Source organism: Dasypus novemcinctus, chromosome 13 (assembly GCF_030445035.2).
Source record: "Dasypus novemcinctus isolate mDasNov1 chromosome 13, mDasNov1.1.hap2, whole genome shotgun sequence".
Taxonomy (NCBI): Eukaryota; Metazoa; Chordata; class Mammalia; order Cingulata; family Dasypodidae; genus Dasypus; species Dasypus novemcinctus.
In genome coordinates, this window is record NC_080685.1 from 29,035,589 (window position 1) to 29,103,810 (window position 68,222).

Below are 68,222 nucleotides of genomic sequence, written 5' to 3' on the forward strand. Positions count from 1 at the left end.
TTCTTTCTGCATTACAGAAACATTTCAACTTCAAGCCAGGTTCCCACGTTCAAATTCAAGCTATTGTCCCACATTTCCCCCTTTTTGTTTTTGCAAAGCAGTGAAGGCAGATTTGGCAATTTCTTGATGCTTCATACCCCGGAGGGCTTGTTACATGCACCTGAGGACTAAACATAAAAGAAATAGACAAATAAGCAACATTCCTCCTGAAATACCTCCTCCCCAACCTTTCATCCAAGCCATAAGCTTTAGTGACTGTAGACCATCGGCAATTCTAGCCATCGTTTGAGAAATAGGTAACAATTTCAAATCAGCGTTTTGAATACTCATTGTATTAGCTTGCAACCGGTTAATATCTAAGCTTAAGTTGTCCTGATGTCCAAGTAAGTGGCGTTTTATTTTTTCCCATGAGATATGACTATTATTATAAACGTGGAATTACACAGAAGCTAGAAACATTCCAATCACATTGTAATCTCAATTTGCATATTCACATTTTGTAACTCCTCTCCAAGGAGTAGTACAGTATTTTCCAAATCTACTCACCCAGAATTAATTTCTTTATTGATTTTGGTTTGACTTCCCCAAGCCAAACTTGCATTATGATGCCAGGCTTGGACAAATTCTGTAGTTTGGATACTTTGATGTAAAGCCATTCCAGAAACAGCAACCACTGTAGTGAGGGCAATATGCCATAATAGCTGCTATTAGTACTCCTATAAATCTTTTTTGTGCACTTAAGCACTTTTTGTAAGCACACATATCAGGCGAAGCTTCCCAAGGTTGAGTTTGATTAACCGGTATCCAAATGCCTAGCCACCTTCTAAGAATAATGTAACTGTGATTACTATTAAATAAAGATGAATTAAGGCAAGTATATAATTTACACAAATTATTTTCACACTGTACTTCTCGGCTTGTCTGATTTAGGAATAAGCTTCCAGTCATGAAAACATGGATTAAGGACGGACACAGGACTGAATATGGAAAGAGAAATTGTGAGAAGTGTAAAATGATAAAGAATAATTATTGGAATATTGATAGTGGCCCTCCCATATGTCCCATATGGACCCAAAACTGAAAGGAATTTTCCATAGTGTTACTTGAGCTGACCCATGGCCTAATACTGAAAAAGGTGGGACCATTCTGCACCAGATAATGGGATATTTTGCGTAAGTTGTAATAACAGTAGTAAGATTATGTTTATACACCTTCCAGCTCAATACTTCATAAGTAATACAGGTCTCATCCATACTGCAGTTCTAAACTACATACCTCTTAGGGGACCAATCAGTTACAATTCCATAGGAACGATTAATTAGCAGTACACTGCTAGACCCTTGACAATCTTCCCAATAAAGGTGCTCACTTTGTGAATCCCCTAAAGAAGGATATCTACATATGGGTTTGTCTGGAGGATTAAGGCCAGTATTGTTATAATGTTTATATTTAAAACTCAATCCTGATATAAGATGTAATTGAGCTCTTGAAACATTCCAATGTTTAGGGGTGATGGACAACCATGCTTGGTATGTTAAATTCAGACACCCATCAGCAGGGCCAACACATAAGGGATGCTTGATGAATCCTAGGGTCCCATTAAAATTAGAGCCTTCCTCTTGTGGATGTAAGAGTTTTCTGGCCCAGGGACCCAGGAAGAATCACTAACATAAATCTGAGGAGGGGTTTCCATCCAAGATACAGAACAGAGTAAAGGGGGATTAGGAACATATGCCCAATAAGTATAATTAGTTTCAGCAGTTGCTACAGGCAGAGCGCTTACAGTTGCTATTATAGCTAGCATAGCTACCAGCATGTTGGGAGAAGTAACTGGCAATTCCTCCTTTTCCAACTGTTGTTCAGCTTCTAGACTCAGATTTTTAATTTGCCCCCATGTGCGATGCAAAGCTGCTCTAGTCTTCAGAGAGGGACGCAGCCATGTAGTTTTCAGCCTCAGTCTCTCCATTTGCATGACTAGAGGTTCTGGGTCCCACAGGAACTTTTGTCATCTTTTGGCTTTCGTGATATGGTTTTATTCGATGAGTTGGTACCCACACAGGGTGTCCTCCATCTCCTGGGGAAATATAAGCATACCCTCATCCCCAAGTTAACAGCTTCCTTGTTGACCATTCATTGGTCAGTGGATCATTCCACCAAATTAAAGGTTTTTCAGAGTTTGGGTTTGAGTTTTAGAATTTTTTTGGAAATGCCTTTCAACCGCTGTCCCTTCCAGGGTGGTTCCACAGTTAAGAAAATTAAGAGTGACTAGTGTTTTATGTAACTGCACCCGTGGTGTCTCCATGTCTCCCCCTTTTTGTTTTTGTATCATGAGTTTAAGGCTTTGATTTGCTCACTCAACAATAGCTTGCCCTTGGGGGTTATAAGGAAGTCCTGTAATGTGTGAAATAGTCCAAGTATCTAGAAATCTTTTAAGGGAGACACTGGTATAAGCAGGAGCATTATCTGTTTTTAGAGACTGAGGAAGTCGCATTACAGCAAAGCAAGCTAACAAATGCTATTGTAGGTGTCAAGCACTTTCTCCAGTCTGAGCTGTAGCCCAAAGGAATCCTGAACAAGTATCTACAGATACATGAACATAACATAATTTTCCAAATAAGGAGATATGAGTTACATCCATTTGCTACAATGAGTTTGCAGTTAAACCATGGGGATTTCCCCCGACATCCCAATTGCTTTGGATTCTTAAGAATTTGACAAGATGGACAAGTTCAAACAATGTCCTTAGCTTGTGTCCATGTTAAAGGAAAATGAGCCCTGAGGCCAGCTGCATTCAAATGAGTTAAATTATGAAAATGAACAGCTTCTTGTAAAATGGGAGTGACTATTCATCAGCAGCATCATTGCCTCACACCAATGGCCCAGTAAATTTGAAGGTGATTGAATTTGAGTGATAAAAAATGGGCTTTTTCTAGTCCTAATTATCTGTTGAAGCTTGGGTAAAAGCTTATCAAGAAACTGGTTTAAATTGGGTTTGATAAAAGCTGTTTCAATTAATTAAGTTACTTGGATGGCATATGAAGAATCCAAAAAGATGTTTATGGACTCTGGTATGTCCTACAAAGCAGTAAGCACTCCTATTAATTCAGGTTGCTGAGCTGAATATCCAGGAGTAGTTGTTTTCTTAGTTTTATACCCAATATACCCAGCTGTGCCATTTCCAGACCCATCAGTAAAGACTATAGGACATCAAGTATTGGTTGAGACTTAGTTATGTCAGGTAAAATCCATTAGTGCATTTAATGAAATATAATATATGATATTTAGGGTAATGATTATCTATTTGTCCAATATAATCAGCAAAGACTATTTGCCATTGTAAGTGAATTTGTAGACAAGCCTCAACTTCCTTGCATAAAAGTGGGGAGAATGATACAAGAAGGGTACTGTCCATGAAGGGCACGAGTGCATTCACGGCCTTTAAGTATAATCTGGGCCATAAAGTCCACATAAGGGGATAACTTTTAATGACACCGTTAGGTAAAAACATCCATTCTACAATATGATCTTGTTACATAAGGACCCCCATGAGAGAGTGTAAAGAAGGCAAAATAACTGATTGCAGTGGCTGTTCTGGATTAATGTGTTCAACTTGAGCACTCTGAATTTTTTTCTCTATGAGTTTTAATTCTTGTTCTGCTTCTTTTGTCAGAACCCAGGGGCTGTTTAATTGAAGATTTCCTTGTAATAGGGGAAAACGATTAGACAGCTCATATCTGGAAATGCCTGCTTTGGGCCTCAGCCAGTTTATATCTCCTAATAATTTTTGCAAATCATTCAAAGTTTTAATAGAATCCCTATGAATCTGAACGTTCTGAGGCTTAATTGTAATTTTATCAACAATAGTCCCAAGTTAAGAAATGGGAGTAACCTTTTGAATTTTCTCATTGGCAAGTTTTAATCCTGCTGCAGTTAAGCTCTTTTCTAAGGTCTGATATGTTAAAAGTAGAGTCTGGGAAGAGGGAGCAGCACACAATATATCATCCATGTAATGCATAATATAACAGGCTTTAGCTACAAAATTTTGACATATGGTGGGGCTATTAAGCATTCCCTGAGGAAGATAATTCCACTGGAACCATTTCATACATTCTTTGTTATTGAAAGAAGGCACAGAAAATGCAAATTTCTCACAGTCCTGGGGGGCCAAATGTATTATAAAAAAACAATCCTTTGAATCAGTAACAGCAAGTGGCCAGTTATGAGAGATCACGGACAATGTAGGGAAGCCTGGCTGCAGTGCACCCATAGGTTAAACAACTGTGTTAATAGCTCAGAGGTCTGTTAAAAGTCTCCATTTGCCTGATTTTTTCTTAATAGGAAACACGGGACTTAAAGATTCTTCAATATGACCCTTGTCTAATTGTTCCTTAACTAATTTAGGAAGTGCCTCCAATTTTTCTTGAGTTAATGGCCACTGTTCCACCCAAACTGGAGAGGTTGTAGTCCACTTAAGAGGAATAGGTTTGGGTGGTCCAAGGAGGCTAGACTGAACAGCAGCCACTATGGAAAAGGCAAATGTCTGAATCCCTCACGGTTACCGTGAGCTGTATGGGCTACTGGTACAACAATTCCCTGGTGGTACTTACCCAACCCTAACCTTGGAACATGTCCTTGTTTCCTCATTAATTGTTGACTTTCTTTACTATACTGGCCAACCTTGGGAGTATAAATTTCAACCTGCCACTGTTCTAATAGATCATGTCCCCAAAGATTAATAGGTAATTCTGCAACATATGGCTGCAGGGTGGCAGGTTGCCCATCAGGTCCCAATGAAAAATCTGCAACACTCTGTTTTAAACCTCTGGGAGTGCCAAGTCCCACAACAGAAATAGGTGTGTCTTGTAGTGGCCAAGCAGAGGGCCAATGGTTAAAACTAATGATAGAAATGTCAACTCCAGTATCAATAAGTCCTTTAAACAGTTTGTTCTGAATAGTTATTTCACAAACAGGACGAGATTTTTAAAATTTTTCAGTTAAGAATACTCCTGTCATTCCTGTACTTCCAAAACTATTTTTCCCTTGGACTGTCTTACTAGCTCCTATAGAAACATAAGGGAGCAACAACAATTGTGCTATGTAATCTCCAATATCAGCTTTCCAAGGAACTGAGGTGGACATGATACCTTGAATCTCTCCTCGATAGTCACAGTCAATTACTCCTGTATGCACTCCAACTGCCTGTGAGGTAAGACTGCTTCTCCCAAGGAGAAGTACGACCATGCCTATTGGTAAAGGCCCCTTTATTCCCATTTTTACAAGGACGGGGTGTCCCCTGGAAGCAAGAAAACAGGTTCTGCCACAGGGATATTTACGGCTGTGCTTCCTACTGTGGCGGGGGATAAGTCCAGGGCACCGCAGAGTATTGGAAAGTGCCAGGATTGCTCTGCTGAACCGGGAAAGCGCCCTTTTGGAGCCGGGCTGGGAGCGGGCATTGAAAGTTTCCCCACAAGGGGGTGCCGCTCTTATGATGATTAGACCGACATAGGCTAGACCAGTGATTTCCTTTACCACAGCACGGACACAGCTCAGGTCGTTTGAAGCAGAAATATTCTGTCTGAGTGGTGGTGTTTTTCCCTCAGATCTTTTCCAACATTCTTTTCTCATGTGACCAGTTTTCCCACAATTGAAACATTTTCCAGAGAGCCTCTTACTGATTTTCATCCCTGCCATAGCCTGAGCCATCATTGTAGCTCAGTGGCCCTCTGTCCATACATTCTGGCACACTTTAATATATCCAGTCAAATCCACTTTACCCTTCATAATCCCTATAGCTTTCTTTTTTTTCCACAGTTCTTAAAGATTTATTTTTATTTATTTATTTTTCTTCCCTTCCCTTCCCCCCCCCCCCCCGGCTCCCCACAATTATCTGCTCTCTGTGTCCATTTGCTGCGTGTTCTTCTGTGACTGCTTTATCAGCAGCATCAGGAATCTGTGTTTCTTTTGGTTGTGTCCTCTTATGTCAGCTCTCCGTGTGTGCGGCACCATTCTTAGGCAGGCTGCACTTTCTTTTGCGCTGGGTGGCTCTCCTTACAGGGCGCACTCCTTGAGCGTGGGGCTCCCCTACGCGGGGGACACCCCTGCATGGCAGGGCAATCCTTGTGCGCATCAGCACTGTGCATGGGCCAGCTCCACACGGGTCAAGGAGGCCTGGGGTTTGAACCGCGAACCTCCCATGTGGTAGGCGGATGCGCTATCCACTGGGCCAAGCCCGCCTCCCCTATAGCTTTCTGACAATCCTGATTAGCATTTTCATAAGCCATTAGCTGCAAAATAGTATCAGCAGCCTCTAAGCTATTGACCTGTTTTTTTTATAGCCTCTTGTAACCAGGAGATCAAGTCAGAGTAGGGTTCTTTAGGTTCTTGAAGTATTATTTGAAATGATACTGGAGGCTGGCCTTTAACCTCAATTTTTTCCCAGGTTCTTAAGCAACCGTGACAAACCTGTGCAATGGCTCGATCATCCATTGCTAATCGCTGTTCTACTCCTGCCCAATTCCCCACCCCCCCAACTGATCCAAGGAAATGGGGATATTATGGGCTCTATTATGAGCAGCCTGAGTCTCTGATGATCAGTCCACCAGGTTTTGAATTGTAAAAATTCTCCAGACCCTAGAGTGATGCATGCTAACATGGACCAGTTGGCAGGAATCAGCCTTGAAACTTTTGTAAGACCTTGCACTGCACCATAGGTAAAAGGAGAATTTGGACAATATTGTTGTACTGCTGATTTTAACTCTTTCAATATTTTAAATGGGAAAGGTTCGTGGGCGAACTCATAAACTCCATTTGGGTTTTGAGGATCAACTCCAGGTGCTACTCTTTCCCATATGGTAACCGGAAAGGCCATTTGGCTTCAAATACACCCTCTCTTCTAGCCTGTAAAATGCCCTATTGTAAAGCTGACAACTTTGGCTGAGCATCTCTGGGTATAGGAGGAGGAGGAGGTGTGGGTGAAGGGGAAAGTGACTTTCTAAAGTTAATTAATGAAGGAGCGGAAGGCAAAACAACTTTAGATTTAGTATCATCAAAAGATTCAGTGGGAGGCACTTCCTCACATTCTCTATCCTTGTTCTCCTCCTGGGCCAAATAGTAATAGGGAGCAAGCAGCAGACTTGGCCCAGGGGTTAGGGCGTCCGGCTGCCACATGGGAGGTCTGTGGTTCAAACCCCGGGCCTCCCTAACCCTTATGGAGCTGGCCCATGCTCAGTGCTGATGCGCGCCAGGAGTGCCCTGCCACACAGGGGAGTGCCTCCCATAAGGAAAGCCTCCCAGAGGGAAAGAAAGTGCAGCCTGCCCAGGAATGGCGCCGCACACATGGAGAGCTGACACAAGATGACGCATCAAAAAGAAACACAGATTCCTGTGCCACTGACAACAATAGAAGCAAAGAAGATGATCTGCTATGCAGCAAATAGACACAGAGAACAGACAACGGGTGGGGGGGTGGAAATAAATAAATCTTTTTTTAAAAAAAAGTTGTTTCAAGAGACATATGGGCGGTATTTTGTTGAACAGTCTCCGTTTCCCATCATAACACTGCAAAAATACCCGAGAGTGTCCTTACCTGCTGCCGACTTCAGAGGCCTCTTAAACCACTTGGGCCTCTGCAGCATTGCTCCGTGTTTAGTTTTGTTCAAAGTGATCCTTCTTCCCTTGGAGTCCCTGTTCGGGCACCAGTTGCTGAGACCTGCTCAGCAATAGGTTCGCTGGAAGGGAAGGCGATGCAGAACTTAAGAAATGAAGAAACAGAAAGAAAGACACAAGAGAGGAGGTAAAGATGGGAGCAGGGGACTCACAGCTTCTGGAACTGAGATCCTCGACCCTAGTTTCCACATCATGTTATTAGAAATTACAAAGCAGTAGCAATCTATGTTTACTTTCAAGGCTGTTTGTTATTAGAGCTGCAATAACTACAATAAGAGGGAACAGGCCATACAAAGTTCAAATGCCTCCTCACGCTAACAATTTTTGTGCTGACCAGACAGTGTTCCGTCTAGTCAAGGCCCAGTGTTCCTAAGCTCACACTTCTTATCTGCGTTATGGAAATGTTTCAACAACAAGCCAGGTTCCCACATTCAAATTCAAGCTATTTCCCCATACATGTGTATTGGTATAATCAGGAGAAAAAAATCTTTTCATTGTGAAAAATGAATTTATAAAAGAAGCGTTTGACTGACCACACAGGGCTGTGAACAGGACAGCTTGCACAGCACCTTGAATCCAGTCCTGCCTCTAATGGAATGTGATCCTGGCCAAATTAAGCCACCAAATTATTTCCCTCCTCTTTGGAATTCTAGCATTTCCGCTGCAGAATGAGAAGGAATGGGAACTATTATTATTTTTAAAAATTTTTTAAAGCATCAAAATCCTTATATTGGTTTTTAAATGAATTTATTGAATTTTTTAGGGAGAAACTTTACTTACAATAGATAAAAGTGGGAGAGTCCTAGGCAGAAACTAGGAAGAAGGCCCAGCACCCTGGCCACCAGCAGCCCCCCTTCCTCCTTTGACCTATATATTGCTTTTGGACAAATGAGAAAAAGGTGTCTCATCCTCCCACTATGATGCAGAGCCTTGCATCATAGTGGCAACTTGGCAAGGGGTACCAGGGCTGAATTCAGACCCCCATCCCCACCCACCCCCGACAGGGCCTGACAGGGCCTTTTTGTGCAGGACAGAAGCTGTAGGGCTGCTCTCAGCAGCACTGCCTGGAGTACCTCCAGTGGCACTGCTCTGATTCACTGGACTAGACCATCTCTAATAGCCCACCCAGCACAGGGGCCCCGTAGTTCCTCAGACATACGGTCCCACTCCTGGGGGTTTGTGTGTAATTCAAGACACTTGGCCACAGATGTGTGACATTTGGTGACTTTCCCCAAGGGCAGGGAAGCCCTGGGACCTGGTTTAACCCCCAGGGAAGAGGCTGGAAACCCACAGCAGAGTGAGTGGGCAGGGAGAGAGCCCTGGTCCATCACAGAGATGCCAGGACATGGTGCTGCCCAAAGTTACCTTAGATGTATTGAGTGAGACCTGGCCAGTAACTCCCCTGCCAGAGGGAACTGAGACTATGTCCTGAGCCAAAATCACTAAAGAAAGAATCTGGGCATTGCCTTCTGGCTTACAAAGCCCTGCCCTGGCCCCAGAGTTGAGACCTGGCCTGCGAGGCTGATTTAATGCAAACACTTGTTTATCCGTCTAGTTTGATCCATCCTAAGCGCAGCAGAGTGTCCGTGTACACCAGTGATTGTCAAGTTCTGGGATCACTGTCTCAGAAGAGCCTGAGGTTCCTAATAAAATACTAGTTCCTGGCCCCAGCCCAGACCTACTGCCCTAGTAGAATTTTGCATGCTGCTTCAGCATCCATCTCACTTTGCCTAAGCCACTTGCCTCAACACTGGCCTGGTTAATAAACAGCTTTCCAGCCCTGGGACATAGACTTTCCCAGAGCTCAAACCCACATCTGTGCCACCACCTACTCCACCACAGGCCTCACCCAAAATAACAAGCTAACCATCCCCGCTGCTCTCGAGAGCCCAGTCCCTTTACCTTCTGGTGCGTGTTTGCCTTAAACGAACCAACCCTGGGCTCCCGCTGGAAATCTAAAACCTCCACCCCTGGACCTCCAGAAAGGCACAAGCTCCTGGGTCCCTCTCGCACTGCCCGTGTGCTGTCCACCTGCTGATTGAGCCCCTGGAGCCAATCCCCCTCCCCATAGGCCCCTCGGGGCACCCCTCTCTCCCTGGGACCTGTGAGCAATAAACTGTCCTTTTCTCACCTGTTATTGTCTCTGTCTCCTGCTACAGTGCCCCTGACCTCCACCCAGGCCCAAATTCAAAATCTAACTTAACTGATTCGAAACATCTGCCAAATCAGATTCTCGGGGAAGGGAGAGAAGGACTAGGAGCCTGCCTTCCAGTGATTTCAGTGATACCAAGCAAATGTGGCTTCTCTTCTCCTGATGCATCTTGAAAGCCAATTTGGAAGACACATGAGTTTCAAAGAGAAAGAGTTTATTTGGTTGTGCAAGTAAAGGAGCCCAGTGGCCTCATGACTCAGAACTACCTCTCTGATGTGCAGAAATTCCAGTATTTCCTAACACTGGGGTGCTAATGAATAATTGGTGTGGAGCTGGACACAAGTTCCTTCATTAATAAATGTTAAGGAGTTGAACAAGCTGGGGGTGAACCCCAAACCAGACAGAGTTACAAAGTTACAATCATGTTGCGCACCAAGTTCTGAGACAGGGAAGCACAGAGTAGGGCCAGTCAGGAGGCTTTCTGGTGGACATAAAACAGGAGCGTGGCGTGGTTACCATCCCAGCAGGAAGCACGCACAGGGGTGAGCCTCATCCACAAACAAGGGTAAATTCAACCTAGAATTACGATCACAAAGCTTATACAAGGGTGAGGTTAAGTCTAGACTGTAGAGTAACCATAAACAGGGGTGAGACCACACTAGCTTGCTTCAGTCATTTCAGGTATTAACCTTTTGCTATTTTATAATATAAAGGCATCTATATAATCATTTAGTCATCACAATTATTTGTTCATTTTTAACCCTCAGTTACAACCCCTCCCCCTCTGTTCTATAAAATTCCCAATCTTGGGGATAATCTGGACAGCAGGTCCTTCTGGCTTCTTCATGCTGAAAAGGGACGTTGTCAGGATGCAGATGTGGCTTAAGCAGTTGGGCACCTGCCTACCACATGGGAGGCCCTGGGTTCAGTTCCCAGTGCCTCCTAAAAAAGAGCACTCCTAAAGAAGAACAAGACAGCGAGCTGATGTGATGGCCTGGCATGGTGAGTTGATGCAATAAGATGCTGCTGCAAGATGATGAAGAAACACAATGAGGAAACACAAGGAGAGACACAACAAGCAGGGAGCAGAGGTGGCTCAAGTGATTGGGTGCCTCCCTCCCACTTGGGAGGTCCTGGGTTCGGCTCCCAGTGCCTCCTAAAAAAAGTGACAAAGACTAACAGAGAGCAGATAGCGAGAGCAAAACAATCTTTAAACAATCTTTGAGAAGAAAAAGGGGGAGCGTTGTCATTGTGGGGTAAAAGACTGCAGCTGGTTGTCCTCCTTGACCTCTGGGTTCCAGGGCTTGTCTGGTATAGAAATAATCCAGAGGTTTTCTGAAAATAAATTTAAAACATAAAATAGGTTTAAATAACCATGTTACATTGGGGAAATAATTTTACAGCTTTTCGTGGAGCCCAGAATATTCTTTGGGCTTTGCCTGCTGGCTGAAAGCTGCATAAAAGTAACTGCCAGAATGACCTCTCCACTCTATTTGAAATCTCTTAGCCATTAAAACTTCATTCTGCTGGTTATTCTCAAGCAGTTGAGCGCCTTCTTCTCCCATGGAAGGTCCAGGTTCAGTTCCCAGTGCCTCCTAAAGAAAAACGAAAACATAGAACAAGCAAAACAAACAAAACAACCAATTCAGGAGAGCGGATGTGGCTCAGTGGTTGAGTGCTGGCTTCCCACATACCAGGTCCCGGGTTCAATCTATGGTCCCCAGCACCTAAAAAAAAAAAAACTTTATTCTGTTCTATTTCTTTTCCCCCTTTTGGTCTAATCCCACATTGTCAGGGAGGCCCAACCCTGGGAGTTGTCAAGTTCTACATTCACAATAGTCCTAGGAAATAAATACTATGATTATCCACAGTATTTTATGACGAACTAGTTTTTAAAAAGCAACAAGAGAAGTTTAACACCTTGATAAAAACTCTGCTCAGAATAAAATATGACTAAAATTTAAAATATTGTCAAAATAACATCCCCTTTAAACGTTTCCACAATTTACGCAAGTATTACAAATTTTCAGTTTTGGAATATATTTTTCCATTGTGACTTAAAATACAAATAAAATGTATATGTTTTAGCACATCACTTTTTACAAGATGAAAGAACAAATTATTCTCTAACAGTTTGAAATTAAAGATATCCTTAAGGATTTTATTAGAATATTAAAAGTTGTCAGGTATGAACATTATATTTAGACAGGCTTCTATTTATCACAGTGACAAATAAGTTAGTAAAATAGTTTGGAAAAGATACAACTTCCAAAATAGCAGAGGCTCTATATTTTTTTAAACCATTAAGGATATGCTGAAGCCATTCTGATAAGGCACAGATTCTTCGTTCTTTATATATATTGATTATTTCAAAAGGAATTTTATATCCTTCCACTCAAAACAGACCAGCCATTTAAGAAAACTGTTACTTTAGAGAAAGAAAATTAAACTCTGGTTATGCATCAGTGTACTATTTGGCAAACAAATCCTAGTTAGCATTGACCATAATAGTTTAAGGTGGCCTCTGACAGGTTTCTCTGCTTTGAGGTTACTTTACTTTAAGACAAATTTCACCTTTAAATAAATTTATTGAATTACAGTCAGCAATAAGTGAAATTTACTTTCCCTAGCCCTTCTATAATGTCCCATATCCATTCAAGTCTTGTCCTCCATATTTTCACCCTGATTTTATAAAAATTGGTCATCTTATTTTAGGATAAAACATACGCCCTTAAACAAATTTTCACAACCCTCCTACTTCTTTCCCTATCCATTTAAGTATTGTCTTATATCCTTCATTCTGTTCTGTGAAAAACTAATTATTTTACTTTAGGTAAAACAATTATTTTTAAAAGAGGTTTGTAATAATTTCCATTACTTAAAATTGTGTTAAAAACACAATTTTATCAACTTAAAGATCCCACAGACTTAACATTAACTTATTAATATCTGTATAAATTCCAGATTACACCCAAGTAAATAAAATTAAAATAATGATACTTTATGTAAGAAATGTTTTTCTTTTTCTTTTCCTCCATAGGTTAAAAGCTCTTTGTTTTTATAATACCTTTAAATTAAAAATAACCTCAAAAGCATACTTACTATCAGGCTCTGGAGAATATATTACAATTGTTTTAATCATAATCTAGAAAAATATTTTCCCTAGTCAAGGACTTTTTCTTTACTTACTGAAATTTGGCTACTGGATTATTAATCACTCTCATCTCCAAGCTGTTAAATTTTAATTGGGATTACAGGACAACCTATGCAAAACAAGGTTTATTCTGTAATATCCTCTGTCCCTATGAAGTCGGCAGAAGTCAGGGGGTAATGGCTATGTCACAAAAAAGAATTTAAGAACACGCCACAGGGTAAGTCAGTAGTTTATTGAGAAATGGGAGAAAAGAATTACACACCTCCCGGTGCAGGTGCGGGCTCCTCCAGCAGAGAGTATTCTGGGCTTGCCGGGCTGTCTTTATGAAGCTAATATTCACTGCTCCTTTCCTAATGTTGGGGGAGGGGCACCAGCTGTTTGCTGTTGTGATTGTTTACCCCCCCACACACCCCCATACACCCCCGTTAGTTCTCAGGAGGCCAACGGTGAGGCCCCTTCAGGTTTTCCAGGGCTTTCCCTTGACCCCAGATGAGATCTCGTTCCAATCTCATTTCAAATGGGGTTCTGGTGGCTGGGGTCTCACGGGGTCCTTCCGGCAGCCTTCTGGTGGGGTCTCCCCTCAGGGGATTTCATTATCACTGTCTATTCTATCCTAATTCTGATCTGCATGATAATATTGTTGGTTATGGTTTTAGTTATTCTTAGAAATATGTAGTATACAAACAACCAAAATCTCTTTATCAGTTACACTGTTTTGCTCTGATGCTTCTCTAAAAGAGCATGCAGTCGCCCCATTGTAAATAACGGGGAAAAGCAAAGCAAAAGTTTGTTATGTTTTGCCTTTTGATTAACATAATCTTGATAAAAGCATAAAAGTAAAATAAAACAAAATCTGTACTATAAATTGTAGTTAATAATCTCTAGAAATAGCTTTATTTAAGGAAATTAGGGCCTAGATTGTAAGCTCTTGCAGCAGTCATATTTATCCCTGGACTCTGATCTCTAATTGTTATTTCTAAATCCTAAAATGCTTTACTCTTTGTGTATAACCTAATAGCTCCCTTAAAAAAATTTTTTTAGGTATCTGTATGACACCTGGAACCCAGCGTTAAAGTTAGCCAGCTCTAAAGTGATGAAGAGGCAGCCCTATGGCTACACAATAAGGGTGGCCATGGAGGAGCGGCCCCAGGGAGGTAAAACGCAATTGGCATGACGGCCTGCTCCTTTGCAGGGTTAACATGTGAGGTATGGTGAGCCCGGATCCTGCCCACTCTAAGCAAATGTCCTAGGGCCTATGGGAGAAAGTTCCACTGTTATTACTCACTGGAGAAAACTCCCCCTCCAGGCACCTACTAAGCCTTTGTGCTTGCGCCCATAGGCTTCTTTTCCAGGTTCACTGGGCTTCTAACCTCTTGCTGCTTCTAACTTCTTGCTGCCCCTGTAGCAACAACCCACAATCAACCAGACTGTCACAAGCATAGACACGTGTCAGTAGCCTGCATCTCCGGGCTCCCCGGGAATATTCTCCCCTTTAAGACAAGAGCCACCTTCTAGATGGAACTCCCAGAGCCCACGAACAACTCGAGTAATTGCCTGTCTTGTTGTTTGTGCTGTAGCTGTGGCCTTATATCACAGTACATCGTTTATAAAACCCATTCCATGCTCAGGGCCCATGGAAGAAGTGGAAAGATTCCAAGAGCTGTGGGACAGGGTGGATTGTAGCGTTTATGGCTTTGCATTTTCTCCCCGCCCGCCGCCCCCCCCCCCTTTCCAGTTCTTTCCTCTGCAAATTTCAGCAGCAAACACTGTTAAAACCCACTTCCCGGGGGCTTCCTAATCACTCCCTCCCCTTCCAGCTCTCTCAGAATGAAAAAGGAGGGAATGCACATGGGTACTAACCCAAAGACGCTGACCATTATCTCCCCATGGGCTATTATAGCCAGACCTTGGAGGCAGTAACTCCAGGCCTTCCTTCCTGACTACCTGCAGTCTTCACCACTGCGACCTTGGCTCAGGCAGTCTCTGAGGTAACCCTAGACTCCACTGTCACAATTTTGTGCCTCATAACATGGAGACTCTATCAAAAATCCATAGTTACGTGACACCCACTTTACAGGGCAAGCCCTCTCTAAACTCCTGTCAACTCGCCCATCCTGCAGCGCCTCTGCTGTGCCTGTCACCCCAATCATCAGGGTAGTTGAAAGCCCCAATGGCCTAGTCAAGTCACAGCTAGGGAAACCTACTGAACGTCACTGAACGTCACCACCGCCCCTCCCCTGGGTTTAAGTTCTTCCCTTAGTCCTCATGAACTCGGGGACACTCTTTCGGCCCACACCAACTCTCCCCGTGTGACAGTTACTGGCAGGCCCATGGCCTTATTTCCCTCGTCACAAACTGCCAAAGTGAGCTGCTCACTGGCCACCTACTCCCAAAACGCTCACAACCTCTTTCTGAGCCCCACAAAACTGTTTCCGAGTCTCTCTCTACAGAGGCCCCCAATTCTCCACCGCCTGTGCAACCAGGAGGTGAGGCCTACTGGAAATGGCCTCCTCGGAAACACGGACTGGCGCTCGGAGGAAAGGACCCTGCAAGTCCTCCTGACACTCCCCCTACCACAAAGCTTCAAGGAATGGACTCCTGGTTTCACCTATGGCACCGAAAACCAGCCCCATCGCCCCAGTGGTCCACTGAAAGCACCAGAGACCTGGCCCTGCAGCTCGGCTGGCTCCAGAGGCAGCGGCACCTGACGCAGACGGCTCTCCAAGACTCAGGACCTGGGTGAGTACACTTAAAAATCCCCTTTGTCTCTTTTCTTAACCAGTGCATAGTCTCCCCTGAGAGCAAGAACACTGGGACTGGGCCCCGGGAAGCCTTGTTAGCTCTGTTATCTTCTCTTTGCTGCGGTTAACTCCACTGCCTTCATCTAGCCTGTAGCAAACGTCGTCTCCCCTAGCCCCACTGCCTAACTAAAACGACCCCTATGCTATTCTTAACACACACAGAGGATTTTATGCTTTTAAAAATATTCACTGAAGTTTCTATTCACTTTTTTTAGGAGGTACCAAGGATTGAACGCAGGACCTTGTACATGGGAAACAGGTGCTCAGCAACTGAGTCTGCTCCCCTGGGATATCGGTTAATTCTTGCTGGAATAGGGATCCGAATTGGACTTTTAGCCCCCTGGATAGGTTTTGGATACCAAGAACATGTCATCTGCAACCTCAGTGCCACCTTTGAAGCTGTAGCCCAAGAAACAGGGCAAGCCCTGCAAGGACTAACTCCCTTCTCACTTCCCTCGCAGCAGTAACTGTGGACAACCGATGAGCTTTAGGTGACCTCCTAGCAGAAGAGGAGGCGTCTGTGCCGTTGCCACACATCCTGTTGTACCTGGATCAACACTATCAGACAAGTCCAGACCCACATCCAGGAAATCTTCAAACAAGCCAAATGGCTTCACGGCATAAACCAGCAACAAAGGGCCACGTGGGAATCAATGAGGGGTTTCTGCCCAGCACCTCTTGATTGTATTCCCTGGTCTCGCCGCTGATCATGCTAATCGTCATCCTTCTCCTCGGACCTGTTTTCATCCTCATCATCACCAACTTTGTCACACAGTGCCTCAAAGCCACCAAACTCTTTCTCCTGATCCCTGAAGCTTTAGAGTATCAGTCTCTAGAGCCCCAAACTAGTCATACTTGGTCTTCAGGGAGTCAAAGGACCTCCTCGACCAAAAGGAGGGAGTGTGAAATTGGAACCATCAATGATCTTGATTTGCGAGCTTCCATTTTATCCAGGGAATTATAAAGCAGAAACAGGTTAACTGAAGCAGGCTGACATACCAATAGTCCTTTGTGGTGCTGATAAAAACCTCTGCCCCAGCCTGGGAGGAAGAGTTTAAACTGATACTGGCAAATTCTGCTGATCTTCACAGAATGGCCACAATCTAACATCAACATCCTGCTTGCAAATTAATGGACTGGATCTCAAGGACACCCTGCCCGAACAAACCCTATAGCCCCTTTAATGACCTCAGGTTCCTTTTTCCCCTCCCCATTCTCTCCCCCGTCTTTCCCTTTGTTTCAAGCAGCCCTATAAGCTGCTCCCCCAGCTCACCCTTTCAAGCAGAAACTTCTTTCGGTGCTGCTCTTGCATTAATGCAACTTTAGCTCAATAAACTTGCTCTGTACTACCAAACCCCCTTCCCCCTCCCTTTGTTTAAAGTCTGTTTTCTTTTCACCACAATGCTTCTAATATCTGGAGCTAACTGGCTGACCGAAATAGTTTTTTTAGCATACTCTGTCCCTCCAGTGAATCTGGATTAAACCGGGTATACTTTGTCATAGCTTCCATTAGCCTCCCTTGGAACAGGGCAGGATTTTCCTTTTCTTCCTGGGTTATTTCTTGCAACTTATTATAGCTAACAGACTTGATGACACATTTTCTCATTCCCTCTAACAAACATGCTATCTTGTGATCCCTTTTCCTTAGGTCTGCTAGTCCTGCTTGGCAGTCCCAGTTAGGGTCAGTATTTGGGACTGCCACAATCCCTACAGTACATATATATGAGCCTTATCAACCGGTCCCTATCAGCCTTTCTTATCAGCCTGTCCCTGGGCCTCCTCCCAAATACAGGATTTTTCTTCAGGGGTGCAGCGAGTGGCTAGGATAACCTGCATATCTCCCCATGTTAGCTCAAAATTTAAGGTCAACTGCTGGAATTTCTCAGTAAATTTAGCTGGGTCCTCTGAAAATCACTTCTACTGACTGTTACATTGAGCAAATCTGCTAGGGAGACGGGAACGTGATCTGTGGCCATGCGGTGTCACAGAAGATCAGTGTCTCCTTCCTCAACCCTTCTGTGGGCAGGGTTGTCCAGTTCTTGAGAGGACACCCCAGTGGGGGATCTGCTGGTACGCTGGAGGCCATGCCTATTAGTCTAGGAAAAATGAAAAAGAGTTTGTCAGCCAATCTGGCATCCCAGAGTCCAAATCCGGCTAAAATTTTACCCTCCAAACCAAAGCACCCAAAGGGGATGCCAAAAGCTCAGGGGTGTATAGGCTTTGGGAGATGTTTGGAGCCGCTGCTCTGGTTTCAGCATCCTGAGAACTCAGAGCCGTGCCATCGGGCATCCCCATGGCAAGACTAGGTCTGAACCTGGTTTCAGACTAAAGTTGTCACATGATTCTTCCTAGAAAAGGGGCTGGCTTGCCTATTAAGCAGCCTCACTTTATGGCCACTGTCTGGGAGTTTCCCCATTAAACCAGACGTTAAAAGTATTAATTGTTCTGCTTGCCAGCCAACAGCCTGAGGCGATGTCAGGGCTGGGAAGGAACCGAACTTCCCGGCATTACCAAGGGTGGGACCAAAGCCTCACTAGCAAAGGCATTTTCAGTTTCTAAGACATGCCACAGCACCTCACAAACCCAAGATGAGAACAGCAGTAGTTGGAAGATTAAAAGCGGGCAGGAGCCAAAGCACAGACATAGCCACCGGCCCATGACCCCCCTGGGAAAGGAACATGGACCACCCCACGGCACCCACCGAGGTGCTGACACTGGGGAGGCAAGCACTCGGCTCCCATAAGAAGCCCCTGGTGGCGGGGACACTGGCGCGCTAAGTCTGCCACCACTTCGACGCTGGAGCAGGGAACGCACAAGGCGAACCTGGAAACTCGCATAAGAAGCCCCCAGAAAGACAGGATTTGGGCTTCCAGTGGTTCTCCTGTCCAGGAAACAACCAGCAGAGGGCACAAACAGGCTATAATTCATAGTACAGACTAACCAGCCATGCTGGAGTTGGGGAGGGTTACCTGGCTCTAGAACCCCTGACCGGTTCACCAAATGAAGTCAGGGGAAGTCGTCCAGGTTCTTAGCTATGTTACAGAAAAGAATTTAAGACCACGCCATAGAACAGGCCAGTAGTTTATTGAGGAAATGGGAGAAAAGAACAGAATTGAAGAAAAGAACAGAATTACGCTCCCCGCAGATGTAGGCGCAGGCTCCTCCAGGCGGAGAGAGTGTTTGGGCTTGTCCGGCAATCTTCAGTAAGCGCTTATTTATTCCTCCCTTTCCTCCCCAGCTGTGCTGTTATGATTGGCTACCCCCCTGTTAGTTCCCCGGGGAGCCAATGCGCGGTCCGTTGACGGTATCTGGGGACTTCCCTTGACCCTGAACGAGATCTTGTTCCATTCTCATTCCAAGTGGGGTTCTCATCACCAGGGTCTCACAGGGTCCTTCCAGCAGCCTTCTTGGTGGTGGTCTTTCCCTCAGGGGTTTCCAGGCGGGGTTCCGTGGCCACGTGTTTCACAGCCATGTTTTTCTGCCAGGTCTTAGACTTGTCTTCCCTTTTCCTAAACTAACCTGCCTTACCTATCATTCCCCCGCCTCCTCCCCAAGATGGCTCCCTCGTCTGTTTGCTCATTGTTTTTGCTCGTTGTCTGCTCATTTCTTTTTTAGGAGGCACCAGGACCTCTAATGTGGGAGGCAGGTGCCCAAATGCTTAAGCCACATCTGCTCCCAGCTCATTTTTTTGTTTTTGCTTGCTGTCTGCTCATTGTCTGCTCGTTGTTTGTTTGTCGTCTTTAGGAGTCATCAGGAACTGAACCCAGGACTCCCATATAGGAGGCGGGCATCCAACTGCCTGAGCCACAACTGCTCCCTCACCTATCTCTTTTAATTTCTAGGCCTAGTAGACAGAATTCTAAGCTACACTCACATCTCCCCCATCTTTTGGCACCTGTCCCATACCCCATAGTTTCCTAAATTGGCTTTCATGAGTCTCTCAAATTTAGTCAAGGTTAGGAGAAGACCCTGGGGGTAGGGTAGGCTATAAAGAGATCGTGGAGGAATTCAGGACAACCTTTTAGTTTTTTCCTTTAAATAGTTTCTTAGTCAGATTTTTATATGACCTTTTTCATCCTTTTTGCCTTTTCTAATTTGGGTTCCATGAATATACATTTATATATAGAAGTGCTTATTTAATTTTTAGCAATTTGAATACAGCTCTTTTGAGAATTATCATTTGTTAGTTTGATATTACCATCCAGAGGTATGAAAATGTACACTGAACAAACAAGCAGACACAGAGTTTAACACACCAGCTGTGATGGTTAGGCTATTGTGTCAACTCAGCCAGGCAATTGTGCCCAGTTGTTTGGTCAAGCAATCACTGGGATAACTGTAATACAAGGGCATTTATGGACTTTAGTCACCATTGACTTTACTGCATTGGTAGATCATAGATAGCTGATTACAATTACATCAATCAGGGAGATTGCTATCAGCAATGAGTGACACTTAACCCAATCAGTTGAATGCCTTAAAAGGGGAAGTGATTCCAGCATTGAGAGAGAATTTCCCAACCTCTGACAGTCAACATCTCCCAGAACTCGTCAAGAACGTCTTTGGACTTTCACTGGAGTCCCTGGTTGCAGCCTGCCTGCAGAACCTGGACTTGTGCATCCCCACGACTGCATGAGAGACTCTTACAGAATCACATACTATTGACAGATACCTCTTGTTGATTCTGTTTCTCTAGAGAGAACTCTGACTAATACACCAACAGAAACATAAAACTCACAAATTTGACTCATAATTCTCACTCTTTTGGTATGGTCAACTCCAGGTTTTCCATCATTCTACATCTCTGGTTTTACTGCTTTTAAGATCCCCTTTAGGATCACTGCTGCCTACAATACACAAACTTGTTCTTGGAAACACTTTTTTATATATAAAAATTGGAGGAAAAGTATTATTTGGTTAACAGGTTTTTTTAGCAAGAAAGGTATATTTAGGAAGCTATGCTATAAATATTTGGTTTGTTGTTTTTTGTTTTCTTTTTTTAACTTTATTTTTTTTATTTTAATTTTTTTCTCTATTTTTTTTAAAATGTTACATTCAAAAAATATGAGCGGTCCCCATATACCCCCCACCTCCCTCACTCTACTCCTCCCACATCAACAACCTCTTTCATCATTGTGGGTAAATATTTGGTTTTAATTCAGTAGTAAATCTTCCCTCCCACTGAGCCCTTTCATTCCAGGTTTCTGGTAGGTTCCCACCTAGCTCTACTTGGAGTTTTCTCCAGGGGTGTCTAGGACAATACCTTTTCCAGTTTCCTTCTTCTTTGTAATATGCACATTGATTGGTTCTTAGTTTAAAAATTGCTCCCAGGCTCAGAATTTGGAGATTGACTCTCCTCTGGGCCTGCGTGTAATAAAACTGTTCATCCACCAAAAAAAAAAAATTGCTCCCATTCTGGAGGAGTGGAGTTTGGGTCCAGGGGTTTTACCTTTTTGAGGCAGTCTTGTTCTGATTCCAGTTTATTAGAGCTTTGAGTAAGGTCATCCCCTTCTGAAGTGCAGGTTTTCTTTTACTCCGTCCCTATAGTAATAAACTTCATAGGCAATGCTAACTAAATGAAAGACAGGTAATTCTAGCGCCCCATCAATTTTCTGTAGCTTCCTTCTTAAATCTGGAGAACTTTTTGAGTAATAAAGGTTATATTTAAAAGTCTGGTATTTTCTGGACTTTCCAGATCTACATTAGTGTTTTGCCAATAGGCAATATAAATTCTTTCTAGAAAAGGGGAGGGACTTTCTTCTGATTCTTCTATTACTTCACTTATCCTTTATAAGTTTATAGCTTCAGGGACCTCTTTCTGCTCTAAATTAGCCCAGTCCTCCCCACCATTAGCATCCATTTAAGGTTCTTTACTGATGCCGCTAATTTCTCTCTAGCTTACCATGGGTTATGAGGATTTTTTTTCTCTCTGTTCCTTATCAGTTTCCTGCTCTGCTTTTTCATTTACTATTTTCCCCTCATCTATTATCCTCAAGTCCTCAATACCAGTCCAATTATAGGTTGGAATAATTAAGCTTATTATTTTCTCTGGGTACTTTTTATAGAGTGGACCACCATTTTCATACCTATGTAAAGCTAACAGGGGGACTGGGATAAGCATGTACACAAATTCTTCATCTAGTCCTAGAGGCATTTCCTAGTGGGGTAGAAATTTCTAAGATCAATTGCTGATCTTAGAAATTTGTCCTGACCAAATAGAGATACAGAGATTTTCCCTATAGAGCCATACTCTAACCATTTTCTTCCTGATTCTAAATTCTATTGAGGCCAAACTTCGTTACAGTTACAGGAAAAAACTGCTTCCTCTTTTTCCAGATTTTCCAGTCTTTCAAAATATAGCCTGAAGGGTTACATTTAGGAAAGCTAGTAAAATTAGAATTTCCCCATTTTGAAAAATCTCAGGAACCAGTTACCATTAGGAATACTTCAGCAGTATCAATGCAGTCAAACACTAATTAAACAATTTAGATAGACACTGAACATTTACTATACCTAAGTAACACACGTCATTTAACGAACACTTAACACTTTCTATATGTAAGAAAGAAATCTTCTTCTGGGAGAAAATAAGGCTCACCCAATTGTGAAGAAGAAAAGAATTTATTCTCAATCTTGCAAGAAGGGGCGCACAACCAGAAAACATGGCTGGCGTGCCGAACAAAGAAGAATGACACAATTTATACCCCTAAGCCTAGCACGCAAACCCTTCCTCTGTTTCTCCATAGATTGGTTACTTCAGAAGTTACAGCCTATCCAAGAAGATCTAACTTTGCCGTGCAAAAGTTTGGGATTAACTACTTCCCCCATCACATTCCAACCATTTTAGTTTTCACCTTCTCCCCTTTGCCAAATAAGGAATGGAATTTAGTGCTGAATTGGTATTGACTTAGCTCTTTCTCAGGCATCTTTTTTTACTGCCTATAGGACTGGCTTAAGCTGGTTTCCTTTGTTCCCGCTTAACCCGGGAGTGGGAGACTGAGGCAGTAGTAGGCTGCCAGGTTACATTAATTAATATCTTCTTCCTTTATGTGAAAACTAAACTAATTTTCATTTCTTATATATATTCTTCTTAGGGGATTTTTACAAATACTAATACTTCAGTTCAGTGGTTTAGCTAACAAGCTCCAAATCTGGGTACAAAATGAAAATAATAGAACTTAAATTCAAATTTATTTTGTATATAAAAAATAAGAAAGAAATTAAGATGTACTATTACTCAGTATGTTTAGTGACACTGGTTCCCTTGCTGGGTCCATAATTCAGAGGAGCATGAGCCACATATGGAACTCAGGAAAACTGAGGGCACGGCTCATTGAAGGTCGACATTCTGGCTATGGTGACTTGTTGGCAGAACTTGCTGTAAATTTCCTCTAGGGTGCTGAGGAAAGCTGTTCACGAGAAAATATCTCATCTTGATGTGGGCTATGGGTGGCAGGCTCTTTGTCTCTTCAGAGATAACCTAAACTATCTGTGACTTGTGGGTGTGCGATGATGAAAGGTTGCAGTCCTGCCCTTGGTGAGCAGGCGACAGTTTAACAATGCAAGGTCTATAAACTTTAAGTATTCAGGGGAAATGCAAAGAAAATATGCTAAAAGCTTATCGAATGCCTGAGGTCCATGCTAAAAGCTTACTAAGATGTGGAAATATATGCTAATTCAAGCCTATTGAGAACTGAAACAAAAGGACCATTTGGCCTTTCCTCTCTCTATAAAAGGGACTAAAAAATCTTGTTCAGGGCTCGGGATTCAAACAGAAAGTTCCCGAGTCTGGCCGGCCGTCAATAAACCATTTTTCCTTCTCAAAATCATTCCTGAGTCCTGGCCTCTCTACACTCAAGTAATTGAACTTCTCTCAAATTCTACAACAATCTGAGGCACACGGCTCCAAAACCCACCCAAGGGGGCACAGTGTCCAGAAAATCTGCTGGCAGAAGCCTAGGTCTGTTGAGGCTTTGACTGCTGCAGGAGCCTTTTTTTCAAAGCAGTAACTGGAACCAGAAAGAAAAACTCTCTCCTCCTACAATCGCTCTCCAGAACCTTCTACTGACAGAGCTTCTCATCATACCAGTGGACAAAGGGAAAATATTTTAAAGAACCAGGTGAATTTTCACAGAGGAGACAAAAAGGGTGAATTTGGAGCTGAGAGGCAAGAAATCAGTTACAGGCACAATAGTCCCAACTGATCTGACAAGGACTCAGGAAAAAAGAGAGAAAAGAAAAAGGAAAAAGAGAAATTATAAAAACCATTTGAAATGGATACTTATATCCAATATCATTCATGTAGAACTTCACATTAAGCAACAGCCCCATCAAAGAATAGCATTTTACCCTCACTTCTGGGAGTGCCATCAGGCCATTAGGAGCTCCCTCAGCTGCAGAAGGTCACATGTGTCCACAGGTGGCACACATCCAATCCAGGCAGGGCTTTAAGGGCCAAGCCATTTCAGCCCAATGAGGGGTAATTCTAAAGGCCATTTTAGCATCAGAGCTTCCCTCCGCCCAGTCCTGCTGCATTCCCCTCCCCTCCACAGGTTTTGATGCTGAGGGCTCTTCCCAGTAAACATCTCACACACTAAACTCTCCCAGAGTCTTTCCTGGAGAACCTAACAGTGTAAAAATTGTGTCTTGGGATATGATACTTCTGAGCCATCATGATTAACAGCACATTTTAAAATTAAGCACCTGGAACAGGAAGACAAAAACTTCAACTTTTTCAGCAGCGTTTAAAGTCAGGTGCTAATGACTTTATCATGTCATTAAACATAACTAATAAATGTTCAGGATCTTTTTTTTAAGGTTTCTTTATAACAAAAGACAAAAAAAAATACATACCTTTAGGGAACAAATTTTTCCTTCCAAGCACAATGACTGAAAAAATAAAACACATGGAAAACAATATCTGGCAAACTAAAAAAAATGGACTCCTTTGTCAGAAAACACATGTGAAGATGCATAGATAGATTGGCAAAGATTGAACAAATGATGCTGTATGGGGGGCTTGCTATTCAATCAGATGTTTTAACCTTTCTTCACTGCTAGTGTCAGCTAAATTCTAATTGACTGTTTGTAATGGAAAAAAAAATGAAAATAACCCAAAATGACTAACAACAGTAGACAGGATATATTTTATCTTATAGTTAGATTATGAACTATTATAAACAGTGAAAATTAATGAATTAGAGCAATACCCTGTAACTTGGATGAATCACAAAAACAGAATGTTGAGTGAAAAAAAGCCAAAAGCAGAAGAATACATATGGTATTATTCCAGTTATATAGAGCTTACAATGATACAGAACCGCATATTACTTAGAGATGTATCCTGGTTTGAGTCTTTTGTGGACCCCAAAAACTCCTTTTCTTAAAGCAAACCCATTCCTGTGCCTATAAACCTATTTCATCTAGGATCTTTTGGTTAGCTTCAGTTAAGGACCTTTTGATTAGATCACTTTAGTTAAGGGGCTTTGATTGGATTGCAGGGCTAAGGGTGGGTCCTAATCCCTCACTGGAGTCCTACATAAATGGAGGAGAAACTAGCAGAGCTGCCATGTGAGAGAGGACTCCAGGATTGCCTACAGCTGCAGAAAGACGGAGAAACCCAAAGAGGCTGAGAAAGAGAGACCAGAGGCTGAAATCAGGGAGCACCCTGAAGCTGAAGAGCTGACCATGTGCCTAATCACCCCCAGCTGAGCTCAGGGAGAAGTGAGCCTGGAGGAGGCAGGGCCTGGACGCCATTTTGCCTCACCACATGGTCCAGGATCGCCAGCAGCCAACCTCTGGTGAGACAGCATCTCAGATGATGCCTTGATTTGGACATTTTCACAGCCTCAGAACTGTAAGATTTTACCCTAATAAATTCCTAATATAAAAACCAACTCATTTCTAGTATTTTGCATTGGCTGCCTGTGGCAAATAAAAACAGGATGAAAATATATATGATGAAAATTATTAAGGAAGACAAGGAAATGATAAACACAATATCTGGGTGGCAGTTCCCCTGAGAGGGAAGGAGATGGATGGGATGTGGAAGACTAGTCAGGGGATGAAAAGCCATGGTCATGTACCTATCTTAAAGTGGGTGGGTTTTGTGCCACTCTTTTCATATCTTAGATGTGTTCTGTAAATAATTTTTTATATTCTCAAAATTTAATTAATGAGAGTAGATGTGGCTCAAGCCACTGGGCTCCCATCTACCATATAGGAGGTCCAGGGTTCGATGCCCAGGGCCTCCTGGTGAAGGCAAGCTGGCCCATGTGGAGAGCTGGTGCAGCAAGATGACACAACAAAAAGGGACATAGAGGAGAGACAATAAAAGACACAGCAGATCAGGGAGCTGAGGTGCAAGAGAATGATCACCTCTTTCCCATTCCAGAAGGTCCCAGGATCGGCTCCCAGAGTTGCCTAATGAGAATACAAGCAGACACAGAAGAATGCACAGCAAATGGACACAAAAAGCAGACAGTGGGGGAGGGGGGAATGGAGAAATAAATAAATCTTTTTAAAAATTTAATTAAACCACTTAAAAGAAAAAGATGAAGAAATCGCCAAAGAATGTGACGATAAGATAAGCACAAATGAACTGGAACAAGGAGTGCTTGGTTCTGACCTCAGCTTCTACTTTTTTTATATAGCACTTTTATTGAGATATATTCATATACCAAACAATCCATCCAAGGTATCCAAGGTGTACATTCAGTGGGTTTTGGTATAATCACAGAGTTGTGCATTCATCACCACAAACAATATTAGAGCATTTTCAGTACTCCAGTGCAGCTCTTCTTAACTTACAGATTGACCTGGGTAGAGGGGCTTCCCTGCATCTCAGTCTTCTCACTTGTTGAATGGGGATATATACATACTACACATGAACCATCTGAGGATCAGGAGGGACAATGGATATAAAACTGCTTGTAAAAAATAAAAGGTGCTAAACAAATGTAAAGTGGTGGCATTATTCTTGACAGTTTGAGATTTACATAACTGAGAACAGGAAGGGACATCCTGTGACTTAAAACCCTAAGACTTCCCTTACCTGGGGCCCTGCCCCAGCTTACAGAACCATGGGCTGTGGTGCTGCAGTTCCCAGCGAGTAAGGGTGGCTGGGTTTTAGGATTAATGTTATTATGCAGGAATGTCTATAGTGGGAGAAGGAAGAGCCCCAGTTCCCCAGGTGGAACTTCAACTAAGAAGAGGGGCACTTAGAGCCACGGCACCTCCTTCAGATAAGGTGGACTCAGCCGAAGAACTGAGCTTGGAGCCCCAGGGCTCACATCTGAGCCCCTCCCTCTCCTCCAAGCCCAGACCCACGCTCCTCAACAGTCATCAAGAGATTCAATTGCTACTTTAAGTCGGTTGTAGGCAAATGCAATAAAAATAACCAGTCATGCACGTCTCCACACCCAATTCCACCCTTAGCGTGCTGCACCCACCAGATTCCATTCCTAAATGCTGCATCCCTCCCCCCAAAACACACGCACCCAATCCTCAATCCTTAAAAACCATGCGCCTGACACAAGATCTGCTATTTGTTTGGCTTTTTTTTTTTAATATTCCATTTGTATTTTTTTCTTTTTTATTGTATTCTTTTGAGGACACATAAAATCATAAAAAATGTTACATTAAAAAATATGAGGTTCCTATATACCCCACACCATCCACACATTCCTCCCACATCAACAACCTCTTTCATCATTGTGGCACATTCATTGCATTGGTGAATACATTTTGGAGCACTGCTGCGCTGCATGGATTATAGTTTACATTGTAGTTTACACTCTCCCCCGTCCATTCAGTGGCTTATGGTAGGAGATATAATGTCCAGCATCTGTCCCTATGATATCATTTAGGACAACTTCAAGTCCCGAAAATGCTCCCACATCACATCTCTTCTTCCGTCTTCCCGCCCTCAGCAACTACCGTGGCCACTTTCAAGAGTGCCTACAACTCCGAGCAGGAGAATCGCATCCATCAGCCATGTGGGATCTAAGCCCCGTCTCGATATAGAGGTGGAGTGGACATCACCATCCCAGGGTCCACAGGACAGAGGAATAAAATACGGATTAGAGTGAACTTACTGGTGTTCTCCTATAGAACTACTCTGACTAGTAATGGAAGAAACTGTAGCATTGATATTTGGCTTTTTGGATCCATGTTCCTGTTGCCCTGCTGCTGTGAAGGTGTTATTGACAGGTGGACTGCGCCCCCTGTGGTTTCTCTCCAAGTCCTTGGCCGGCCTCTCCACGCTCCCACCCCCACTCTCCAGCTGCCTGGAGAAGCAGAACTGACCACCCCAACAGTCCCTCCTCTCAACAGTGGACCCTGGCCCACTGAAACAACCCCTCGTCCCTCTCCTAAAGAAGCGCTGCGTTGCACACAGGTCTTCTCGTGCCTGAGAGCAGGAGGGGGAGGAACAGCAATCAGGTTCTAAGGGCTGACTACCTTCCCTTGCCTGACTTGGTGTGTCTTAGATGAAGTTGGGTTCCTTTATTTTTTTGGTTAATTGCTGGATTAGATATAACCCTGGCATTCCCTGGGCGCCCGTGTCGGGTCTCCCTCCTCATAGGAAGGGCTTCCTAATGGCAGCACCCTCCTTCCTCCCCTCCCCAGAGGCTCAAGGAAACTAACCGGACCCTCCCCCAGCTCTGCCATCTGCCCACACGGGGGCGCTCACTCCGCGCCCTGAACTGTGGGCTACGCGGAGAGGAGAGGTACTTCTCCAGGGAGAGCTGGAGAACCAAGACTTGGGCATAGCTGTGCAGAGGGGGTGCTCGAACCCCGGGTGGTCCCCCTTCCTGCTGCGCAACAGTGCGCGTTCCGACTTGCAAGGAATAGAGGAGGAGGGGCTCTGAGAAGGGGCAGCTCCCCGGAACTGTTCACCAATCTTCACCCAGTCCAGGAGGGGGAAGTCTTAATTCCACAAAAGCCGGGTGGGAGGAAAGTGGGGAGGAGATGAGTAAATGGGGAAGGAGGATGTGGTCTCCATCTGAGGTAGAGATCTTTTTTTTTTTTAAGGACCTTGTTTGTGGGAAGCTGTTGCTCAACCACTGAGCCACCTGCGCTCCCGCGAGTTGGTTTTTTCCGTTTATTTGCTTGTTTTTTTTTTTTGTTTTGTTTTTAGGAGGCACTGGAACGGAACCCCGGACCTCCCATGTGGGAAGCAGGCCTTCAACTGCTTGAGCCACATCAGCTCCCCAGGTAGAGATCTCTTTCCCCTAGTACGTGGGGGTGGGGAGGTGGTTATTTCCTTGCCCAGCTGGAACTGGGACACTAGAGGGGAAGAGAGGCAGGGCACATGCCCCTCCACCCTGATGCAAAGTTTACCCCCTTTCTGCCCAGCCCTCCTCCCTGAAAATGTGGATTCAGACAATGGACGACTGTTTAGACAATCAGCCATCTTCTGTGGGCTGGGCTAGGCTTGGCTCCAGTGCAGAAACTGGGGGGATTTAGTTGTTAGGTCAATATTGACCGAAAGGCTTAAAGCTGCATTTGGTCGAGCCCCAGGGACTCCCACCCCAGCCCATTGTGAGCACCCCAGGATTTGTGTGTTCCTGCAGCTGCCAGCAATCCAGACCACGACCATCACCCTGCAACAAAGGGGGCCTTGTCCCTGAACGCAGGCACAGGCGCCTCAAGTGTGCCCCCACCTCCTACCGGGCCGTGCACAGCGCAGAAGGCTCAGCCAGACAGGCTCCTCACTGGTCTCAGAAAACACCACGGGGCCAGGTCCAGCATCTCCCCCCTCGCCCCTACTCTCTCACCTCTCAACTCTTCTGGAAATCTGCTAGAACTATCTCTGCCCCTCTTTGACAGGCCCCAACTCCCAGCACAGCCTCACCCAGGCACGTTTCTTCTGTAAGCTTGTTCTAGAACCTTCTCTGCTGGGAACCATTTGAATTTTTCCTTAAGATGGCTTCACCTAGAGGAGACATCTTTTCTGTAATTCACATAAAGGCACCTTACGAGCTAGCAGCAGCCTTGTCAGGGTGGGACCACCATGTCGTGGACCCTCCCACCAGCTCCCCTGTCTGGTGAGTCACCGAGTCAACGCCCAGACGTGGACTGTGAGCAAACTTTCTGACTGGCTGGTGCAGCACAAAGCAGAAGGAAAAATCAAAAATCATTAGGAGACCAGGACACAAGTATAGATTTGACCTCCCCTCAAAAAAAATTTATTTTAAAACTACCCACCATTGGATCTGACGCAGTCATGCCCCACAGGTATGTGCACCTTCCCCGTTTATTTAGCCCTTGAGAAGTTCACTGTAGAGCATCATCAAGGCCCCCAAGAAGGTGACGTACTCCTGGAAGTTCACCTCCTCGTCCTTGTTCCGATCCAGTTCGTCCATCAGCCTTGCAATTTCAGCATCCTGCAGCTTCTGAAGTGTTAGAATGGGAATGCACTCTCAACGGCGGTGGGAACCCAGGGTTTTCTCCCTGGCCTCCCTCCCCGGCAGCCCATTCTCATACCAGGGACTGAGGGGTCACTAGTCACTTGTCCACTTTGGATTCATCTTTATTGCTCCCCACTCAAGGGGAATGAATATCAGGCTGAGAGTATCCCCCACCCCTTAGGGAAGTGGGTCCATCCCCTCAGTGAGGGCTGTGGCACAGGGCCCCAAAAACAAAAAAAACAACGTGAATGCCATGCCCCTGGCACCAAGGGCAGGAGGCGGGGGGTTGGACCACTCACCGAGCCGATGGTGAGCTCCTTCTGGATCAGCTCCTTCAGCTCCCTCTTGTTCAGGGTGTTCTTGTCTCCCTCCCTGCCAGAGTACTTGTGGAAGGTGCACACCAGGAGGCTGACGGCCTGGTCCAGGGGGAACGCCATGGCTGAAGGCTGGAGGCTGGGATGGGAGCTGGGGGCACAGGGGCCGTCAGGTGGGGCCCGCGCAGCCACACACAGCGGCACTGACACACCCGCGGACACACCCTCCCGCACCCCAGAAGGGCACCCGTGGCGGCAGCCGCCCCCTCCCGTTGCAACCTTAGCCCGCGGGGCCGCCTGCCACAGCCCTGCGGCTCGGGCCTCTCCCCGCCTCCCCACCCTGGATGCCGGCGGGCGAGGGCGCGGCTGGACCCCCAGCCCCACGCGCCCGCCCTCCAACGCCCCCAGGCCGGCCGGGCTGCGAACTCACCGCGCAGGCTGCGGAGTAACGGCGAAGGGAGCGGCGGACGGGAGGGCTGGGCCGCGCCCGCCGGCCTTATAGCGGCCGCGGGCCAGGAGGCCGGCCCGCCGGAGCCCACCCCCGCCGCCGCCCGCCCCGCGCCCCCGCCGGCGCCGCCCCCGCGCCACGCCCCCGCGCACCTCCGCCGCCACGCCCGCCGCCGCGGGGCCTTCCCGGCCCGGGCGGGGATGGGGGCCCTGGTGGAAGGATCGGGGCGGGGGGGGAGGCCCTCTGCCCGGGGACGCTCCCCTGGACTCCGCAGCTCCGTGGGCCCGCGGCGGCGGGAGCGCGAGGAGGCGCGAACGCGGGAGGCGGCCACCGCTCGCCGGTGCTTCCTCAGCCACGCGAGGGCCAGGACCGCGCTGGGGGGGTGGGGGGGGCTGGGGCAGGCTGCACTCGCCAGATGCCGGGGTCCCCCAGACGTTCAGGGTCAGCCCTAGATGGAGGAGAGGAGAGCGACGTGGGGTGGGCGGATGAGTTCAAGGCTGTCGGGAAGCACCCCTCCCCACCCCCCACCACCGCTCACTCCCGCCGCCTGGAATTCCAGCCTTGGGGCCTTTCGCCCACTGACGTGCGTGCACGCCTCAGCCGCCCCGTGAGCATCATTATTCACCCTTGAGAGAGAAGTTCTTTCAGATCCTCTCCTGAGGAAGGGATTTTGACAGAGAGAGGTGGAGAAAACCCAAAAAGGCATTAGACTTCAGAGATGACTGCGGAGGGCTGCTGGGGGGCAGAGATGGAGGAGAGGGAAAGGGGGCTGGCATGGGGGCAAAGGTCAGGCCCCCCCCTTCTTACCAGTGTTGCCAAGGTGGCCCCCGGTGAGCTAGACACCAGCCAGGCAGCTTGCCACCCCGCTGCCCCGGGAACCACACCCCAGCCGCCCTCACCCCCAAAGTTCTTTCTCGCTTAGTTTTCTCTGCATCTTTGCAGTCTTCCTGGTTGCCAAACAAAAGCCTGCCCCAACTTCCCCGTTTTCCAGGAGGGCAGAAGGAAGCCAGGGCAAGCTCAGGGACTTCCAGGCTGAAGTGGAGTGGGAGCTCGGGTCCCCTCACCCCCAGAGGCTTTCTCAGGCCCCTGGAGAAGCCCGCCCCACCCTGTGGACCCCCACACCCCCACACCCCAGCCAAGGGGAAAAGACAACTTCAAAAACAGTTTCCAAACACCTGGAATGGAAAATCTTTATTTTCTCTGCTGGAAGGAAAGGTTGGAGCCCGGTGCAATCGGGAGGGAAAAGAGGGCTGGGGTTTAAGGGGGTCTTTGAGCGGAGGGGCAGAAGCCAGGACCCCAGGCGGGTGTGGGGTCAAGGGGACCTGGTCATTTGTTGTCCTCCAGGAAGAAGTCGTTGTAGGCCATGCAGAGCGTGGTCAGGAACACCGAGTACTCCTTGAAGTCGATCTCCTGGTCGCTGTTTTTGTCCAGGCTCTTCATCAGGTTGTCAATGCCACCCTCGTTCATCTTCTGTGAGGGTCCGGGCGGAGGCATGGCTCAGCGACACCCCCCCCCAACCCCAGCCCTGCCCCGGCCCTTGGACCCCTCGTGGCCTCCTCCCTCCCCCCCGGGAGGCAGCCTGGGGCAACCCCAGCAGGCCATCCCATACCCGGCATGGGGCCTGGCTCCAGGCGCAGAGACCTGACTCCTGAATCTAAATAAATGCAATGGGAAGGCTGGCGAGGCATCCTGCCCCTCAACACCTTCCTCCATCCAAAGAAATAACCTGGATTCCACACCAACCCTAATAAAAAAGGTGTATGGCCCTGAAGATGATCCAGGTCTCCGACTTATTCTGTCCTCATCTTAAGGGATAATTGAGAATTGGGCCTTGCAGGAAGGCAGGTGGGAGGTGGGTGCCTGGTCCCCTGCCCTCCCAGCCCGGCTGCACTGGGAGGCTGGGCACAGGCGCTCCAGAGGTGGGCCCCCCTCTTACTGCCCTCAGCTCTGGGCTGTCCACAGGGTACAGGACGTCAGGACATGTGGAGATGGAAACAGCCTTGTAGTGACCAGTGACAGGATCCTTGGCCCCAGCCTGGGCTCCTGTATAGTCAGACCCTGCCCCTGGGCTCCTGTCCCCTGTAAGTAACCCCTGCTGGGCTGTGGCCCCTCCCTCTGCCCTCATTAGCTCCAGGATGTGGAGAGCCTGCCAGGGCACCCACACCTGCTCAGTCCCATGCCCAGCGGGGCACATCCTGGGGAGCCTGTCCTCTGGGGAGGCCCCCAGGGTTGAGGATGTGGGGTGATGGAAGAAGCCCCCAGGTGAATTTTATAGGGAAAAGGGAGAGTGACACCCAGGCCCAGCCTGGAATTGCTGTTCAGTCTCTCATTAGCTGGGTGTCTTTGGACACATTATACAACGTTTCTCCAGCCTTGCATTTAACTGTCCTTGCCCTCCCACCATCTCCATCATCTCTCCCTGGTGAGAATCAGCGCTTCCTCCTTCCTACCCTGTGTTCTCGAATTAGCAGGGCTAATCTTTTGGTTCCCACATCAACCCCTCAGAGAGCCCTGGATGTGCCAGGCACCCGGAGCAGAACCAGAAGCCCTTGAGGTGTACCCAGCTCGTCCTGGACCTCTTCGTCCCCATAGTCCCCAGCACAGGTTCTGCCACCCCCCGGGGAGCTGGGGCCTACCTCCCAAGCTCCTTGCTCTCACCCCACCCTCCAGACTCAGCCCTCCCTCCTTCCCAGTGAACCACCCCCAGGGCAAACGTCTAGAGTTCTGATGGCCCGGCTGTGTCCACCTTCCTCATCTGTCCCTTTAGGCACCCTCTGGCCATCTAGCTCCTGGCTTAGACTAGAGATCCCGAGGACAGGGGTGTTTCCTCAGGCCGGAGCTCTATGGAGGCAGGGGCTGGGCCTCCCGCCTCACACAGTGGTATTGCTGTTTCCTCTTTCACTTTTTTTTTTTTGTCCCCTCCCCTCGTGGCACCCACAGGAAGCACTTGGACTTTGGAGTGGGGATGAGGAACAGCCACTTACCTCCCCAAGGCACAGCTCCGTCTGGATCAGCTCCTTCAGTTCCTTCCTACTCAGAGTCAGTTTGCTGCCCTCTCTCCCCGAGTATTTGTGGAAAGTGGTGACCAGAGTGGTCAGGGCCTTTTCTAGAGGCGTCTCCATCCCAGTGTGCAGCTCTGGAGGGTGGAGGAAGAGGGTACAGCCACTTTCTTCAGGGGTCAAACCTTCTGCTTCCCCCCATCACTAGCCCACCTCTAAGGCTCCTTCCTCAGAGGATCAGAGACTAAAACCCGTGACGAGACAACCCACCAACAAGCGGACTCAACATTTCGGACAGGTTGTGAGACCCAAGGCAAAGCCGGAGCAGCCAGACTGGGGAGCCTGACCACCGCTATAGAGAAATGAGACACTCCTCCTTAGATGTTTGAAAAGAGGGCCCTACGGGCTAGACAAGATGACCTCCCCAAAGAAGAACCGGTGACAGATAAAGGGTCAGGATTTTCTGTGCCCCATCGGCTTGGGCACCGGGCACCAGAGGAAGTCTCCACTCTCGTCATCCTCCTCTGCCCCAGAGCCTGAATCACCTGATATCAGGGAGTGCCCATTATGGAAGAGGGGAGGGCAGGACAGGGCAAAGGGAGAATCCAGGGGTCGGATCGGGCTGGAGCTGGAACCGGGAGATAAGGCCTCAACGGGAACCAGGGGAGAGACCATTGGACTTGCCCAGTGGTCTCCAGTCTCAAGGCCCAGAGAGCCACACATGGAGACATTGGCCAGGATCCCAATGTGACATCCCCTGGAGCATTCTGAGACCTGAAGCCAGAGGCTGGGTTTAAATGGTGCCTATGATTCCACCAACACAGCCACAGGCAGATGGAGCACCCATGACTCAGACTGGAAAACCGCTTGCCCCTCGGGGAGGCAGGAGGCAACACCCCAGGAACTTGGGGGCTGCGGGTGAATCCTGTGGAGGACCCTGAACAAGAAGGAAGAAGCTGCTGGCTCTCACCTTCAGCCCAAAGCCCACCTATGAGTCTTGAACTTGGCCTATCCTTCATCTCCCACCACTCAAAAAGCTCAGCTTCTCCCCACCTCAAGCCAGGACCCACAGCCTTCCTGGCTAGTTCCGATCCCCAGCTGCTCCCCCAGAGCCATTTCTTAGGAAAGTTCTGGCCATCACAGCTCCAAACACACTGCCCACTCTTCCCTGAGCATCGGGCGGGGCCTCCCTTGCGGCGGTCACCACGGCTCATCGTCCTCCGGCCTCATCGCCCAGCTTGCCCCTCCAGGTGGACAGGCAGACAGAAAAGGAGGAAGAACTCACCAAAGGAAAGAGCGAGCCCAGAGAATCAAAGCAGCAGAAGCAGGCTCCCGCCCACTGCTCTCTGCCTTTATTCCCCTGCTCCAGTCCCCAGGAAACCAGGAGAAAGAGAGGACCAATGAGAAGGGGTCAGGGAGATGAGGAGGCCCAGGTCAGAGCCTCCGGGGACTGGGGTGGGGGGAACCCCTCTGCATCTCACCTTCCTTGCTTACAAACAGGGGATAACACTGAGTTATCCACGACACACATATCCCAGAAACCCAAATCAGGACTCACATTCTGATGGGACAGAAGGGCAGAGAAGGGAAGTCAAGCAATCCAGGAAGAAAATTCGGGAGGTATGGGTCAGACACAGGGTCTCTCCCCATGCCCTAGGCCACTCTCCCCAGTGGGACACTCCCACCCTTCTTCCCACTCACCTAAGAGCAGACAGACTTTGAGATGGGGATCAGTAGGAAAAGATGTTTGTAGCCAAGGGCATGGCCAAGGTCATTAGCTAGCCTGGAGCCTAAGGTTTTTCAAGTGCTTTGAAATGAATGCTTTCTTCTAAACTTCACTGATCTTCACGGGAAAGAATTGTTGGAGACCCTTGAAATGGAGGACTGAGAATCTGGAATTGGCAAGGGGCTCCAGGGAAGAATTAGGGCCCGGGAATGGGGTAGAGGATGTAGATGGGGAAGGCGATTCCAGGTTCAGGATGGGGTAGGGATCAGGGAGAGTTGCCTATATCCCAGGAATGACTGGAAGACTGGTCTATCCCTAATAGTCTGAGTATGAAAACAGAACCATTCGCTGCCACAGCCCCACCCCAGCCTGCCTGGGCTCTCCCGCTGCCCCCCGCTCCACTGCCACCCCCAGTTGGCAGGGCTAAGGAGGCAGCAGGGACTGGTGCTAAGCAACAGGAGTTTGCAAAGTAGAGAGTGATGCAGCAGGAGGCTCAGGGGAGGGCAGGGAAGACAGGTAGGCCTGCTGAGGGTGGGGTGGAGCACTGGGGGTGGAGCACTAAGAGCGGAAAAGAAGGGAGGGGGTGGAGAAGGAGGAAGAGGCAGACTTTTTCTGGGACTAAATTCTGCTCAAGCCTCTGTGGTCAAACTCTGAGGGAACCTCTGAGTCACCTGCCTCCTTCCTCTGAAACTTTGAAATTTGAGAGAAAAACACAGTGGTGAGAGGAAAGAGGGCAAGTTTGAGGGGTCAAGGAGCCCAAATCCTGCTTCTGGACCTGACCTTGCCTCACCTCGACTCACCTCTTCCTTACAGAACCCCATATCATCCAGGCGTGGCCATGAGGTCTAACTTGAACCCACCCACCAGACACTGGACCTCACTGGCCTTTAGTCCACCTTAAGCAGAAACAACTTCAGGCCTGATGTTTCCTGGGTTGGGAGTGGGGGTGGTTCTCAATTTAATTTATCTGGAATTGTCTCAGAAACTTGGGTCACCTCCCCACCGTCTCCCCCACTGCTGCCACCCCAGTGGCTCTCCTCCACTCATCCCTTAGAGGCCCATTCTTTTTCTGTGAGAGCATGATTCCTAATTGATAACAGATCTCATCCCAGGGACAGTGGGTTGGAGAATGACTCTCTTTTCAAGTTGCGGCCAACAGCCCTGTCTCCCCCTGTAGCACCCTCACTGATCCAACCATGGAGAGGAAAGGATTAATCCATCCCTGTGCTTTGGAACCAATGCGCTGGAAAGGGGCGACAGGACAGGGCCGGACTGCAAACGTCAGGACTGAGTGCCTGCCTTCCTCCCCTGTCCCCCTCGGGCCGCCCGCACCCTGGCCTCCCTACTCCCTCCCCGTGACTCCTTCCTCCCACCACACACCCAGCAGCCAAGGCCCCTTCCAGATCTCAACGAGGAGCAGATGTGACCTTCAGTCCCATCTCAGGCTCAGTTAGAGGTCCTGCCAGAGGAAGGAGAGGGCGGGAGCAGGGACTGCCTGGCTGAGATCCCACTGCTGGGCATTCCAAGCCCCTGGCTGTCCCTTTCACTGCTTTAGCTCCATCCAGAGCCAGCTCTATCCCCTCCCCCCCACCACACACCTCTATCCTGATCAGTTCACGTCCCTTCCCCACCTCCACCGGTCTGCCCCCCCCACAAAACTGCAGCTCAACTATAAGAACATCCCACTCCCACTCCGTGAACCTACACCTTCCCCTGACATACCCATCAGCCCCTACCCCACGCCCCAAGTCTGGCAGACGCAGCCTTGTAGCTTTCAAGAATCTTTATTGAACCTGCTCAGCGTCATGCAGACATCCGGAGGAGCCAGGGTGAGGCCCACCCCACTGCCGCCAGGGAGGCCCCTGGCTGGCAGGCCCCCAGCCACATCTTGGGAGCATTCATTTCTTCCGGGGCTGCTTATCAGGGAAGCTTTCGAAGAATTCATTACACATCATGGTGATGCAGGACAGGAAGACAGTGTACTCCTGGAAGTCCACCTCGTTGTCCTTGTTGTGGTCCAAGTTGGTCATCAGCTTCTGGAACGCAGCCTCATCTGTCCGTTTCTAGAGAAGAGGCTACAGGTGAAAAAAACTGAAACCCGGGTAGCGGAGCTGAGACCACAGCCAGGTTTCCACCCCGAGATCGGTGCTCAGGAAGGCGCACGGCCGCTGCTTTGGGAAGCCCAGCCTTGGGAAGGCCAGGCCTCAGGGCTGAGCCAGTGCGGGAGGCCGTCCCCTGGAAGAGGACGAGGCTGCTGAGCGAGACCTGGTGCTGTCACCTGAAAGTGGGGTCGCCTCTTCTCCCAAGGTGCTTTAAGAATCCATTTAGGTACCAGCCATAGGACAATGCAGAAACTACAGTGTGATATAAATGTGAGCTGTGCTATTGCTCAGGGGGCGGGGGGTGTGTGCCTCCTGATAACTACGTCTTCACATCCTCCAGCCAAATAGACACTTCCAAGGTTTCCATCGCTGGAGCGGCAGCAAGAGCCAGGCAGGTCTGGTTCAGACCTCAGTTTTGTCCCCTGACTCCTTGGGACGTTACTTAGCCTCTCTGAACTTCAGTTTTCCCTTCAGTTAAGTTATATAATAAGCTAAGTTATCTGGCAGCACATCTGGCCCATAACTCATTCTCCATCAGCTACCCATCTGGGATGATCGCTCTTCCACCCGGCAGCCCCCCACCCCCCCGCCAGTGATAGCTGCCACCTGTAGCAAAGACCAGCGCCCCCCAGGACCTTGCCCCTCCCGTGGAGAGGCCCCACCTGGGGGCATTTTCCTGGGCAGCACCCACTTACCCCCAAGAAGCTGGGCAGCTCGCGGGTCAGCAGCTCCTTCAGCTCCGACTTACTGAGCTTGAACTTGTCACCCTCCTTGCCCGAGTACTTGTGGAAAGTGGTCACCATCACATCCAGGGCTTTTTCCAGGGGGTATGCCATAGCGGCAGTCAGGATCTGGGGGTGGGGGGGGTCACAGAGGCACCTTTATCTACCCCCCTCCAGCTAACGACGACCCTCCCCACCTCCCCATCCCTCGTGGAGCACTTGGTGAGTGTCTGCCTCCTCGGGGTGGGGGGACCCACAGAGGTGGGGTTCAGCTCCTGGGCTGGTGGTGTGGTGTACAGAGGGGGACATGCCAGCTTCGGGCAGCAGATGCCTGCAGGGCCCACAGCACCGCCGCCCTGGGCCTGGCTTGGGCCAGGCCCCAACAACAGTGCTGTTTCCAGCCCTTACTCAGTCCTTTCACTCCCACAGCTAGGCCCCAGGGGCTCCGCCCCGGCCCATTCTTCTCCGTCTCAGCTCTGGGTGCGGTTGCTGGAGGCCTGCCCTTGGAGAGGGGGGGTTGCAGCGGAAAAAACCAGCAGCCTCCAGCCTGGCCCAGGGAGGGGCAGCGTGAGGTGGCAGGAGTGGGAGGGGCTGGGCTGCTCTGAGCAGGGCGGAGGCTCCAAGGATACAGCCGGACAGAAGCCCGCGGAGCCTTCTGCCTTTATTTGCTTCCCGCCCCCGAGTGTGCACACGCAGCCTTGGGCAACCCAGCAAACACAAACCTGGGCACGCACACACCCAAGCACACCCTCTGCAACAGTGTGTGCACCCCCAGCCTCTCAGTACCTGTCCATGGCTCAAGTCGGGCACCTGCTCGCTTCTTTGTTTTTCTCTCTTGCACACACACAGACACACACACATTCCACCCCAGAGCCTCTACATCACCGTCGCATGTCTGGATCTATTCAGTACTTCTGGCCCCCACCAGCCTCCCCTTCCCCTGCCCCGGAGCCTGGGCCGGACACCCCTTACGTGCCAGCCAAGCCACCACAACTCACCAGACCAAGCCAGAGGAAGCGTCAGAGAGAGGGCCGGGGAGACAGGAGGAGTGGGGCCAGCCCGGCGGTCTGACCTACTTATACCCCCGCCAGGCCCTGCCCATGGCAGGGATGGGGGGAGAGCGGGAGACAGTCCTCCTGCCGTGGGCCCACGTGGTAAGAGCCACGGCCCCTCAACCAGCCTGCCCTGGACGCCAAGCTTCCTGCCCCCGGGCAGGCCCGGGTGGACAATGGGCGGGCACCTGTGAGCCTGGGCAGGCACCCCCCGGGTGGGCTCCGCCCAGAGCACGGAGCGCACCTGCTGGAGGAAGGGGCAGTGTGTGCCCAGGGTGTGGGAGACAGTTAGGAAAGGGGATCCAGGTGTGGTGGGTGACAGATGGGAAACTCCCCCGGAAAATGGGGTTGCTCAGATGGAGGGAGCGGAACCCGGGCCCAGAGCAGCTGAGACAGCACAATCAAAGGGCCACCTGCGTGCAGAGTGGAGTCGGGTGGGGCCCGGACTCCCCTGGAATGCCAGTCGAGAAAGGACCTGGGTGCAGTGGCAATGGAGGGCGGGGAATTGGGTATGGGGGCTCAGGAGTGGGTTGAAGACACAAGGGTGGGGAGGTTAAGGATAGGGTGTCAGGGGGCAGGGGCTGGGAAGTGGGACTAGTGCGGGTTAGGGGGAGTTGGAAGTGAACCGGAGCGATGGGGAAATCCGGGGTGAGGGTGAAGCTCCTTGAGAGGGGAATGGACTGATGGAGGGTGTGGTGATGAAGGGCTCAGGGTGGGGACGACCGCAGGGACGGAGTGAAGCCCAGAAGTGGGGGTGAAGGCCCTCAGGGGGCTCTGCCCAGAGGTGAGGTGTGCCTCCAGGTCTCCCCTTCACCCTCCAGTACCCGGCACCCCTCCCAGGCTGGGAGCTGACACCCCAGGCCCCCCAGCCCTAGGAATACTGTTTTCTGGGCTCCCTCAGCCCCGGGGCAAGGAATAATCACCCCACCCCACCCCCAGCCGCACCCTCCTCCTCTGAACATCCTGTCACGAGGACTGGGTTGGGCTCAGCTCTTGGGTCCCCAAGGAACCGCAGGCTGCCCTCCTGCCAAGCCCGAGGGCGCTTCTCCTTCGAATACCCCAAGAGAGTCCCTCCGGGCCCCCCAGGACGGGAGCCCACGCCTGTGACCCCAGTCTTCCCGCGCAGCCTCGGAGACCGTTTCACTTCCGCAGGGTCTGCCGTGCCCTCAGGGTCTGTGTTCTGCACGGCTCCTCCCCTCGGCTTCCTTTCATCCCTGTAAAAGGCAGAAAAGAGCAGAGCCCTCTGCCAGCCTCCCCCCAAGACCCCAGCGCGTCCTGTCAGAAGAGCCAAGTCCAGCCAGGCCGCACCTGTTCTTTATTAGGGGTTGAGCAGCACTTTGCGGTACGTGGGCCCATGGGTTCCCCAGAGCAGACCCTGCCTCCCCCCATCCTGGCCCACAGGCCACAGTTGGAGGCAGAAGAGGAGGAAGGAGGCCAGGGCTCAGGGCGGGGTGGGGCCGCTTGCTGCTCGATCCCTACACACACAAGCTGTGCATCCTTGGGGAAGTCTCTGCACATCTCTGGGCCTTGTGGGCAAAATGGCTTCACAAATCAGGGGTGAATTGGGAGATGCCCGATTGAAAGGATACAGGAACAAAGTCAGGGAGTAGTGTGGGAGACAGTGACATGCCCAGGGCCACCCAGGGCAGAGAAGGAGCAAGTCCAGCCCGCCCATTCGTCTGGAGCAGAGGCTACTGGGAGCAGGGAGGTTCCAGGGGGCAGTTCTTGAAGTACTCGTGGCAGTAGAGACAGAGGCAGGCAAGGGAGCGCATGTACTCCGCGAAGTCCACCTCACAGTCCTTGTCGGTGTCCAGAACGCTCATGAACTTATTGTAGTCGCACTCCCGGAACTCAGTCTGTGCCAGGGAAGGTCGGGGAGGGGCGGGGGCTGGTTGAGGGGGGCAGGCAGCCTTATGCACTCCCCCCCCACTCCCCTCCCAAGTGCACACCCCTTCTGGGGCCAACCTCAGGCTGCCGGTTCTGCGTGCACGTCCGTGTCAATCCCTCTCCCAACCTTCCTTCTCAGATCATTTATTGAGCACCTACTATTTGCTACTGAGTGCCTGTTCTGTGCCAGGCATTCTTCACAGTGTTCTCACTCAACCCTCCCAGTGCAGTAAGTGGGATGATAGTCACCCTATTTTACAGATGAGGAAACTGAGGCTCCTGCCTTGCCAGTTCCCTTCCCAGCATCCCTCCCCCAGAGTCTAGCCTCTGCCCGTCCTGCTGCCCTGTGTTCACACCCGCCCCAGGTCTCTCTTTGCAGAATCCAAGCAGAGCTTCCCCGCGGGCTGGGGGAGGGAGAGAGGATGCTCACCGGGGTCCACGTGGGCAGCTCCTTCTGCAGCAGCTCCTTGAGCTCCGCCTTGCAGAGCTTGTGCTTGTCCCGGGAATGCTCGGCATATTTCTGGAAGGTGGTCAAGACGGCAGCCACTGCCTGCTCCAGGGCAGAGGCCATCCTCCCTGTCACAGAGCAAGAGTGAGCCTCGTGGCCGAGTCCAGGCCGGCGCCCCTGCTCAACCCTGCCCTCGGTGTTTCCCAGGGACTGCTCCCAGGCCTCTGCTGGACTTTGGGCCCCAGGAGCTACCCCAATTCTGAGAAGCCCCCTTGACCCCACCAGCTCCTACTGCCCCTCCCTGTAATTGTTCCCAACAAAGATCTTGTTTCCCCAGCATCACTGCAAACCCCTCGATGAAAGAGGCTCTCTCCCACCCCACCACCCACACCCCTCTCCCTGGGAGTTCCCTGAGGACTCCTGATTCTGTCCCCCACCTCTTCTCAGCCCCCAACCCCCAGGAAGGGCTCAGTTCCACGCTGCACCATGAGATGCTGCCCCTGTGCCAGAAGCTCCCTTCCCCTCAGGACCCCAGGGTTCCTTCTTGTAGGAACTTGCACGAAGACACCCCAGGAGAGGACTGAGGTGTCCTCAGGCCCTGGGAGAAGCTGGACACCAGCAGCGTGGGGGAGGCCTGGGGCACCCCCAAATGCCTCACCATCCCTCCCCTTACAGCCCCTCCTCCCCCAAACTCCCCTCTGCCTCTCCCTAGCCTGAGCTGTAAACTGAAGCTAGTCCTGCCTTACCCACCTAGCCAGGGGCCTGAACCAGGCAGCCCCCAGCGGCCTGCCAGCTCCGGTTTTTTACCATGTGCCTGCCCCACCCTGAGGCCACCCCCCTGACCTGGGGGTCTTGAGGTGGAGACTCTGTTCTGTTAGAAGGGAAGCCCTTCCTGGAGTTGCCCGCCGCCCCCCATTTCCACTGTCCCCTCCCTCCACCCTTCAGGGACCATGCTCCAGTCCAGGAAACCGGAAGGCAGCCTGGCAGGCAAGAGTGGTTTCCATGTGAGCCCTGTGACTCACTCCGGACTCCCCCAGGGGCGGGAGCCCTGCGACACAAAGCAGCCGGGCGGTGGCTCTGTCCCTCACAATTCCCCACGGTGGGCCCCCGTGGAGCAAATGGCCACATGGTCGTGGCCGGTGGGGGCCGAGGGGGCTGCAGAGCTAACCCCTTGTGACAGCCCAGGCTTGGAGCAGACTGCCCAGGGGCCCAGAAGAGGAAGGAAATGGGACCCCAGGGAGTAAAGGGACACACGGAGACGCCCAGCAGGCCCCCTGGGCTCCTGCCAGCCCGCCCGGCGCCACCATCACTGCTGCTGCCAGAGCTCGGTGCCTGGAGACCAGCTGGGAATCCTCTCTTCCTGGTGCTGCCCTGGCCCATCTCAACCACCCCGGACATGAAGCAAAGGAGGCAGAGAGGAGAATGACGGAGTCAACTGAGGGGAACACTTGCCTTTTCAGCCCCTGGCCCCCACCTCAGGGCCAGACCTCAGCATTGCATTGCATCCCTAGCCCAAGTCACCAGAGGCCCTCACTGCACGAGGGAACCCATGTGTCTGCCTTATCTGCCTTCCCTCAGCCATCAGTCCCTGCCATGGTCAGCCCCCAGGCCCAGGCTCTGGGCCAGAAGACAGGCTGGCTGTTGAAGGCCCCTGGGATCCCCCGACAGGCAGCCTAGGGCTGGGCTCCAGCAACTGGCACTCACCGCTGGCTTGGTGGTTCCCCTCTGTAAGAGCCTAGAGCCGGGCGATCCCTATTTGTAGATTCCCAGGGAAGGGAGGGAGCAATTACGGGGAGCCCAACTAGGTCAGCGCTGGGGACGCCCGCCCGCAGGGGTTCCCCTGTGTCCTTCCCTCAGCTGCCCCTATTTCAGCCCCCCCCCCCATGCACACATCAAAGACGTAGGCTGGGGCCTCAGACACCACCGCCACCAAGGCTCATCCCTCGCCGCGCTTCCCCAGAGTTGGTAGCTGGGTTCAGCCTCCTGCCCCTTTCCTCCCAATGTTGTTTGGAGGAGACAAATGAAAACCTCCTAAAAACAAATCAAAGAACCAACCCTGATTGGGGAACAGATGTAGCTCAGCAGATGAGCGCCTGGTTCCCACGTCGAGGTCCTGGTTACAGATGAGAAGACTGAGGCCGAGCCGCCCTCTCTGATCCCTGGGCCACTCTTCTGTGCTTAGTCATTGTTTTGGCTGTGACTCCCTCAGGTTCCTTGGGAAATTATTTGTGGGATTTCTTTGAGGCATGGGATGAAGAGAAGGGCCACCTCCCGTCGCCGGGCCTGGAGACATGCCTGCCTCCCCGCCAAGGAATGGGGGCTGCAGGTGCAGGGAGGGCTGGCCCCTGGCCCGAGCGTCCACGGGGCCTCCTTCCTCCCCAGCTCTGTTCAGCACCCAGGTGACTTCCTGGCAGTCACGGGGACAGGGGGCTCCCTTTGCCTCTCCTCCTCCAGCGAGCCCTGGGCTCCACCTTGTGTCCTCCTCTCTCAAAGCCCAAGGTCAGGTGCCCTCAAGGCACCTCCTGGGCTCTGCTTTCACTTTGATTTCAGCCCAGACCTTCCTTCCTGCCTGTCAGTCCTTCTGTGCTTTCAAGTGCTGTGGGGTGTTTCTTCTCTAGCCAGCATTTGCAGCTGGTTTCAGCTGCAGCAGCCACACATCTCCAGAAATGGAAATCCCTTCAGGTCCTGCCTCTCCCCCTTCCATCCTGAGCCTGAGAGACCCCCTCCCCATTTCACAGAAAGAGAACCCACGACCCGACAGAGCATGGGCCGCGGAAGAGGAGGTGGGCTCCCTGGCCTCTAAAGAGCCCTGGTGCCCGGGCGGCAGCCGGGGAGCTGAGGACACCTCGACCTCACCCCCAGCCCCCAGCGCCCAAGCCGTGCCTGGGCCATCACCTCCTTGAAGACTCAGCCCCTGTGGGGGAGGGAAGAGGAGGGACAGCTGTGATTAACCCCGCTTTATAGACAAAGAATTATGGGGAGTGGGGAACGGAGAACGGAAGAGAGTCACGCAGCAGAAGCGGGACCAGTGTGAACCAGCAATTAATCCAGTTCTAGGTCAAATCTGTGTTCCCGCCTACACTACCCCAGCTCTGCCACCAGCCCCCATCTTTAAGCGGGTCACCCCACCTCTCTGGGCCTCATTTTCCTCATCTGTCAATGAAGGAGAATAATAATAGCAACGACTTCATAGGGTTAATACACCCAAAGCTCATAGAATAAATAGTGCCCAGCCCATGGTACAGGCTCAGTAAATGCTAACTGAGAGGCGGGCCACCTGCCCAAGGTCATAACTAATCCGTGGCAGGTGTAAAGTCCATTCATTGTTTGTAAAAATATTTAGTGGCACCTTTACTAGGCTTTGGGGGTATAGTCAAAATGGAGCCCATAAAGTCCCTGCTTCAGGGAGACCACAATCTAGTGGGAGAAACAGACAACAGAAAATAAATGTAGAGTAGACAGGTGGCATAAATGCTGGGAGGAAAAACAAAGCAGAGCTAGGAGAAAGAAAATGAGGGTGGGGGTCTATGTGGGTGGTCAGGCGAGAGCCCGGCAGCCTGCCCCAGAGCCCAGGTCCTCATCCACCAGCCTTTTATGTTTCTCAGCTCGGCCAGGCCTCCCTAGGATGAAGCACGTTGTAGACTGCGAGAGGGATGGGAGAGGCTGAGACTGCGGAGGGGGCAGCTCACTCTGGGAGGCGATAGTTGAGGGGTGGGTCCGGGAACGAAGAGGTCTGGGTGCAGGCACTTTGGGGTCAGAGGACCCTCGTGCCAAGCCCCACCACCCTGTTGCCACCTGACTTCAAGTGTGTCCCTAACCTCGTCTGGGCCTGAATTTCCTTGCTTCCAAGATGGATTTGGAAGAGTCCTCCCCCAAGAATCCGATGTGACAGGCATCGTGAAAGTGCTTCGTTTCGCTCATCCGGGACCATGTCAGGGCAGGGGTCTCTGAATAAAAGAACGCAGGAGGGGCGGCCGATGGAGAGCGCCAGCCCCTCCTCAGCAGGTCAGTTCATCTGCCTTCTGCCTCCAAGTCAGTGGAGGGCAGAGCTCCAACTACACTTCCCTGGCTTTTCCAAATTCTCCTTGGAGGGTTTGGGCCCTTCTTGCTTGCAGGAAGTTCTTCCCCAGTGTCTGCCCTAAACCCCCCTTGCTGTGGTGGCTCCAAATGCCTCTGAGGCCGGGTAGGAACCATCTCCTCTTTTCCCACCCTCTGCTGTCCACACACTCAATTCGGCATCCTTGGACTGAGCCCAGAACCTTGGCCTTTCACCTTCCTCGAGGCCCCGTACAGATGTGGAGGTGACCGCTGAGAAATGCACCGCATCTGGAGGATAAGGATCTCTCTCGGCGGGAGCAGCTGAGGGTGTGCGAAGGGTGAGGGCGGATGCTGTCTAGCCTGGCAGGACTTCTTGCACTCTGACCTTCCCCTCCTCCCCTCTCTCTCTTCCTCTCTCCCCTCACTGTCACCACTACCTCCTTACCAAGGCCCCGGAAAGCTGCCTTGTTACCCTGAAGGTCAGCACCTGGTTCTGCACTTCAGTGGGAAATAAGAAGAAACGTCCACGAGTGCCTGGACTTTCCATGTGCTTGTGCCAAGAGGGCCTGGGCTCCCAGGATGGGGGCCAGTTGTCCTCCTTTCTCACCATCTGAGCCAAGTTTGGGGAAAGCGTAGGAAGGGGCTTGGGCTGGAGCCAGGAAGGACTTGACTCCAGAATTGGGAGAAAGTAGCTCAGAATTGGGAGCTAGGAGAGGCTTTGGGGCACAGACCTAGCACCTCCTTTGAATGCCAAGTCAATGCCAACCGTGCCCATTTCACAAATGGGAGCAGTGAGGCTGTAGGGCGATCAAGTGTCCTAAAGATGCGAGCACGGGGAACTCAACTTCAGTCACTCTGTCTCAGAAGCCACGACTGCCGTGAGCCTCCCTTTTCCTGGGCCCGAAAGAGCAGAGGACAGAGTGAGGGTCTCCTCCCAGCTGCAATTCCTAGAGGAAGTAGGCGAGAACCCAGCCAAGGGCCCAGTTCCTAGCCCCTCCTCTTCTCTGCCTCACCTCTGAGGTATGAGGGTGGAGGCAGCAGCCTGGGGGAAGCTTTGGGCAATCTGAAAGGAGTGCTAGTGAGTTTTGTTTTTGTTTTAAGGTTTATTTATTTTTCTTTATTTATTCCCCTCTCCCCCAGATGGTTCTCTTTGTCTGCTCATTGTTTGCTCCCCTTCTCCAGGAGGCACTGGGAACTAAACCTGGGACGTCCCACTGGAGAGGTGAGCACCCAACGGCCTGAGCCACGTCTGTTTCCCTCTAGTGGTGGTTTGTCAAATACCCAGAAGAGAAAGAAAATAGCCCCCTTCAGATCATTCCCCCAGGGCAGCTGAGACCAGTCTCCACCTGCCCAATCTGCCCCAGAACCTGGAACTGAGCCCCAGTAGAACCCAGGACCTACTGTGTGCATTAGGCCAGAAAGAAATCAGACTGCGACAATCTGAGTCATCAACAAATGGGCCCAGTTCCCCGTTGACTCATGGGGAGACCAAGAGTGCCTGCACCCTGCTCACGCAGGACCCTTTCATCTCAAGCCAAGCCCAAGGCTCTGGAGGTAGCTGGGGGAAAGGGACAACGGCCCAGAGTCCCATCGGGGTGAGGCAGTTTCTTCCAGACCTAGGTTAAGTCCCAGCTCCTTATTTAACCTCTCCCAGCCTCTATTTCCTCATCTATAAAGGGCAGAAAATAATAGCACATCCTTCACCCAGTTTCTGTGGGGATTGAGACAGTGCTAGAACGCCTGTTCTGGCAGAGAGGCTGGCCAGAGGGAGCGCTCCGTGAACGGCAGATGCTGCTTCCAGGTGCTTTCACCTGTAAAAGGAGCCCAGTGATAGCTCCCCTTAGAGTTCCCATAAGGCCAAAATGACAGGGTGAAGAAAGGAGCTTTGAGAACTGCTGGAGAAACATTTGTTATCATAGTCATGATTCCCTGGCCTGTAATATTTACTGGCTCTCTTTCCTAGAGGACATTAGGAAGGAGAGCTTCTGTCTTCTCATTGCTATGGAAAAAGACCATTTATCCTTGAGGGCCTGCCCAACCTTGCCTCTCCAGATCTAGATGCACAAGTGAAGGAGAACAAGCAGGGAAGTGGATGTGACTCAATCAATCGGGCTCCTACCTATCATATGAGAGGTCCAGGGTTCGATTTCTGGGGCCTCCTGGTGAAGGCAAGCTGGTCCAAGCAGAAGCTGCAGCAAGATTACCCAACAGAAAGAGACACAGAGGAGAGACAGTAGACATAGCAGCCCAGGGAGCTGAGGTGGTGCAAGAGAGTCAGTACTTCTCCCCCAGCCTGGAAGGTTCCAGGATTGGTTCCCAGTGCCGCCAGAGAAGACAAGCAGACACAGAAGAATGCACAGCAAATGGACTCAAAGAGCAGATAATGGCCGGGGGGGGGGGGAGGGGGCGGAATAAATAACCAAATCTTAGAGAAAAAAAATGAGAACAAGCAAGTTGTCTCAGCACCCTCTGACTCAGTCCCCTTCCATCTCTGGGGAACTCTAGTCAGAGCAACCCTTTAGATGGTGCCCAAGCATCAGAGTTTCCCATGAAAGTAATAAAAGTAAGAAAATAATTCAAGAAAACAGTGTCTACCACTTTCCCACTATTCACCCCCTCTTTCTCTATTACTAGAATCTTGATTTTTTTCTTTCAAGGTGACAACATGCCCAGGTTAAAATACTACGTGGTTGTAGCTAGGAGTACCATATGACATAGTTTAGACCAAAGAGTTGTAGGTGAAAATCCCTGGGGAGGGCACCCCTTCCATAACAAAAATGCTAAGGTTCTTTAGGAAAAAACTTTTTGCAAGTGCTCTGTCATCCAGCCTGGAACATGGACAGTGAAACTTGAAGCTACAGTAGCCATTTTGTGATCATGAAGCAACAAGCTTATATGCTATATATTACAAAGCGAAAAAATGAAAAGACACTGGGTCCCAGATGGTACCTCTGGGCTCCTGAACTGGCCCTAAATTGCCTAACCCAGATGTCCTGTTGCATAATACAACAAAAGCTGCTATTATTAGTCAGGTTTTCTATAACTTATAGCTAAATAGATTCCTAACTGGCAGAGAACTTGATATCAGGAAATGGAGTCCTCAAGTAAAAGAACCTAAAATGACTAAATGGAGGAAGGAAAGCAATGAAATATGAGGACTCAACATGTGCAGGCTGAAAAGTTGGTGACCTTTCTTATGAAATAATAAATGTTTAGTGAAACTGCCCTCTGATGTACCTTGGGATGCAGATCAAATGGAATCCTTGTTGTAGTGATAGAAAAAGTAGTAGGAAAAGTTTAGAAAGTTACCATGAGCTGGCCCTGTCTTAGTTTGCCAGGGCTGCACACTGTTTGGCTTAAGCAATAGGAATTAATTGTCTCAGAGTTTTGGAGTCTAGAAGTCCAGAATCAGGGTCTTGACAGGCCAGGCTTTCTCCAGGAGTCTGCAAGGTACTCGTGCTGACTTGCCGCAATCTTTGGGGTTCCTTGGCTTGCATCTCTGCCCTCATCACATGGCAGTCTGCCTCACTCTATGGCTTCTTCTGACTTCTGGCTTCTACCTTTGTGTCCAATCTCCTTTGCTTATAAGGACTCCAATAATATGGATTAAGGGCCACCCTAATTCAATCTGGCCTCATCTATCTAAGATCTTCAAAGATCCTATTTGCAAATGAGTCCACATCTTAAGTAAAAATAAAATCTCCAAAAGCTGTATAGGATCACATACACAGGAACATGGACTAAGAGTTGAATGTGGCTTTTGTGGGGAACATGATTCAAGCCCCAGCAGGCTCCTTGCGTCTTTCAGCAAAGACCTGTAAGAGTGGGATGCTACTACTAAAATTTACTTTAATTAAAAACTTTAAAAGTTTAAATGAAAAACATGTATCATTGGTTTTGGGACCAGGCAATGGGTGGAAGGACCTCAAGGAGACTGTTAGTAATAATTGGAAGGACAGCGAGGAATTGTTACAGGAGGCCACAAAAGAGACAAGTCCTGTTATGTTGTACTGGAATGTCTGGCAACACTGTTGTCTGTGGTAATGTGGATTCCTAATAGAAAAGGTGCCCAATGAAGTCATGAATCTGGCTCAAGAGATATTCAGGCAGAATACTGAAAGTGCCAGTTGGCTTCTTCTAGCAGTCCATGATAAAATATGAGAAGAGAGAGCTAAAGGAACTGTTCCATTTTTTAGCAGAACTTAGGGGAAATATAAAGGACCCAGGACAGTCTTTCCAGCCATAAAAAGACACTCGCAGTAAGAAAACCAGGGTCCTGCTAACAAAAAGGTTTGGGAATGAAGGCAAAAGTGACAGTAAGATTCTTCATTGAGACCTCAAAAGATTTAAGGGCAAGCCTCATAGCTCTGCTCATATAAACAGCATGGCTTCGGTAATAATCTTAGGGGTGTGCCTCTTAGACCCTTCCTGCCAGACAAGAAGGATTTTAAGAATTTGAGGAGCATTGTCTCATACCATCCCAGCTCACAGTCTAAGTAGAGAGGAGCCAGTGTCAAAGAAGTTTATTGGTGTGGCTTTTGTCTAATTAAGTGTATTAAAATTTAATACACAAGAAGCCCACAACATTTCTTAAGGGAATTGGATTGAAAGAGACAGAGACTGTTGAAAACAAAAAGAAACTTTTTGGGTCTTCAACTTCCCATGGGCAGAAAGCAGAATAACAAAGTTACTCAGCTACAAACACAGACATTTCCTATGGAAAAGTAAGTTTTAACTCAGAAAATGAAGCCTAATGGCTGGAACCAAGAGCCAAGATGAACCATTTATAGGGAGCAGAATTGGGCCCTAATCAAAAATCTGATGACATGTATCTGACTTGACTTCAGGGCAACTTTGCCCTTTTGAATCACCCTTTGAATAGGAATGTCTATTGCAATTACCTATCTCTGTCTCACCACTGTACCTTGAGTGTGTTGTTCACAGGTCTTCAGATCAAAAGAAACCACACTTGGAGAGCCATATGGGAGGAGCTGCACCAGAGAAGCCTCGTCCTCATCTGGCCCTGACTTAGATGACAAGATCCTGTACTTCAAGTTGATTCCTTAATAAGATGAGACTTTGTGGGTCTTAGAAAGGAGGTTAAGTGTATTTTGCATAAAGAAAGGAAATGACGGGAAACGGACTTTGGCCCAGTGGTTAGGGCGTCCGTCTACCATATGGGAGGTCCGCGGTTCAAACCCCGGGCCTCCTTGACCCGTGTGGAGCTGGCCATGCGCAGTGCTGATGCGCGCAAGGAGTGCCGCGCCACGCAAGGGTGTCCCCCGCGTAGGGGAGCCCCACGCGCAAGGAGTGCGCCCGTGAGGAGAGCCGCCCAGTGTGAAAAGAAAGAGCAGCCTGCCCAGGAATGGCGCCGCCCACACTTCCCGCGCCGCTGACGACAACAGAAGCGGACAAAGAAACAAGACGCAGCAAATAGACACCAAGAACAGACAACCGGGGGAGGGGGGGAAATTAAATAAATAAATAAATCTTTTTTAAAAAAAAAAAAAAAAAAAAAAGAAAGGAAATGAATTGTATACAGATACAATGTAATATATTATACGAATATAATATATAGTCTCCAAAGATGGTCGCCATCAATTTCATGCCTGCTGCTTCTCACATTAAGAGATGGAGTCTAATTCTCCTCTCCTTGAATCTGGACCAGGCTTAATGACTTGTGTGAGCAATAGAATGCAGCAGAAATAACATTCTGGGATTTCTGAAATTGTCTTCAGAAGCCTGGCAGCTTCTCCGTGGGCCTCTTGGAATGCTCAGTTTGGGGGACTCTCTTTCTCAGAACCCAGTTGCCGTACTCTGAGAGCCCGAGTCATATAGAGAGGCCACAGGTAGGCTCCCAGGTGACAGGCCCTGCTGAGTTCCCAGCTGACAACCAGCACAATTGCCAGGCATGAGTGAGCTGCCTTAGATGTTGTATTAAGTTAACTTTCAGGCGACTCCAGTACCAACTTCCATCTGCAACATGAGACCCCAAGGGAAAATCTCTAACTGAGCCTGTTCTACCCACAGAAACTTGAGAGATAATGAATCAGTGTTTTAAGCTGCCAAGCATCAGGATGGCTGGTTACACCACCATGGATAACCAGAATACATCTCTGAGTCACATAACTGAAGAGGAATTTCCCACCCCAGATTTCCTGTTGTATGAGGCATTTAAACGCCAATATAGTTAATCCAGTATTAGTGAGGTTTTCTGTAACTTATAACAAAATACATCCCTAACTGGCAGAGAATTTGGGAATGAGAAGTGGAATCCATTAAGAACAGGAACCTAAAACATGGAATTGGTTGAATGAAGGAAAGAAGTCGATAAAACATTAGGACCTAACACTTACAGGCTGGAAAGCTGGTGACCTTTGTTATGAAATAGTAAAGCAAAGACCAACAAGAGAGGAATGAACCCAAACTAAAGGTAGCCATTCTGAAGGCAGATATGAAAGGAGAAACAACTTTGCTAATAATAATTTTTTACACAGGGAAGTGGACGTGGCTCAAGCAGCTGGGCACCCACCTACCACATGGGAGGTCCCAGGTTTGGTTCCCAGTGCCTCCTAAAGAAAACAAGCTAAACAGTGAGCTGATGCGACAGGCTGGTGCAGCAAGCCAGCACAATAAGAGGAGGCAATGAGATGACGCAACACAAAAAGAAAACACGAGAGACACAACAAGTGGGGAGTGGAGGTGGCTCAAGGCATTGGTGCTTCCCTCCCAAATGGGATGTCCCAGATTTGATTCCTAGTGCCTCCTAAAAAATTAAGAAAACGAGCACATAATGAAAAGACACAGAGAGCAGACAGCGAACACAAACAACAAGGGTGAAGGAGGGGGAGAAATAAAGTAAACCTTTTTTTAAAAAAACCATTTACACATGCACTACCTATGGCCTGCAATCTGACCAGGAGTCCTTCAAATGAAGGCTCACAGGATCAATTAGATCAACTTATGCCTCCTGAGCAGTTTACAGTAGTCAATGCCAAGGTCTCTCCATTTTTTCATTCTGAGAGTATTTCCTTCCATCTCTGTTGGGATTGAAATTTTCTCTTTTTATGAAATGCGAGTGATGGTAGACAGTATTTGCCTTCTTTTAATATCCTTATTTGGAAAAATAAAATGTTGGCAACCTATCTCAATTTCCAAAAGTTTACTGGTATTTGAAATCCCAAAATCTGAGACCTAAGAAAGAGCAAATCTCCATGGGGAAATTTCCAGAAGGAGAGTCAGGGCCCCAGAGAGGGTGGGATCGAATGCCCTCAGTTTCCAGCTCTCCCTCAGAGCCAGCCGGGGGACAGGGCACTGCTGAGCAGCTACAACATCATCTTCCAACAAAACCATTTATTGAGTACAAAACTAAAAGGGACGGAGAGTGCTCCTGGGCCGCAGGGTCCCGTGGGCAAGGAGCCGAGGCTGAGCCTCAGGGCCGCTCTGGGCAGCCCTGGAAGAAGTCGTTGCACATCATGGTGACGAGGGCCAGAAAGACCGCGTACTCCTGGAAGTCCACCTGGTGGTCGCTGTTCTCGTCCAGGTTGCTCATCAACTTCTTCAGCCCCTCCTCGTCCACCTCCGTCTGAAAGGCAGAGGAATGAGGGCGCTGCCACGCCCACCCTCACCCAGCTCCACGCCCGCTCCACGCGCGCACTTCCTGGCCAGCGCCCAGCCTCCCTGCCCGCTGGGCAGTGGGTGAGCAGTGGGCAGGGAGGCCCCGGGAGCGACCGAGAGGGTGCGGTGGGTAAGGACAGGTAGACAGCCCCCAGGCTGGCGCTGCTGGGAGTGGGGACTTGCCAGGCCCTCTTCGGAGCCTGGGATCGGTCCCAGTCCCACCGAACCCAGCAATGTGGGCAGCTCTCCCCCCATTTTGCCAATGAGAAAACCAAAGCTTTTTGGAGTTACTGCTGGACCCCCCCATCTCCAGCAGGATGAACTCAGAAAAGGCAAATGAAACCAAAATCAGAAAAGTTTAACCAAAAAAAAGGGAGAAAGGAAGGAAGGAAAGAAGAAAGGAAGGGGGGGAGAAAGAAGGGAGGATAAGGAGGGAGGGAGAGGGGGAAGAAAGGAGGGAAGGAAGAAGGGAGGAAGGAAGGAAGACATGCCTTATATGTTCTAAGCCTGAGGCCTGACTTTGGGATTATCCGCCAGTTAGTTTTTTGGGGGGCAGGCCACAAGCGGCAAATCGAGAGTTGACCACATTTCGCTGCTAAATGTCCCAGGAGGTATGGCTGAGCTTTTCTCTCTCCAAACCTTCCTAAATTTGGAAAGGAAGAGAGAGAGAGAGCTGTGTGATCCTCTGCCAGTCACCTCACCTCTCTGGGCTCTGGTTTGCTCAACTCAGCAATGAGGGGACTGAACAGATGGACTTGGAGGTCCCGACAGCATATCCGTTCTCTGGAAAGCTTCAGGAAACACTCACACGTGAGCCCCTCTCCCACTCCAGTGGGACCATGAAGCAGAAGTGGGGAGGGCGAGAGGGCTCGGCCACTGTGGGGACGGCGTCCGCTGGGGCATGAGGAGGGGACACGCCCTGCGCCCTCCGCATGGACACACCAGGACATCGGAAGGCCCCTCCCCGGCCTGCCCCACTCACCCCCACGAAGCTGGGCAGCTCCTTGTGCAGAAGTTCCTTCATCTCCGCCTTGCTGAGCTTGAACTTGTCGCCCTCTTGGCCTGAGTACTTGTGGAAGGTGGTGACCATCACAGCCAGCGCCTGCTCCAGGGGACTGGACATCTCGGCTCTGCAGCCACGGAGGTGGCGGGTCATGGGGGCACCGCCTCGGGACCCACACTGCCGCCCCAAACCGCTCCGAGTGGGAAGGCAGGGCGGCATCCCCCCCTCAGACAGGGGCTCCCCGAGGGCAGGGGCTGCGGCTCCCTTGGTGTTTGGGGTCACCAAGGGTAGGACCTGCTGTCTCCTGCGATCACACCTGGGCTCCCCGAGGGCAGGGCACCCCTCCCTGAGCCTCTGCGGGACGGAAACGACAGAGGCTCCATTTTAACTGCGCAGGGCCTCAGCACAGGGCCCCCTGCCCAGCACTGCGCACTGGGGGCCTCTCCCCGGGCTGGCCCGTGGGGCTCCGGGCTGTCCGGAAGTGCCCACGGCCCTGGCCTAGGAGTCTGCTCAGACAGGCGCCAAAAGGCCAGAGGGAGTCTCTCTCCCATCTCCCTGGAGCTCCTCAGGTTGCGCTTGGGGGCCTGTGTCTCCCGCTCACACTGGAGGCCCCTGAGCCACGGAGCCCTGCTTCTGTGCAGACGGGGCATGTCTGGGGGGGCAGGGGCAAGGAAACATCCTCCCCACCCGCAGGGAGCCAGGTCATCTGCTGGGATTGGTTTTAAAGAAATTAAATGTCCAGGCCCCGGGATGGGGGCAGAACCTGGGGCTACAAGGATAGACCTCAGAGGCATTTTTCCCAAAGCCCTGCCTCTGAGCATGCTCAGGCCAGGCGGGGGAGGCAGGTCCTACCCGGGGTGAGGCCGGGAGGCTGAGCACGAGGCGGGGAAAGCCCTGGGTCCACCCTGCCAGCCCTGCCTGTGCCAGGGCGGAAAGGGCAGGAAGCGGCCGTGGGCAGAGCCATCCTGCCACTCGGGGCCAGCACGCAGGCGGCCGAAGCCCTGCTAGAGTCCAGGACTTGGCAAAAACAAACAAAACCAAGCTCGAGGTTCTCCTTAAGGCAGCTCCAAACACACACCTCTTACTCCTAGACCTGAACCCCCAAAGTAGGGCCCTGAGGCAGACAGACTCAACCTGAGAGACCCACAAAGGGACCCCCAAACTCAGAGATTCGCTGAGGGACTGAGTAATCCTCACAGAGGAGACTGGACTAAGACCCCTCAATCTGACACTTCTCAGATAAAAGAGACGCAGGCTGTTCCCACCAAGGAAGCCAAAGTGGGAAAACTACAGGGACGGAAAGAGGCAGGGACCCTCAGCAGGACAGATGTACTCACCAGACCAGGCAGTGGAGGGAGGCCCAGGAGGGAATGCAAAGCAGCCAGGAGCCCAGGGCAGGGGTTTATATGCCCGCGCCACTGGCCCCCAACTTGGCATTTTAAGGAAACTGAACCTGTCCTAACCTGATCCTGCCAAAGCTTGGCCTCCTGCCACCCCCATCCACTTCCTCCTGGCCCCCTCCCTGCCCGAGGCTGCCAGTGCTGTCACCAGCTCCAGGAGGGCTCTAGGCCCAGCTCAGGGCAGCCTCGAGCCCACCCAGGCCACAACTCGGGGTTGGGGGCTGGCAGGGGGAGACTGGACCCAGGACAAAGGGAGGCAGCCCCTGCACCGGACGCCTGGAGACCCATGCCAGGCCTAGTTCCCCCAGGGGCCCGAGGCACAGCAGGCTGCTTCACGGCCCTGCGCCCGGCGTCCCAGGGTGGCAGCACCCCCCGCCCCCTCCAGTCTGACTCTTTGGGGCACTGGCTCTCCATTTTTGCTAATGGGCAAAATGAGTGCGCATGCGTGTGTGTGTGAGAGAGAGAGAGATGGGGCTGGGGGCCAACCATTGCAAAGCTGGGGCCAGAGAAGGCAGCTGTGGGGTACCGGGAGGAGGAGAGCTGCGCCGACTGCAGGAGGTGGGGAAACAAAGCTACTTGTAAGGGCTGGCACCAGGATACCTGGTGATGAGGTAATGAGGTAACTGCTGTCCTTAGAGAGTACCCTGAAAGGCCCCTTTGAGTAGGAAGGGGCTGGAAGGAGACCGAGAACAAAGAGGGACGCCGGCTCTGCACACAGCTGCAGAATGGCTCTGCGGTTGGAGTGAGCAGCAGGCTGTGCAGGGTGGAGGAAGCCAGGAGGAGGATTTAAAAACAAAACAAAGCAAAACAGAAAAGCCACTGCGGCCCCTCTTCTCCCGCTCGGGGGTAGGAGGAGCAAGAGGGTCACCCCTCCCCTCTTTCCCAGCCGGAAGGCCAGGCCTGAAGCAGAGGCCACAGCCACGGACCCCTCACTCCCACGCCCTCGCCACACGTGCCCCTCCCCACACTCAGAGCAACGCAAACACCATGACCATTCAGAGCCCAGCCCAGGCGGGGGCGTTTTCGGGGAAGGGGGGCACACTGGCCCTCCCAGGGCCCCCTTGGCCTGCTGCTCTGTGTCTCTCCCCAGTCCCAGTCTGAGCGCCACCCTCCCTGCAGCCAGCCCCCTCCCCACTCCAGAGGTCAAGCTGCTCTCGTCCCCGCCCCCACCCCCTCCGCACCCCCTCCCTCATTCTGGGTGACTCACCCAGTGGTTCCAGGCCCAGATGCCCAGGCAGTGACTCAGCGGCACCGCCCTTCTCCCCCAGAGCAGGCAGCAGCAGTCCCAGAGCCGGGGCGGAAGCCCCACCCAGCCTGAAGGACAGAGCCCCGGGCCCAGACCCCCACCAGGCAAGGGTGGGGGAGCCTGGATTAGAACACCATAGAGAAGCCCCGACTGTGAAACCAGACTGGTCTCTTTCTGGGGGCAACGGGGGGACTTGGGGGCCAGCCTGAATGGGCATAATGCAGTCAGGCCTTGGGGCTCCCAGCATCATTTTTTCCTTTTCTAAGCCTCTGCACAGCTGCCGGGTGTCCCCTCCTTCCCAAGACCGTTTAATCCTTATGCTACTTCTCTCCATCAAAACCTGCTCTCAGAGAGGGTTTGGAATAAAAATCCTTCACACTGAGGGGTAAGGACAAGAGGGTGCAGTGCATTGCTCAGACACCCCGAAAGCATCCTCACGGCTCTCCTGTAAAGCCTAGCAGTAGGAAGTCCCAGACTCTGGCCCCCACATGCTTTCCAGCCTCCTCAGCTGGGACCCTAACTGCCCTGCTCATTGCTTTCTGCATTTTCCAGGCCCTCCTTAGTTTATGCTGATCCCTCCGCTCAGGATGCGCCCCCCCCACACACACACCCCTTATCTATCTCCTCCTGCTGAAATCCCAACTATCCTTCCAGCCCAGTTAAATGCCACCTGCTTCATGGAGCTATCCCCGGGCCCCAACCAAATTTGATCTCTACCTGTTCTGTCACATACAAAGCACTCCTTTTGTCCTTCTCTTGTGTGTACACAACAGTCTGCTTTAGATCGAATCGCTCCTGTACTTGTTTTTTCTCCTTTTGCCTCCCTTCCTCCACGGTGAGCGCCCTAGGCAGGGGTCAGGTGTTACTCATTTCTGCGTAAGCAAAGGGTCTCGCCCACACCAGGTGCTGGCCAGCGTTTCCCGTCACTGAATGGCAGCGGGGGTGGAGGCACACGACACCGAGGGTAGTAATTAGAAGCCAGGGCCTTCTCAGTCCCTGAAAACACGCCACTGATTATGCCACCAGCTCATAACTTCTCCAGATCCCAGGAGTGGAACTGAGGCAGCCGGTTAGAAAACAGAACACAGAGCTTCCGAGAGCCACAAATCCCGGAGGAGTCACTGCAGGAAACACCCTGCTCCAGGGAGCCGCGAGGGAGCTCAGCAAACTCCCCTGCTGGCAAGGATGGAGGCAGCAGCAGACAGAGCGGGGGAGAAAGAGAGAGGGCGAAGGGCTGCAGGAGAGCTGGGAGCAAAGGCCAAGGAACAACCAAGTCACGGAAGCAGAGGGACTGTGAGCGACACAGGCTGAAAGAGAGGACCGGGCTGATTAACAGGGGCAGCTTCGGCCTGTCCCTAACGGGGTGTTTCCACCGCAGGAACCGAGCCAGGGCTGTGCCCACTGGCTGGCCCTATTCCTGGGACTGGTGAAAATCCTATTAATTTGCCCCTAAATTTCTGTGTGACCTTGAGCAACTTACTCTCTGCTCTCGGGGAGCGAGGGTGGGATAGAAGGACTGCTAAAATCCAATCCTGGTCTGACCTTCTCCAGTTCCCTACAAGGGGAGGGAAGCCTGGACACCGGCAGGCAGCGGGGCCAGAGAGCCTGTCCCTCGCATTCCATCCACCAGCTCACGCGGCTCGGCTGGGCTTGCGGGGAGTTTCCCACCAGCTGCCGGCAGGTCTTTTCCTGTCCGGCTCCTGCCGCCTGGTGGTAGAGACCCGTCATTGCAGGGCTGCACTCGCGCGGCTCTCCCCTGTCCCTCCCTCTGCCAACTGCCAGCCTTTCCCATGCCCTGCTGGTGACTCACACAGGAGAGGGTGGTGTTGATTCATCTCCTAGGAGCCTTCCCACACCCACACCCCTCACACCTGCCTGCACATATAAGGCTTTTCCTGCCCAGTCCCTGCTGAGAAGCCCGGGTGGACTTATGAGATGAAAGCCCAATACCGGGAAGCAGGAGGGAACTAGGTGTCAAAAGTGAGGGACCCTCAGGGATGTGGAGACATCCAGACACTACAGTCAGGACAGACACCTCAGGAATTTGGCCCCTTGCCAGGGGGCCCTAACCCAGTGTGCTGCCCAGTGTGACAGAGTTAGACTCAGCAGTGGTTTCCCTGTGCATGACTCTTCTGTCCTTCTATTGGAACCTATAATTAGTTGGTAGGTATAAAGAGTTGGTAGGTGTACAACCAAGAGACTGAAATCTTTGGGCTGTCCATGTGACAGCTGAGCCCTGAATCTCAAAGGAGTTGCAACACCTGCTCTCCTGCTCAATGGACTAACACAGGACAACTAACGGGGAGGAGATGATGGACAAACAACAAACCAAAGAACCGAGAGTCTACAACTGCAAGCAACAGAGACCCATCCATTGGATGTAGAGGATAGAAGCCCCCCCTCAATTAAGGTGGAGTGGGCATCACCATCCAGAGTCCTCAGGATTGGGAACCAAACTATGGACTAAATAAACTTATTAGTATTCTACTATAAACTTATTGTGAGTCTAGCAATGGAAGAAATACCATTGTTGTGGAGGCAGTGACCCACGAATGTCCTGGGATTAGGGGGAAGGAGAAACAGATGTCATAGGGGGGCATTTTTGGGACTTGGGAATCATCCTGAATGACGTTACAAGGACAGATACAGGCCATTTTATATCCAGCCATAACCTAGAGTCGAATGGGAAAGAGCGTAAACTACAATATAAACTATAATCCATGCTTGGTAGCAATGCTCCAAATTGTGTTTATCAATTGCAATGAATGTACCCCACTGATGAAAGATGTTGCTAATGTGGGAAAATGGGGGTGGTGTGGGCAACGTGGCATATGGGAATTCCCTATATATTCTCTGTAACATTTACGTAATCAAAGTACCTTTTTAAAAATACGAAAAGTGAGGGACCCAACACTGCCAAGCTCCCGCCGCCCACCTCCATTCCCCAGGGCAGGGCGGTGGAAAGAGAAATGACCTCCCGTTGAGTCCTCCTGCTGCCTCTGACTCACTGTGCACCCTGGGGTGAGCTGCACCCTACCTCTGGGCTTAAACTTTATTTAAAAGCATATAGTCACATACCATATGATCTATCCAAATGATGTAATCAATGGCTTTTAGTATAATCACAATATTGTGCATTCACCACCACACAAAAAAATTTTAGAATGCTTTCATTACTCCAAAAAGAAAAACGCCACTCCCCCTAGCAGTCACCTCTCAAACCTTCTATCCTTCCGCAGCCCCACTGGGCTTGAACTTTTTTACCACAAAGATCCCTTTCGTTATCCCCATTTCCACCAAAAAACTGTTCTGAAATATTTCTTCTTACCAAATTTCATCAAGTAACAATTTATTTCCCCTGTTTTATTGATGAGCCCCATAACTTAGCTCTCATGCTGATACTATGGTCAGCATGAGAGAGCCGTCTAGTCACTCTGGCTCGGATCCTCCCGGATCTGTCATTCATTGTGGGTGTGTGCTTTCCCCTTGCCGGAAGGTGCACCCTACTGTGTGCTGGGTGATTTCCATACATTACCCCCATTGAATTCACATAACAGTCCCAGGAAGTTGGTATAATCTTTTCCCACTTGAGAGAGGAGGACAATCCATTTCCGGTATGTTGCTCTCAGCATCCTTTAGCAAACTAAAACAAGTGTGCACACACACACCGTTAGGAGCTCCTCCTTGCCCATTGCCCTGTAACAGTGCCTTTTACCGTTAATCATGACTATCTGCTTACCTATTTCCCCTGCTAGACTGGGCTTCTGGGAAATAGACACTAAGTATTGTTAAGTACCGGTATCCATGGCCTAAAGTGGAGCAGGTGTTTGGTGAACGCAGAATGGAAGCCCAAGAGCTACGCCTCATAGCCGCCTTCCTCTCCCCTTCCCTGCAATGCCACACCTCTAAGTCTTCATCCCCTGAACCTTCTGAAGGCTGACTTGCTGACCTACCATTCTAGGGACCCAGCTCCCTTCAATGTCACTGGAAACTTCCTCCTTGCCAATGTCAGAGATTTAATGCCCCAGTCCTCAGAGGGGTTCTTCTGGGGAGGAGCCACTCCACTCGTCTTTCCATTTCTCTCTCCCTCCTCCCCAGAAAGAAGTGAGGCTGCTAGAGAGCTCAGAGCAGGCTGGGCTCTGACCATCCAGGCTGGTCTCCCTCTCTCTCACCAAGCCTGTCCTTGGGAAGAAGCGCCCCTCCTCCTGTGCTGCTCCCCCCTCCGCTGATGGCGCCACCGTGGAGGGCTGCCGTGGGGCAGCTGCTCTTTGTGCTGAGCTGGGTGAGGACAGTGCAGGAAGCAGAGAGAAATATAAAAGACCTTTTTGGCCTTAGCTTCAAATTGCCTTCTCTGGTCCACAGCTGAGATTTTCAGACTTTTTAAAAGAGAGAAGATTGTGAACCATTAGCACCCAAGAAACTCCAATAATCAGGCCTCCTCCTTCTTGTCCTCTCTGTGGCCATCTACACCACTAACAAGAGCCATTCCTCGGGGACCCTGCTCAGGACCAAGCCATTCCTTGTGCCTTCAACAGCACCCAACCTCTGCCCAGCCCACCCCCACCGCCGTTTGTGTCCCAGTGAAAGCAGGTTAGAAAGACACTGCTTTCTCCAGATGTCTTCCTGCCACTGCTGAACCTCAGATTTGGGGACTTGCCTCTCACCACAACTCCTTACAGAACTTCGTACAGAGAGGCAGTGCACAGAGGCCCATAGTTCCCAAGGCCTGGCTCAGGAGCAGGCTGTGCTACTTGCCAAAAAATGTCATAGAAAATGAAACCAGCACTAACAGGAATCAACATAAAGCAGTGAGATTAATAATCTTCCTGGAAACACCCAACTTGAGAGATGCGTTGTGTCTTGCTGATAAACCTAGGGAATTGCCTAAATCTCAGAAAGGAACCAAGGGCAGCCTCAGAAAAAGAAAGGTGACTCAGGAGAGTGAGCATTGATTTTTGAAAACAGGGTGTAGCTCATGAGGAAGTGGTTTAACAGGAGATATTTTAAGAGATTGATGTGTAGTACTGGGAATAGTTACAGCAAAGAAGTTAAGACTGTGGACGCTGGATCTGAATCTTGGCTCCACCACATTCTAGTTCTATTAATCAAGATCTTTTAGCTATCAGAGACAGAAATGCAGCTCAAGTTCACCAAAGCACAAAAGGTGGTGTATGTGTTACATAGCTGTTAAGGTCACTGCAGGAATTCACAGGATCAAAAGTGATTCACAGCCTTGGGAACTAGAACTGGGAACTCTTACCACCACCCACCCATTCATCCTCTCGCATCACCACTCATCCCTGTTTCTCTTTGCCTGTGGTCTTCACTCTCTCTTACTGCAGCAGGGCCTCTCCATATAACAAGGAATACGGCCACACTCTCTCCCAGCTTTGTATAGCAATCCCAGGGAAGAGCCCTGACTGACCCAGCTTGGCTCCTTAACCCAGCCTTGGGCCAGTCCTTGTTGCCAGGATGATGGGTTGTCACTATTGGCCAGTATGGGTCAAGAGTGTCAGTCCTATGGCCAAGGGTGTCTTAACAGAAGAAGGCAGCAAGCTACCACAGTCACGTCACTAGGCACGTGACCTTCCCTTACTTAACCTTCCTCTGAACATCAGTTTCCTCTTCTGTAACATGCACATAGTATTATCACAGATCACATGAGATAACACAGATCAACTACATAGCAAGCATTCAATGAATGCTATCAGATGTAGCAGTAGAAGAAGAAACCATGACATAGAGTTAGAACCAATGTCACTGCAGAGATGTGGCCACCTGACACATCAGCAAAATAAAACCATGATCATGACCCCACACATCCATCAAAACAAGAACAATGATTTGTTCCTGGATCCCCTGTCAATATTTATTTACCCTTTGAGTTCTCATTTTGTCATGTGCTAGTAGGAGGTGCTAACGGTTTAAGAAAAAATAGATTTTAAAAATCTTAAAATGGAGAAAAGTCAGTATGGTTGCTTCATACTTTCTCCTAATTTGGAAAAGACCATATTTTTTCCATTATAATTGGAAGAACAACTCGATCCAGCTTCAAAATCAGCTGAGCTTGGTGACAACCTGGCCCAATCTAGATCAGTGCCTCCCGATTTCCATTTCATAGATAAAGAAATCGGTTCCCTGCATGGGAATAGATGCGTACATCATCATCCCAGCACATTCCTGCAATCCTCTAAGGTCATCAACCCCCAGCTCCCCTCTCTTCACCAACCAGTCTTCTGGTTTGTGTTTGGACTTTTCAAGGACTTTGCTGCTGGAAAGAAATAGAGCTGATTCCTGGAATGACTGGTTTACCAGGAAGTCATAAGGATAAACAAGGATTGATCTCTCAGAACAAAATTATCCCTGAATGAAGCAATAAAGAATGATGTTTAGAGCCTGCTCAGCCTCTGGCCAGATAGACATCTGCTCCTAAGAGGGAAAGAAAGCAGGCAGACAAGAAGGCAGGAAGAAACTAAAATTTATTCGGTGTAAGCACTGCACAAAGTATTGTACATATCTTATCCAATTTAATCCTCCCAACCACCCTATAATGTGAGCAATGCCTGTGATTAACAGATCAGGAAACAGAAGCTCAGGAGATTACATGTAGCACCAGATCAGCACCAGGTCAGCCTGGCTGCAGAGAACCTCTGCTGAATCCCCTACCTCTCCAACACTTTTGCCCTGAGTTCTTTCTCTGGCTACTTCCCTGGTTCCTCCTCCACTGCCTCCCCATCAGTGGAGCTACCATTAGTCCACCATCCTTTACTCTCTCCCACTCCCTCTCTCTTCCTGCCTCTTTCTCACTCTCACAGCATCGCCAGCCCCTCAGTTTAGACAACTCCTTAAAATCTTAGTGCTGGAGTCTTCATTCAGCCAACTCCACCCTCGGGCCAGGCTCTGTCCGTGAACTCCTTTGTCCCTCAGTCACCCCAGCTCCAATGTGGGCATCACCTCCACTTTGCTCTATGGAACCCCAGCTGCAGCCGAGCTGCCTCACCAGCCACAAGCCCTCCCTGAGCAAATGCCAAGTGCTGCTTGGAACATTGCCTCGCCAACCCTTCCTCTGTTCCTGTAGCTCCAGCCTCACCCGAACCTGCCCTGCGACAGCAAGCTCTGTACCAGTCTCCTCCTGGCCTGCAGTCTTTTCCCTCCTTTATCCATTCTGAATATAGCTATCCTGCTAATCTTTCAAAAACATTGCTTCTGTTCTATCACTCACTTGCTCAAAAACTTTTTGGGTCTCTACTGACCACCACATCATTCCAACTCTTCAGTGTGGCCCTTGAGGATACAACTCTCTGTTTCATCATCATCATCATCATCATCATCATCATCATCATCATTATCATTATTGCAATGACATTTATATAACATAAAATTTCCCATTTTAACCACTTCCAAGTATACAATTCAGTGGTGTTAATTGTAATCACAATGCTGTGCTCCCATCACCACCATCCAATCCATTTTCCATTCTTGCCGACAACAAATGTTTGTTGAATAGTGACACTGTGCTAGGCACTTGGCATTGGTGGATTAAAGAGACTTATTCCTGCCCTGGTGGAGCATATAGTTAAGTAAAGAAGATAGGAAATAGGGAAGCGGACTTGGCCCAGTGGATAGGGCATCTGTCTACCATATGGGAGATCCACGGTTCAAACCCCAGGCCTCCTTGACCCATGTGGAGCTGGCCCATGCGCAGTGCTGATGCTCACAAGGAGTGCCCTGCCACGCAGGGGTGTCCCCCGCGTAGGGGAGCCCCACGCGCAAGGAGTGTGCCCCATAAGGAGAGCCGCCCAGCACCAAAGAAAGTGCAGCCTGCCCAAGAATGGCGCTGTACACACAGAGAGCTGACACAAGATGACGCAACAAAAAGAAACACAGATTCCGTGCCGCTGACAACAACAGAAGTGGACAAAAACAAGAACACACAGCAAATGGACACAGAGAACAGACAACTGTGGTGGGGGTGGGGAGAAGGGGAGAGAAATAAATAAAATAAATCTTTTTTTTAAAAAGATAGGAAATAAATGTACAATTACAGATTGTAGTATGTGTTACAAATGTGAACCAATAGGTGCAATGATGGAAAGTCATGGAGATGGTGGCACCCACCTGGGTAGGGTGGTCAGGATAGGGCTTGCTGAGGAGGAGACCTCTCATCTGAGGCCCGAAGAGTTGCCCACTTGGAGCACGGAGGAGGAATGCTGCAGGCAGCAGCCCAGAGGTGAGAAAGAGTTGGGTGCATGAAGGAAGCAATAGAAGGCTAGTGTGGATAGGTCATGGATGGAAATGGGACAAAATGGCATAAGATGGGATTGGAGAGGTCAGAGCCTCTTAGGCCAGTGCAAGGAGTTTGCATTTTATACAACAGAATGCCATCAGAGGATTTTAAGTGAGGTAATGACATAAGCTGATTTAAGTCTTAAACATTTAAGTTCCTATACAAGATGGAGTAGAAGTAGTTTCCTCCACTTTGGAACCCCACTAAGAAAAACCAAACAGAACAAAAAGTAGAGGGAAAATGACCACAGCTAATGGAAAAAGGAAATTGGTACAACTCTGAGCCACAAATCATGAAGTGAAGGGCACCTGCCAAATATAGTTATCTAAGCAAGGGAGTGGGATGAGAGCAGAAACATGCTACCTGAACCCTTGGGCAGAGCATGCATTTCCCTGAAAAGGATAACCAGTGTCCCTTTTATTGAAGCAATAACATTTGAGGTTGAGAACAAGCTGAGAAGTCTCCCTGTGGGGAATTAGTCTGATGCTTCAGGAGAGCAGGCAGGGGGTGGACTTGGCCCAGTGGTTAGGGCATCCGTCTACCACATGGAAGGTCCACGGTTCAAACCCCAGCCTCCTTCACCTGTGTGGAGCTGGCCCATGCGCAGTGCTGATGCATGCAAGGAGTGCCCTGCCATGCAGGGGTGTCCCTGCATAGGGGAGCCCCACGCATAAGGAGTGCGCCCTGTAAGGAGAGCTGCCCAGTATGAAAGAAAGTGCACCCTGCCCAGGAATGGCGCTGCCCACATTGAGAGCTGACACAACAAGATGACGCAACAAAAAGAAACACAGATTCCCTTGCTGCTGACAACAACAGAAGCGGACAAAGAAGAACACCCAGCAAATAGACACAGAGAAAAGACAACTCCGGGGGAAGGGGAGAGAAATAAATAAAAAATAATAATAAATAAATCTTTAAAAAAAAAGAAGAAGAAACCATGCTGGAAGGACATTTGTCAAGTAAAATAAAATGGCCACCTGCATTGGGTATTGTTAGGCATTCTGAGAAAGGAATTTCCAGAAGACAAAAACAATTGACCTTCAGTAGCACTGCTTCAGATTTGTTCATCAGTTGTAACAAATGTACCATACTCACAGAAGATGTTATTTTTTTTAAGATTTATTTTTTATTTATTTCTCTCCCCTTCCCCACCCCCCACCCCCGTTGTCTGTTCTCCGTGTCTATTCGCTGTGTGTTCTTCTGCTTCCGCCTGCATTATCCGGTGGCACTGGGAAAATGCATCTCTTTTTTGTTGCATCATCTTGCTGCATCAGCTCTCTGTGTGTGCAGTGCCCCTCCTGGGCAGGTTGCACTTTTTTCATGCTGGGCAGCTCTCCTTACGGGGTGCACTCCTTGTATACATGGGGCTCCCCTACGCGGGGGACACCGCTGCGTGGCACAGCACTCCTTGTGCGCATCAGCACTGTGCATGGGCCAGCTCACCACACGGGTCAGGAGGCCCTGGGTTTGAACCCTGGACCTCCCATGTGGTAGGCGGACACTCTATCCGTTGAGCCAAATCCGCTTCCCAGAAGATATTATTAATAGGGAGAAATGTGAGGGGGGATGGGGTATATGGGAATCCCCTGTATTTTCAGTGTAACTTTTCTGTAACTTTAAAAATAAACTTAAAGCTTTCTCTGCCTAGAGGATCCCACACCAAATCTTGGTGCATATTTCCATCTTTCTCTCACATTTCTCTGCAAACTCTGTTCTTTCTCCCATTTCCCAATAAATTCTTTTTACTGGCCTTCCTAAACTGGCATATTCTTAAACTCTTTTATGTAACATAGCCAAGAACCTAGAGGAAGCCGACACTTCCCCGGCTTCATTTGGCAAGCCATTGCCAAGAGAAAGATAAGCGAGTGGCGCTCCCCGACCCCTAAGGGACACTGGTGAGTTTTAAGGCCTGTCTGTTCCCCTTTCTGGTTCTGACATTTTAAAGGGTTAATGGCCAGGGGGTTCCTGGATAGGCTGCTGAAGCACAAAAACTCTGCCCAGAATTCCAGCTCCCTTTCGGGAGGTGGTAGGGTGAGTCCCCGCGCCAGGTAGATCCAAGGAAGTTCTGGGTGGCAGGTGAAACCGCCCTGGAGACCTGACTGGGCACCTGGCCTGAGTCGAGCAGGAGTCCACAGGGAGTTTACCAGACGCTCACTGAGTTCAGAATGGCTATCACAGGATGTCTCCTTTCTTTAGACCGCTACTTAACTCCTTTTAATTAAAAATACCTTTGATCTTCCAACTACTACTGTCCTCATTTGGGTCTGTGAGCTGCTTTGGAATGTCTTGGAAACTGAAAATGCATTTGTAAGGGAGGCATAAGCCCCGCCCTCACAGTGCCCTGAGGTCTCGTTCCTTCTCTAACCGGGAGAGGTCCAGAGATTGTCTGGGAGCGCAGGGGTGTCCCTGAGGGTGTTTGCTGGCAAGTGACAGGACAATTAGTGCCTAGTTTTTTTTTATGGGCTTTTAATGGCAAGTTTAAGCGAGGAACTCAGTCCCTGGGAACGGCTATGGGGTCAGGTCACTCACAGCCAGCTCCTAAGACCACTGCAAAGTAGGCCAAAGCATTTGAAATTCCCTAGCCCGCCCCTTTCCTAGCAGGAAAGTCTGGCTTGGGGGTTAAGTACTGGGAACAGGCCCCAGATGTTCCCAAGACCTCTAAAACTCTGGGGACTCCCAGAGACAAAGCTCCCAATCCCCAGAACACGGGACAGCGAGCAGGGCTCCCTGATTTCCAAGACACTGGCTCA

The 68,222-nt window shown here is 49.9% G+C and overlaps 5 protein-coding genes and 2 long non-coding RNA genes across 12 annotated transcripts in view; 1 reads left to right on the top strand and 6 right to left on the bottom strand.

Annotated features, from left to right (window-relative positions):
- Nucleotides 1-7,922, bottom strand: part of LOC139436274 (uncharacterized) — an 8,180-nt gene extending 258 nt beyond the window's left edge. The window contains exons 1-3 of the long non-coding RNA XR_011645385.1: nucleotides 7,818-7,922; nucleotides 7,586-7,727; nucleotides 1-2,074 (exon numbers count right to left, since the gene is read on the bottom strand). The exon at nucleotides 1-2,074 is cut by the window's left edge and continues 258 nt beyond it. This is a non-coding gene — a long non-coding RNA (uncharacterized lncRNA). The remainder of the gene's footprint in view (nucleotides 2,075-7,585; nucleotides 7,728-7,817) is intronic.
- Nucleotides 7,923-28,787: 20,865 nt separating this feature from the next.
- On the top strand, nucleotides 28,788-32,721 carry LOC139436275 (uncharacterized). Its single transcript, XR_011645386.1, has 2 exons — nucleotides 28,788-28,987; nucleotides 32,290-32,721. It is a non-coding gene; the product is annotated as an uncharacterized lncRNA (long non-coding RNA).
- Nucleotides 29,946-31,057, bottom strand: S100A6 (S100 calcium binding protein A6). Its single transcript, XM_058309665.2, has 3 exons — nucleotides 30,928-31,057; nucleotides 30,483-30,648; nucleotides 29,946-30,168 (listed from the first exon to the last, which is right to left on the bottom strand). The coding sequence occupies exons 2-3, from the start codon at nucleotides 30,618-30,620 to the stop codon at nucleotides 30,034-30,036; spliced, it is 273 nt and encodes a 90-aa protein (XP_058165648.1). The 5' UTR covers nucleotides 30,621-30,648; nucleotides 30,928-31,057; the 3' UTR covers nucleotides 29,946-30,033.
- Nucleotides 32,124-34,075, bottom strand: S100A5 (S100 calcium binding protein A5). The gene is made up of 2 exons (XM_004474941.3): nucleotides 33,930-34,075; nucleotides 32,124-32,415 (listed from the first exon to the last, which is right to left on the bottom strand). The coding sequence occupies exons 1-2, from the start codon at nucleotides 34,065-34,067 to the stop codon at nucleotides 32,272-32,274; spliced, it is 282 nt and encodes a 93-aa protein (XP_004474998.2). The 5' UTR covers nucleotides 34,068-34,075; the 3' UTR covers nucleotides 32,124-32,271.
- Nucleotides 34,076-37,435: 3,360 nt separating this feature from the next.
- On the bottom strand, nucleotides 37,436-39,624 carry S100A4 (S100 calcium binding protein A4). Of its 2 annotated transcripts, none has more exons than XM_004474940.4 (3): nucleotides 39,493-39,624; nucleotides 38,468-38,623; nucleotides 37,436-37,733 (listed from the first exon to the last, which is right to left on the bottom strand). In XM_004474940.4, exons 2-3 carry the CDS (start codon nucleotides 38,606-38,608, stop codon nucleotides 37,569-37,571), a joined length of 306 nt encoding a protein of 101 aa, XP_004474997.1. In that variant the 5' UTR covers nucleotides 38,609-38,623; nucleotides 39,493-39,624; the 3' UTR covers nucleotides 37,436-37,568. The 2 variants fall into 2 exon arrangements, with proteins under 2 accessions (XP_004474997.1, XP_023439416.1); XM_023583648.3 differs by lacking the exon at nucleotides 39,493-39,624 and adding an exon at nucleotides 38,752-38,896.
- A 1,220-nt stretch (nucleotides 39,625-40,844) lies between these two features.
- On the bottom strand, nucleotides 40,845-44,359 carry S100A3 (S100 calcium binding protein A3). 4 transcript variants are annotated; one of them, XM_004474943.4, is made up of 3 exons: nucleotides 43,937-44,359; nucleotides 41,864-42,009; nucleotides 40,845-41,402 (listed from the first exon to the last, which is right to left on the bottom strand). In XM_004474943.4, exons 2-3 carry the CDS (start codon nucleotides 42,002-42,004, stop codon nucleotides 41,238-41,240), a joined length of 306 nt encoding a protein of 101 aa, XP_004475000.1. In that variant the 5' UTR covers nucleotides 42,005-42,009; nucleotides 43,937-44,359; the 3' UTR covers nucleotides 40,845-41,237. The 4 variants fall into 4 exon arrangements, with proteins under 4 accessions (XP_004475000.1, XP_004475002.1, XP_004475001.1 ...); XM_004474945.5 differs by lacking the exon at nucleotides 43,937-44,359 and adding an exon at nucleotides 43,586-43,618; XM_004474944.5 differs by lacking the exon at nucleotides 43,937-44,359 and adding an exon at nucleotides 42,725-42,857.
- An 8,898-nt stretch (nucleotides 44,360-53,257) lies between these two features.
- Nucleotides 53,258-58,823, bottom strand: S100A2 (S100 calcium binding protein A2). Of its 2 annotated transcripts, none has more exons than XM_058309667.1 (3): nucleotides 58,666-58,823; nucleotides 54,519-54,666; nucleotides 53,258-53,504 (listed from the first exon to the last, which is right to left on the bottom strand). In XM_058309667.1, the coding sequence occupies exons 1-3, from the start codon at nucleotides 58,806-58,808 to the stop codon at nucleotides 53,352-53,354; spliced, it is 444 nt and encodes a 147-aa protein (XP_058165650.1). In that variant the 5' UTR covers nucleotides 58,809-58,823; the 3' UTR covers nucleotides 53,258-53,351. The 2 variants fall into 2 exon arrangements, with proteins under 2 accessions (XP_058165650.1, XP_058165651.1); XM_058309668.2 differs by lacking the exon at nucleotides 58,666-58,823 and adding an exon at nucleotides 55,877-57,248.
- Between the last annotated feature and the right edge of the window lie 9,399 nt (nucleotides 58,824-68,222).

Coding starts and splice junctions, on each gene's coding strand:
- S100A6 (XM_058309665.2), bottom strand. CDS start 30,620: ATGGCGTTCCCCCTGGACCAGGCCGTCAGCCTCCTGGTGTGCACCTTC. Junction 30,169..30,482: donor AGGAGCTCACCATCGGCTCG/GTGAGTGGTCCA, acceptor CTAACACTTCAG/AAGCTGCAGGATGCTGAAAT.
- S100A5 (XM_004474941.3), bottom strand. CDS start 34,067: ATGGAGACGCCTCTAGAAAAGGCCCTGACCACTCTGGTCACCACTTTC. Junction 32,416..33,929: donor CGGAGCTGTGCCTTGGGGAG/GTAAGTGGCTGT, acceptor GGACCCTCACAG/AAGATGAACGAGGGTGGCAT.
- S100A4 (XM_004474940.4), bottom strand. CDS start 38,608: ATGGCATACCCCCTGGAAAAAGCCCTGGATGTGATGGTGACCACTTTC. Junction 37,734..38,467: donor AGCTGCCCAGCTTCTTGGGG/GTAAGTGGGTGC, acceptor CCTCTTCTCTAG/AAACGGACAGATGAGGCTGC.
- S100A3 (XM_004474943.4), bottom strand. CDS start 42,004: ATGGCCTCTGCCCTGGAGCAGGCAGTGGCTGCCGTCTTGACCACCTTC. Junction 41,403..41,863: donor AGCTGCCCACGTGGACCCCG/GTGAGCATCCTC, acceptor TCCCTGGCACAG/ACTGAGTTCCGGGAGTGCGA.
- S100A2 (XM_058309667.1), bottom strand. CDS start 58,808: ATGGAATGCGAGGGACAGGCTCTCTGGCCCCGCTGCCTGCCGGTGTCC. Junction 54,667..58,665: donor TCGCTCCCCGAGAGCAGAGA/GTAAGTTGCTCA, acceptor CCGTGGCTGCAG/AGCCGAGATGTCCAGTCCCC. Junction 53,505..54,518: donor AGCTGCCCAGCTTCGTGGGG/GTGAGTGGGGCA, acceptor TCTGCCTTTCAG/ACGGAGGTGGACGAGGAGGG.